This window comes from Vanellus vanellus, assembly GCF_965231255.1.
Source record: "Vanellus vanellus genome assembly, chromosome: 1".
Classification (NCBI taxonomy): Eukaryota; Metazoa; Chordata; class Aves; order Charadriiformes; family Charadriidae; genus Vanellus; species Vanellus vanellus.
In genome coordinates this window covers 42495412-42560552 of record NC_138905.1, presented here as the reverse complement: position 1 = coordinate 42560552, position 65141 = coordinate 42495412, and the positions used below count along the sequence as shown (strand labels likewise).

At 38.5% G+C, this 65141-nt stretch overlaps 3 protein-coding genes across 3 annotated transcripts; 2 read left to right on the top strand and 1 right to left on the bottom strand.

The window, feature by feature from the left end:
* Nucleotides 1-14864: 14864 nt before the first annotated feature.
* Nucleotides 14865-19369, bottom strand: LOC309674610 (glioma pathogenesis-related protein 1-like; the record flags this gene model as incomplete). Its single annotated transcript, XM_082486696.1, has 3 exons — nt 14865-14972; nt 17440-17685; nt 19199-19369. The coding sequence occupies 3 exons, from the start codon at nt 19367-19369 to the stop codon at nt 14865-14867; spliced, it is 525 nt and encodes a 174-aa protein (XP_082342822.1).
* Nucleotides 19370-19576: 207 nt separating this feature from the next.
* Nucleotides 19577-28918, top strand: CCDC107 (coiled-coil domain containing 107; the record flags this gene model as incomplete). The annotated part of the gene is made up of 6 exons (XM_082485533.1): nt 19577-19757; nt 23462-23667; nt 24923-24989; nt 26225-26315; nt 27551-27660; nt 28238-28918. 6 exons carry the CDS (start codon nt 19577-19579, stop codon nt 28504-28506), a joined length of 924 nt encoding a protein of 307 aa, XP_082341659.1. The 3' UTR covers nt 28507-28918.
* Nucleotides 28919-30704: 1786 nt separating this feature from the next.
* Nucleotides 30705-64697, top strand: CAPS2 (calcyphosine 2). The gene is made up of 18 exons (XM_082498375.1): nt 30705-30895; nt 31867-31973; nt 34908-34954; nt 36195-36240; nt 36372-36491; nt 39593-39766; nt 41970-42092; nt 45785-45852; nt 48176-48295; nt 49366-49440; nt 53174-53263; nt 53371-53464; nt 55383-55498; nt 58470-58546; nt 60112-60266; nt 60779-60898; nt 61998-62094; nt 63396-64697. Exons 2-18 carry the CDS (start codon nt 31896-31898, stop codon nt 63569-63571), a joined length of 1776 nt encoding a protein of 591 aa, XP_082354501.1. The 5' UTR covers nt 30705-30895; nt 31867-31895; the 3' UTR covers nt 63572-64697.
* Nucleotides 64698-65141: the final 444 nt, after the last annotated feature.

The following is a 65141-nucleotide window of genomic DNA, read 5'->3' as shown; positions in this document are numbered from 1 at the left end:
CCACTCCACGTATACTTCTGCCTTTTCTTTGAGCGTGCTCCATTCTGGTTGACTGCCAAACCATTCTGCGCTTGTAGGTCTTATCTGAAGGGACGCTGCAGACCTGCATCAGCCATAAAAAACGTAGCTTTGACAAAATACAAACCTGCTGTTCAGCTGATCTTCCTACAGTATAGCTTACTCATACCAGCTCAGTTACAATTATTTTGCAGGACCTTGCTTCCATTTCAGAATTACTCTAGGAATAAACAGAATGAGGGAAGCTGCACATACTGAAATTTGACCTCAATACAAGAAAAGGAAGTTCCTCAACAGCAGCTTTTTTTTTTTTTTTTCAGAGTTGGAGGGGACCTCTAGAGATCATCTAGTCCAACTCCCCTGCCAAAGCAGGATTGCCCAGAGCACATTACTCAGGACTGCATCCAGGCGGGTCTTGAAAATCTCCAGAGAAGGGGACTCCACAACCCCCCCGGGCAGCCTGTGCCAGTGCTCTGTCACCCTCACCGTAAAGAAGTGTTTCCGTGTATTTGAACGGAACTTCCTGTGTTCTAACTTGTGCCCATTGCCCCTCGTCCTGTCACTGGGAACCATTGAAAAGAGCCTGGCTCCATCCTCCTTCAACCCACCCTTTAGATACTTGCTGCAGAACACACCTTCTGACCTGGTTTGGTGTACAACAAAAGTACAATTTGGAAATCCCAAGCTTGAGCAGGTGCTGATTCTCTCCTTCCTTAGCCATTTGCTGTTATCTGATAGCCTGAAATCACCGGAGGAACTGCCTGTCCTCCTGGAAAGAGAGCGGCAATAGGATTAGCACTGCTGGTGTAATGTTCCAAGTCTGATCCCTTCTTGGGGAGGTGAGATGGGCTGCGGCGGGATTTGTTTTGTCTCACCAACTGTTCTACAAGCTGGCTGAATTTCTTTCAAAGCTACACCAAATTGTATAAACATGCAAGAGCATAAGAACAACCGTATGTTTTAAGAGCTAAGGTTTTGTAACTCAGATTTAGGTAGGTTTACAGACAAAATATGTTGTAGATTGAAAACAACAATTCACAGGTCTGATTCCCTGCTCAGTTTTGCAGGTCAGGCCTTATCCTGCTGAACACTTGCGGAAATTATCATTCCGGTGTTGCCTTCTCTGTTTGCATGATGGCTTTTCCCTCTTAAATAATACCTTTGATTTGCTTCAGAGGGTCTTGTAACGATCCGTACACCTAATTCAGATAGGCTGAAGGAGCTGTAGCCCTCCAACACCATCATGGCTGTACCTATCTGTGCCATCGGTGGGAAGCATGTAATGAAATACTTCTCTGTACAGGATGTCTGTGCACCTCGAACTCCCCACACCCTCCTCACAGCCCTGCCATGATTTCTTGACCAATATCATGAAGGTAGGGGCAGCTGTAGGAGGCAAAAAAGTGTGGGTGGGGACCTTTTGGTGTTTGAGATCTTTTGGGAAAGAAATAAAAATTATTCTTATTATAATTTTATTCTTATTATAATTATTCTAATTATTCTTGTTGGACAGGCTCAACACAGCCCTTACCAATAAGCAGCTCCCAGAGGCAAAAAAGACCTGGAGAGAGCGGGCACTGAACAAGTATTATCTTTTCTTCCTCTTCTTCCTCCTTTTTTTTTTTTTAGAATAGTTTCCTGTGCTTCGAAACTCTCCCAGTAAGATCACTATTTTTATCTTTAATAAAATTATTTCTGTTTAAAAAAGACCAAGCCGAAGTGGTCAGCAGGAGGGGACTGGCCACTTTCTTTTTCTCCGTGGGCACAGCAAGCTGCATGCAGGACACTTTTGGTCCTGTCATATCCTTGATGAAAAGATGCAAAGGCACTACCAGTCATCTCAAACTCTCACCTCCCTGCGGACTCTGCCTTCTGGTGTGCCGCTATCAGTGCCAAGGTCCCTTTTCTAGTAGACATCTTTTCTGTTCTCTTCTGCTGTCATGCTCTGTCCTAGAAACTGTGTGTGGGCGTTAGCAAAAGTGGTAGGGCCCTCAGCTGCGGTGGGACATTTTAAAATGTACAGGAGAATGGCCTCTTGCTGACATTGGTGACTGCTGGTGAGGCTGCGATGGTGAAGGGGATCTTGGGAGGGAGGTTTCTTCCTGTGGGTGTCATTACCTTCTGTCCCACCAGAGGACAGAGGTCGGTCTCTCCCATCAGCTGCTTGCTTCTGGGCTACAAAGACCTTCCAATCCACCATGTGCACTCCTGAAGCCCACAAGGTACCATCCAGGTGCCACGGGCAGTATGGGGTGTCTGTGGAACACCAGGTAATGGAGAGATCCTTAGACCAAATTATGACGGTTTAGATTCACTGTGGTGAATGGCCCTCTCCAAATGGAACATAGAAGGCCTGTCCACTGCTTTGTTCCTTTGAAAGTCATCTTGCCTCTGTTCTACACTGGGACCAACTGAGCTCAGTTTACTGCCAGTTATTCTTCCTCCAGCTGAATATTACCCTGAAACTAGAAAGTAAGTAAGTTTTCTCTTTCTTTTTTCTTTTCTAATAATGTTCATACAATCTATGAGAATCGAAACCCTTTGGTCAGCTAGAGAATGTAAAACTACCATTATATTACAACTACATGCAATTTGCACAAAAATTATCGTCACACTAAAGCTGTACCACTAATTTAGCAACGCAGTGATCTTGCAGTTATACGTGCATGCAGTTGAAATTCTGTGCTTGGAAACTGAACTGAGATCTTCATGAAGTAGGAAATTTTGACATATCCAGGGTAGTCCAGGTTGCAAGATGCTTTCCTGTAGAAATGACTCTGGCTCCATCTAGTGACTCCATCTGTAATTAAAGCAGAAGTCCAGCCTGCCCTCAAGCATTGCTAAACGATGTTTTCACAGAAGAAGAACTAAAATTCTTTGCCAGCATTAATCAGTGGATCTTGTAAAACAGATGAAAATGAAGCTTTGGGATTGGGTGTCACATTCTATTTGTCTGGACAATACAAGCTTTGCCTGTCCCTGCATGGATCTCAAGTGAAATTTAGCACAGTGAGCTGGGTATGGGCAGGAAGCTGTACAGCCCAATGATTTTGAAAAAATGCCCACATTTACATCCCCCTTTCTCACTTCTCACCTGCTTTCAGTTTAAAATGGCTGGAAAAACAAGACCTCAGATTCTCAGTTTTTCCTAATGTACGATTCAGTCAGAAGAATTAAAGGCTGGTGGATTACAGATTATTACAGATATCCAAGATGCCTGGGAATCTGTAAAATTACATTTAATTTTGTCCTCAAATAATCAACTACCGCCCAGAGTACTGTTACTTGTGCTGGGGAGGGAATCTGTTTGTTCTTGACTTACCAGGTTCAGCTGAACAAACAGGGATGGATTTGCTGGGTTTTCTTGTCACTTTTCTTGTCTTTCTGGCTCAGTTGTGATTCCAGACCTGTGAATAAACTGGTATCTGACATGAATTGCTACTTCTGTTACACAGTCTCACCTCAGGGCAGAAAACAGGTTAAATGAAAGGATGGTGGTGGTACGTGATTTCCACAAAGAATTATTTTGCAATAAACTATTTTGTATTTATTAAAAGCTAAAAAAAATCTGGCAATTATTTTGTAACGAGGCTGTAAAGAGCCTCACAATTAACAGGGGAGGCCATCAGTATGTGGTTGGACTGCAGGTAGTTTTACTGTAGTTTTGGTTAGAATTTGCACAGTGCTGCTTCCTGCATCTATGCCCCTTAGCCTAACTGAGCAAAATCACACTGCACTGCTTGCTACATTCTCTGAACAACGTACCGGGACGTCATCGGACCAAAGCACAAGAGGTTGGTAACGTGTTCTTTCCCCTGTGGTGCCATCTCCTGCCAGTCAAGGTGGCCCTTTATCACATCTGCTTTGCCCCTCAAGGACGGCCTGTTTCACTCCCTTCCCTCAACCAAAGGATAAGGTTAAGTGTGAAGCACTCACCCGAGGATGGCTCCTCCCTTTGGTGACAGCTCTGCTAAAGACTGGGAAGGGAAGATGGATAGGCAGTGATAGCGCTGTGGAGGACAGCAGCCTCTTGAACCATATAAAGACCTGAAGGGAGGGTACAGAAGACAAGAGCCAGGCTCTTTTCAGTGGTGCCCAGTGACAGGACAAGAGGCCACGGGCACAAACCGGAACACGGGAAGTTCCCCCTGAACATCAGGAAACTTTCTACTGCGAGGGTGACCAAGCACTGGGAGGCTGCAGAGTCTCCATCCAGAAGTCGTTTGCTCATGGGCCTGTGCAACAAGGTCTAAGTGGCCCTGCTCAAGCAGGAGTGTTAGACCAGATGACCTCCAGAGGTCTCTTCCAACGTCAACCATTCTGTGATTCTGTGATTCCTTGATGAAGCCAAAGCTTCAGCAGGTTGTGCAGGACAAAGGATTTAGCATGATTTCAACCCCACTGATACAGGAAGCTTGTTATAGATTACAAGTATGTGCCTAGCTGGGCAGGATCTCTGGTTACCTTCCTTGCCCTTCACACATGATTTAAATTTCTTGAACTTAAATTACTATCATGTGTCACATTTGTTTCTTTCTTTTTAAATCCAAGGCATTTGAAAAACGAGGTGGATTTTCTGCTGTCCTTTTACATAATAACACCAGAAATGGTTGGTGCATGGCAGCAGTATGGAAGTGTGAAAGTTCAAGAACCGCTACAATACTACTGGAATATTACAGAATAGTACTCAGGAATCTCCTGAGAGAAGATACAGCAAGGCATTACAGTCCACATGCATGGTGTTTCTATAAAGTGGATCTTGGAATGAACTATCTTCTCAGCCATTCATAGACTTCCTCCCAAAGGCACTAAATAAGGGAACGTGGCAAACTATATGTAGTTTGCGTGGACACCGCAAGAACCAGCATGGAGGACAGAAACCTAGTGTCACAACTTCAGGAAAGCAGAATGAAAAAACATTTTCATGGATGGAAAATGACTTACTTTATTTCAACAGGATCTGATGGCATCACTATCTGCACATCATTCGGTGCTGCAAATTCCACACTGTTTAGCTCAGGAAAAACACTAAAACCGTATCTCAGATGAAGGGCCTACTATCAGCCTGGCATAAATATGGGCAGTAGGAACTGAGGTTCTTCTAAAGCTCTGAGAGACTGCAGAGCTCTTTTTCAACTTTGCCTTCTCTGCAAGGCATACTCTGATTGTTACAGTCCTAACGGTAATGGAGTTACTAAATGAAAAGAAGGACAGTTATCTTAGGGATAGGAATTACTGTGTTACATATGAAATTTCTTCCAGGCTATTGTCACAGCTACAAGCAGGAAAACTTATTTTTTAATAACTGAATGTAAATGGGGGGTTTTGTTTGTAAAAAACCAGCATCCTAAAACTATGCAATATTAACATTTTAAAACTTGAGAGAGCTTTACTGTAGTACCAAATTTTGTATTTCAGGCACTAAGGAAACTTTTTTTCCTTACAGAAGTCTGAGATCTAGCGCTGAGGTAAGCTTTTAAACTCTAATATAGCACCTAAATAATGATTTTATCTTCAGAGACAGTGAATATCAGCAACTTCCAGGTAAACCAGTGGGAAAGGCTGCTGCTCGGGAACTTTCATAAAGCAGAATTTTCTATGTAGGAGCCACCTATTTATGGCTTTAGGTATATAATATTAGGCTTCTAGATTTGAGAAGGTAATCCAAGTTTTAAATATAAAACTTGTATTTGAAAAATCTGTTCTGTATTTTAGTAATTTTAGATTAGAAAACTTCCAGAAGAAATAGCTAGCACATGCCTAATTTTAAATTAATCTTAAGTAAAGATCTATCTTATTTTCTTTGAGACTTATAATGTGTTTTTAATATAATCAATGGAATTATCAGTATAGATTTAGATAATAAATTGGAATGTTTTAGAACTAAATTGTCACTCACACACAGAGAAAGAAAGTATAAGACCAATCAATTCCTGAAGTTGAACTCACAGAAGCTTCCTTTAAGCTCAATTTGAGTTCTGAACATTAAAAAAATAGCAGAATTTGGGTGTGTGGGTGTGTGTGTTATTTTTACATTTTACAATAATGGCAAAACATTACTTAGTAACAATGGACTTTCACACAGTCATAGTGGCATTCACTAGAAAAGACAAAATACAATCAGGAAAAAAATCTAGTTTGCTATACTAGTGAGAAAAAAAGCTTCAGATTCTTGTATAAATTTCATCTGTCTTTTGGAGAAAGTGAAATTAAAGCATAGTAATGAAATACTTCAAGTCTTGGATATAGAAGACTAAAATCTGTGTTGATTAATAGACCTGAGCAAGTTTCAAGCTTAAGCAAAGAAAATTTATTATTAAAACTTTGTAACACTTACAAAACAGGAAATATGGTATGTGCAAGTAATGGTACACATTAAAACAAGGAATAAAAAATATAAAATTAAGCACACGGTTTAGAGGGAGTTAGGAACAAAATAATAATAAATCTAAAGCTTCACATTTTGAATGAGGAACAATAAATGTATTAGCTTATAAATACAAAGTTGTACTAACTTCACAAACATCCAGACTTCTGAAGAACCATCTTTCTATAACATCTTCCTTACTTCATACATTTTATTTGGAACATTCTGTCATGCTAGGAAACAGGACTGAGTACGTAATATGCTAGGTTTCTCTTGGCATCTAAATTAAGCAATTGTGATTTCAAATATTGGCTTAGTATGGATTGTAACTGTTGTTTAATTGACACATACTTTTCTCTTTGAATTCCAGGAATAGAGTATGTCACAGTTTGAGGAAATTTGGTATTTAAAAATAAGGCTCCAAAACTTACCAGATACCATCTTTAGCTTAGTATTTTCCCAATATGGGTTTTACCCACATGTAACTTCACTTTTTTTGGCATGTTAGCTCCCTCTAAAGAGCATAAAATAATAGCAACAAAATTATTGTCAAAACAGTTGTCTTTAAAGACATGTCAGTATGACTTTTTTGCTTAATTCATTAGCAAGTATCTTCAGTAGATAGTATGTATTTAAAATCCTGTTAGGTGGACATATGCATGTTTGTAAAGTGTTTTTTGATAAAATAAACAGCTACAAAAGCAAGAAACATCAGCAATGCTCTCAAAACTATAACAGTGATACAAGCCTCATTGCATACAATTCTGAACTCCCAAGGGGGGTGCCATCTTGAATAATCTATAAATAAGCATATAAATATAAGATTTATTGGGAGTAAGTACATTTAAAGTAACTGAAGAATATAAGTAGAAGTGTAAAATTGTAATACGTACAGAAAATTTTATCACGTTCTGGATTTCCTGGAAAAAGGGGAAAAAATAAACTGTTTTACCAGCCAGCCGTGATTTCTCTCTCCTTAAATCTTTACTAAAGAGCTAAAACAAACTCATCAGATTTATAATCAATAGGATTTGAAAAACTCTGAGAATTCCCATTGATAAACCTTAAAAATAAAATAAAAGCTGAAATATTTTGATAAGAATTAAAAAAAAATACTTCCTAATATTAATGTTTCCATAAAGCTATTACTGTTTATAACAATGACATGGATGGGGGAGAGGGACATATTTTCAGCCCCTTTATTTTCAGTTTGAACTCCCTCTCCTTTGTCTTTCTCAAAATAATACTGTTTAAAATTCAGAATATACACATGAGCTAGTAAATACTATCAAATACAATTTTATGGATGAGAATGGGAGACAGACTGCTTCCTAAGTGGGAAGTGGGATCAGGCATAACCTGGTATTCCTTGTATCTCTTTTTCAGAAGTGTCTGCTACCTAAAAATTAAGACCTACATGACTGCTGAATGTTTTTAAAGCTACACTAACATATATATTGAGCACATATAATAACTAACTGTTAAACAGAAACCACAAGCCTTACTCCCAGTTTATTAAATAAAACTTAAAAACATGTCCTAACTTTAGGCACAGGAAACTTCCAGCTTGTGACTTCCCAGCAGGTGAAGTTGTCAGGTCTAGAGCTTTCTGACGAGAGATGACCTGCTCTCTCTTACATTTCACTCCATCAAATTATGATGAATACTTAGCAATTGATGACTCTAATTCATTTTCTTGAGTTCAAAGAATTACACAGTTTAAGGAATGCATCCTATTTGCTATCGGGAAAATCCTTTATAGCTAGAGAATTTAATCAGTATGCAGTCCCTTTTCCCACAGACAGAACCAGGTGAGAAAGACAATGTGCCTCTGAGAAGAATTTCTTTTAAAACTCTAACAAGAATTACTGACCTAGAATAATTTTCTCACAGTTATTGTGACTGCAGAGTGTATAAGCATCAGCTACATAGGTGCCTGAATGTAATTTTGCTGTGGCTACAAGGGTCACAATGGACTCAGTAACTGCAATTTAAGTATTTTAGCCTAAATACAACTGATTAGTAGCTTTGCACTTTCTGAAGGCCTATAAGACTATGCGAGAGCTGCTGCTAAATGCTATTTTGAAAAGTGTAGCTAAATGCTGATTTTTTTGGTGTGATTAATGAAGTCAGCAGAATCTCAGAGTGCAACTGAAACAATAATACATTTAACTATAATCCTGAATTATACCTGTCTATAATCAAACAAAGACTTCATCATGATCACTGAGGTCCAGGGCCAGTAAAATATGAACTATCTATTTGTTTCCTGAATGTAAATGGCCTTAAGAATAGTTTTAACTTGCTTGTGAATTGGACCTGAGAGATTACCATTGAGGAGTAAAACAAAGCTTGCAACATTCTTTATCAAGTAGGTGTTTTTGTTTTTCCTTCTACGTATTGCATTTTACATTTGCTTTTACTTACTACACAGTTTATTTTCACAAGTGTCCCCTTTTGCACAATTACTGCATGATTTTCCTTCTATATATGGTCTTCTTCGAAAATTACCACTGCAAAGGAAAAAGTTTCATACATAATTTTAAATGATTCGTTAAAACTATCTTAAATAATCTGCTGAAGTAAATACACTGAAAGTACAATGAACTGCTGACATTTCATTAAAAACATCAGAATAATTTTCCTTCTTTTCATTTTCATTGTTCTGTCCCTGAGAAAGAAAAGAATCTTAAAAAGCTATTATTTTTCTTATGGAAAAATACTCAGGCTTTTTATTCAAATTTTACATTGGTATATGAACTACTAAACCAGGATGGTCTGAATGGAGACCATCTGAATCGAGAAAAAAGAGGATTTTAGAGTGGTAAATTTTAAAACTGACACACTCCCCAATAGCTTAAAACAAACTATTTGCAAAAAAAGGAAATATTCTGAGCTACTTACTGATGAATTTTTGAGAAACAAAACTTTTATTCCCCAAAACACAAATGTCCAAGAGTCTTTGTGAAGACAGTGGGATCCTTATGTGCTTAAGTACTTCCCCCAAAGGGAGCTGAAGTGTTCAAGTATAAGGATCAGCTGGCACTACTTAACACCACATGTTCTCAGAAAGGCTCCTTATACATCTAACTCCTGAAAATGACAATGCAGATACCAACATCCTGGCACCTATACTATACCACCAGGTAATGGGAAACACAGTATCCGGTCTATGCTGCATCCACTCAAAAAGATGAAGCAATGCTGTTTCATAGCCTAATCCTGGGAACACAGGGGCAAATTTAGTCCTCTGAAAGGACCGTGGACTATTAGTTAGCTCTGTTCATCACTCTACTCATCTCCACAGTGTGCACTGTGGGCATTCCTTAAAGGAGATAATATGCACCAAGACCTGTGATAATTTTTTCAGGATTCTAAGTCTGTATTTACACCCTGTATCATCTGTATTTATAAACAAGACCTACCCACCAGACATACAGATGTAAGGGTTGGTATGATGTTATCATACAAGATGGAGTGAGAAGAACACCCCAAAAGATTATCTGCGACTTGCTACTATTCTTCTTTGAAATGTCTTTTATATACATTCGCCCACAGGTATTGTTGGCCTGAGTTTTATCCCAGCAGCATCTACAGTGGCATATTGCAACCATATTGCCCTGACATGCAGTTCAGGCAGTAATAAAATTGAATGGGGATCTTCTGATCCTAAGAATTGAGCAGAAGTTTAGAAAATGTCAGAGAAGTGCAAGAGAGTTGTTAATAGCCTTAATAATAAGCCTATTATTAATAATAATAGCCTTAATAATAAGCCTATTATTAATAAGCACCTACCAGTACCTAAAGGTGGCCTACAGGAAAGACAGCGAGGGACCCTTTATCAGGGAGCATAGTGATAAAATGATGGGTAACAGCTTTAACCTAAAAGAGCGTAGATTTAGATTAGATATTAGGAAGAAATTCTTTACTGTGAGGTTGGTGAGACACTGGAACAGGTTGCCCAGAGAAGCTGTGGATTCCAGAACCCTGGAAGCATTCAAGGCCAGGCTGGATGGTGCTTTGAGCAACCTGGAAGGTGTCCCTGCCCATGGCAGAGTGGTTGGAACCAGATGATCTTCAAGGTCCCTTCCAACTTTAACCATTCTGTGATTCTCTCTGCATATATAAATATCTCAAAAATAAAAAGTTACAGGTTAAGTAACATATCTTTTGGGTGACTGTCTATATATACATTCACAGCATGTGAGATTCCAAACAGTAGCCCACATGTTTATCTTAAAAAAGGTCTCAGAATACATAATAAGAAAGACTGAAGGACAAAGCATTGCTTCTAGAAGCTCTGGCAAGAGCATAATGCCTCGTAACGGTGTGAAAGCAGACCCACTTGGTGACTGTGCACATTTCAATTGCAGGAATGCAATACAAAGAAGATACATATGTTGCCTGAGCTTCAATTCAGCTAGTCTTTCTTGGTATCAAAGGCTTCCACTAATAATCCACTAAGTGATAATTACACTACTACTTCACGCACTTCATAATCCACTGTGAAATCTTGAGAAGACTGATAGAACTCTCTGTCACAGATCCAGAGAGACTAAAGGCCTTGTCTTTTTCCCCAAGAAGCCCTATCTTGTCATTACAAATAAGTAATTCCGTCTATCTATCTGTCTATCTACAGATCGCTTAACACCTAGGTTGTAGAGTGCTGCCTCATTGAGAAGGTGTAAGGAATGAGGAAAAAAGGCACAAATTAACTACTGGAGAGAGAAAAAAAGTCACTCTCAAGGAACTTCTGAAGCCACAAAGTGGCTTCTGAAGACTATGCTACTTAAATGAAATAAAATATATCAGAGACTATCATATGGGATTTAATTTCATTGGCCTTGCTGGTTTACACCACAGAAACTAAAAGGCTGTCTCCATAAAAAGTGACATTATTGTGTTTTAAGTTTTGCTTTTTAAGAGTAATAATTTAATTTAATTAAAAATTACTACTGTTCCATTTGCTTCTGACAGCTAGTATCAAGCTGACATGTGCTGTGGTTTTGCAGGTGACTGTCTTTCCCCCCATGTGTATCACTTCATATTTACTTCCAGTGATTTTCATTTACCACTTTATTAACTAGCCCCTGAGGTCCTCTAACACTGGACTGAAAAAGAAACTAAACTACCTTAATGAAATATTAATAATAAAAAAGAATTATTATTAATAAAATATGAATAATAAAATAGAATAATAAAAAGATAATAGTATTGATAAGAAAATGATTAAATATATACTCTATATATATCTCTATACACAAAACCCAGTATATGAACTCCTAGGATGATGATCACATCACCGGCAGGCACTGGGAAAGTCCCAGACTGGACTCAGTGACGAACAGGAACTGGATTCCAGATCTGGATTCAAGATCGCACAGATTGGAATCAAAGGCGGACAGAGTCTTCCTTAGACGTCAGCCAAGAAAGAGGGCTAAACCTTTGATCCCTCAGCTTTTATGTTGAGCATGATGCAGATGGGATGGAATACCCTGTTGGTCAGTTTTGGGTCACCTGTCCTGTCCGCTCCTCCCCACAGGTGGGACCCCTTTACGCTCTTCTGCTTCTGACCCTCCAACGGGGCACACCATAACAAAGTTAGCTGACCTTGGTTGTTAGCGCAGTAAGTATAAGCAGGAGCCTCTTTGCATACCATGCCTTGATATTAACTATAAACATCAGGCCTTATCACTGAAAAGTAAAATTACTGAAAAGAAAATTGGTTCTGTATTACCTCAAACCAGGACAGGTCTCTACCTCAACTTTAGTGAGGCTGCACCTTGAGTACTGTGTTCCGTTTTGGGCCTCTCATTACAAGAAAGACATTGAGGTGCTGGAGCGTGTCCAAAGAAGAGCAACAAAGCTGATGAAGGGTCTAGAGCACAAGACTTAACAGGAGAAGCTGAGGGAACCGGCTTTGTTTAGTCTGGAGAAAAGGAAGCTCAAAGGAGACCTGAACTAAAAAATTCATTGAGCCCTGTGCAATTACATGAAAGGAGGTTGTAGCGAGGTGAGTGTAACAAGTGACATGACAAGAGGAAATGTCCTTAAGTTACACCAAGGGAGGTTTAGACTGGATATTAGGAGAAAATTCTCCACCAAAAGGGTTGTCAAACACTGGAACAGGCTGCCCAGGGAAGTGGTTGAGTCACCATCCCTGGAGGTATTTAAAAGATGTGTAGATGTGGTGCTTTGGGACATGGTTTAGTGGTGGTCTTGGCAGTGTTAGGTTAACAGTTGGACTTGATGATCTTTTCCAACCTAAGAGATTCCATGATTCTATAGTCCATCTATCTGTGATGGTATTTGGTATTTCTAACCACCTTGTAATATAGTCATCCTGGTAGCTGCAACTGATACAGAATCTTGTAAAGTGACAAATCACCACAGTATCTCTCTAGTCTTCCCGTCAGGATTCACCAAGTTGTTTACAGTTTTTGTCTTTAGCCATGATTATCAGCAATGAGAGTGAGATGTGAGAAAGCATTAAGTTTTTCTAGTTTAGACTTTTTGGCTGTGGTGCAGAAAGTGAAGAGCTAAAATAGAAAAAAACCCTAGGTAAATGAAAAACACTAGGTAAAAAGCAACTAGTTGGGAAAGCTCTCCAGGATGGTGGCGAAGAATGTCCAATAAGCTACGTGGCATCCTACAAGACTCTTTCAAGGGCATTTCTAAGATTCTGTTACCCTTCAAACAGAACACTGAAGACCATCTTGAGGTTCCTCTTAGAGCCAAAGGTTTCTTGGACATAACAGATGAAGATTCACCTACCAAGAGGAAGGTAGGTAGAAGACATGAGAAGAACAACATGATGAACAGAGCCTAGTAGCAAGGATGTGGCAGCTAACTTTGAGTATGAGAATTATGACAGGACAGGGCACATTCTAAAGTACTGTATGATTCTCTTTAAACAGGGGGAAGAATAATCTGGGCATCTCACACATGGATGGTCCCAGCAGCAGCCCCTCAGAAAACGTCTATAAAAGGACTACGCTGTAAAACTGCTACATGTCATTTTGGCGAGGTGGTCCTTAAACTGATGCATCCTCAACTCTCAAAAGAAACTTCTATCTAGCGGGATAACTAAGCACTAAGAGCCCAAACCCCAAGAAGGAGTCATGAAGGCCAAGCTGGGAAAGGCTGTTCCAGTACCTGGAGTGTGGTGATGACTAGTGGCAAGGTTAAGGTTTACCTATTTTTCCAGACAGTTTAGGAAGGGAAAAGGCTGCTAGAAGATGGTCTGTCTGCTCTAACTCCACTTGTTTCTGTGGTGATGTGTGACCAGCATTCTTAGTATCAAGGACAGATAGAACAAGGGCATGTTAGACCTCATCTTAAGACAGCTATCCAGCTTAGTTACCAATTCTCCAGGATGCGCAGAACAGCACAGCGAACCAACATGCTATGTTGTTACAGATTAGAAAAGTGACAAGGCTTTACAGACCACTGCTAATGTCAATTAGTCATTATTCTGCACTGGGAACTGGAAACAGTTTAGTTCAGGTTTTAAAAAGAAAACAACAACAAAGTTCCATACCCCAGCAAGTTTCCAAATAACAATTCAAGTACAAGTCCAGTTTTGGGATACGGGGAGAGAGATGGACAGGGCTCAATGAATTTTTTAGTTCAGACTAACTGACCTCCCCAGTAGTGGCCCAGATTTGCTAGAAGAAAAAGAAAAACCAGTTTTCAGGGAAGCTCATAAGCTATGTATATTTTAAAAATGACAAACAGATTGCATATGTGCGTGCTTGATTATGGACTATACATTATTATGAGACAAAATGTATTATTTTACAACTAGGTGCATCTGTGTTTTCAAACTTCTCCTGCTTCAGGAACAGCACTAGATAGGGCTTGTGTTTTTTCAGAATATCAATTTAAATGTAAAATCAAATGTTGCCGTTAGCTTTTTCTTGCATCGATCATTTACTGTTTTCTAATGCTTAAATAACATTTGGCATTATCACAGCTATTAAATAGACAAGAAATGATAATGTAATTTTATTTTACTCAGTTACTCAGAAAGGAAAAGCAACTGATCTAACACCTGTGCTATTATTTGTATCATTTCTAAGGAAAAAAAAAGAAAGAGAATGTAAAAAGCTAAAGTACAATTAAAAAATGTATAAAACTGCAAGAAGTAATTCCAGCTCTGACAGCAGTTGCCTGCAGCAACTTTCTCATCTCTTCTGTTTCACTGGAAAAAGAAATCAATGAAGTGGAGCATGAACCAAGTTTGGGATTTGTTTGTTTAAGATTGGCACAGAAAGAGATTTATCAGTAAAGTTAGCAGATTAAAAAGCTAAGCAAGTACACATTATAATGCTTATGGTTCTCTTGATAACTGAATTAGACAACCGTCATTTTCTCCGATTACATTTACAAGACTACCAATAAATAAAGAACCCAATTTACTTCCAGCTAAATGTCATTCCAATTGCTTTCATATTTTTTTAACATTTAAACCAGCAACCTACCCTGGTGAATAGTTGCAAATAAAATTTGCTGCGTTTCGTATTCCTGCAACTTCCTTACACAGAGCAACAGCACAACCTACTTTATATGAATCATCCCAAACAACCTAAAAAAAAAAAAGGTTTTAAAATAAATTAAAAACTACATTCAACAGTAACTTAGTCTAGTATCTAGAAAGTTTCTGTTATTTTCAGAGATCCTACATATTATTTTCATTTTGCAACTTCTGATCTTTTTACGCGTTTTAAAAAATTCCTGGTAAGTGAGCTTTTTAAGATGAACTTCTAAATATTCACCCCTCAAAGTGAAGTGACCTATGCTGTAAGTTTCCAGAATCTTCTACAAAACAATTTCAGTAAAAGTCACTGACTTTATGATCCAGGGGTAGATTCCATGAAACAAAAGGGAAATTAGTGGCAACTACCCAATAGCTCCTTTAACTCATGTTAACATTCGTAACTCAGATCTGCAAGAAGGGCTCTTCCGGTGTGCTAGAAGTGGTCTGATTACTACTGTAAACTTAAGTCTGAAAGCTTTAGCACTGCACAGTTTCAGACTACCGAGTGTTATCTGGCATACTTAAGAGAAGATGTTTTACTATAATTTACAATTTGGGCATCTGCTTTTTCTTGGGAGATTCTTCCTATACCTTCTGCATATGAGTAACCAAACTGTACTGAGTTCAGGTAAAAATGTTTAACTATATATCTAGACTATGTGGATGATCATACATTCTACTTCTGGAAAACTTAAAAGACATAGTGAATGACTCTCAGTATCTCACCAGTACAAAAAGTACAGGCCTCAGACTAACAAACTGACTTTAACATCCTCAAAAGTATCTCTCCAATTATAACTCAAAGAAATGGTTATGTTCAACAGACATAACATTTGTTCGAAAAGAATCTTAATGTTTAATGTGGTCTTAATTGAATCCTGGTTTAAGGACTAAGCATTTCAGAGGCCTTCATGTAACAGCTTCACGTATTTTTCTGAGATTTCCACCATTTTGAGATTTATGTGTTGTCGTTCTCTTAGCAGGTCTACATAGCCTAACCGTTTATGATTTGTAAATTTTACCCATTTTCAATTTAGTGTCTAAGCCTTCAAGACCATGATGGCTCCTGGATCATGGTCTTTGATTATCAATTTTGATGACATACGTACTTTTACATGTTCCTTGGTGTTTAACCCCTGTACTCTGCTTGTTTTTTCCAGTGATTAGTTTCCTTTGTAATTTTGCCTGAAAAACTGCCTGAAATGCACGATGCATTGATACAACCTAACTATGTGCAACAAGAAAGGAACAACCAATATTAATCAGGGGAAAGAAACCTTAGAAGTGAACAACACTCCAAGAGAAATGTGCAAAAACCTCCAGAATTCTATGTAGACAAGGCTGAAGAGCAAATTTAAAAATGGTAGGAACTACCTTGCTACATAACTTTTTGTAATTTATTGTGCCAGGGAAAAATGAAAAATGCTTTCCTAAGATATTGTCTAGTTCTAATATTCCAAAGATTTATCGCCCAGTGAACAGGAAAACTTAAATCCTCTCACCTTGCTTTTGAGTTTGTTACAGGGGCAGGAAACAAGAATTAACACTTGAGGTGAAATATGTGAGAAAAGACATAAAAAGAGGTGCAAAAAGTGCCAAACAGAAAATGTTTTGTAAATGATTTTGGTAACTTTAAGTATTTTCATTTCACAATCCAAACTCTACTCAAAAAGAACCCTGCAGCTACCGTTGTGTCCAGTAACAGTTTCACTGTCAGTGTACTCCACAGTATTTTCATCTGTAGTTTGCACAAAAAGCAGTCTAAGCATCTTTGAATACTGAGATAAGAAATTAGAGTCACTTTTACTAGATAAGATCTACTTGACATTAAAATTAGTCTGTTTTAGATCAGTGAAATATTATGTGTTTGCTCATAGATTAAACTAATTCTACTGCAAAGCTTATTTTTTGAACATGGGAATGAGTAAATCCATTTTAAATACTGTGTTCAAAGATAAGCTTTACTTTCCCAGCAGAATTTTTTACCAGAATTACCACTAAGAAATCAGAAATCTATTATAAATTGCCTCTTTTGTTGTTGATGCTCTTTTTTTCCCCTTCTTTTTTTTTAAACAAGATTTGTAAAGAATACAATTTACTTTGGCTGGATCTTCCTCTTCTGTTAACGTTTCTACTAAAGAGTACCCACAGACATTCTCCATTTACTGTGATTTTTTCAAACTGCATCTCCAAACTTGCAGAATTTTGAACTGTGTGGCTTTGCAGCTAGAGAACCTGCAATGATTATTTTATAAAGTTCACGTAGTACTGATACAATGAAATAAGCAGTGAGGCTTTCAGTGTGGCTGATACTGTGGTCAAGAAGAATGGATTATTACACAAGACAAAGAGGTGAACCAGTGTAGGGCTAACCGTCAGTACAGCCATTGCTTGAGATTACAGAAGACAGTCAGCTGTCCCTACAAACCATATATAGAACTCTATATTATTTACAGCCCCTACTGATTCATCTGGTAGGCACTATACAGGACATTTTACCAAAGATAACTCTTACCTGAATGTAATGACCGCAAACCTTAGTACATTTCTGCACTGTGAAAGTATAGAATCTGACCTCATCATACCATGATTTAATGGCATCAGCAACATAGAACGCTTGATGACTTCCAACCCAAATATTCTCTCCAATAGATGTGAAATTAGGATGGCACTGATGTTTCTTACTTAGGTATAGGTTATGTTCAAAAATACATTTATTTGCCCATGCCCTTGCAGTCCTTGCCAAAGCTGCATCCCAAGTCTGCAAAACATGAAAGGTGAAATAGTTGTGCAATGTTAAGTTACAATCGGATCTTAAACAACCAGATAAAACCAGTCAGGCAATAAATTACAGATAGATATCACATGCTGGACTTTCACAAAGAAATACTTTCCCTTATTTAGGCAAGTACCTGTGTTTTATTTTCATTGACTTCTTCCCTTGCAGCACAAACTGATTTCACTGTTGAAAATTAACTTTGTAAAAGCACTTGCTAACAACTGAAAAGATGTTTGAAATGCAGTTTTATGTTCAGATGAGAAATTACTGTCACATTAATTAAACTCGAAGCTTTTTTTTGCCTTTTTTTTTGTTGAACAGGTCATTAAGGATTTCTATTTGCTACATAGAAATTAATTCAAATTAGAAATACACAGCTACTGTAGGTGTAGGTGTATAACTATTTTAAGTATTTTTAAGAGAGCATCCATAAATAAATACTTACTTCTCCTATAGTAAAGCATGTAGCATTTTACAGACAGTTTCATGAGGTAAACATGCCAATGTCTGGCCAGTAACTCATTCTGCTACCTCTTACTTCTTTGCAGACTGCCACTGTTAACAAAACTGCTGATTCCTGAACATGAACAATCTTTGGTATTTGTCTTCCAGTCATGACTTTTTCAGCAAGTTTCTTCTATCATTAAAGTACCTAGTTTTATGCCCTATACAAAAGAACCTGTTTTTTTTTACCTAGGTTCATTGGTGTTTGTACATTTCAGTTCACTCTTAGGCTCTATGTGGATCTCACAATAACTCCACTGGCTGCCAATACTGTTTTCTCACTAAGGCCTTTGGTGTTTTTCACGGAATCACGGAGTTTTCAGAGTTGGAAGGGACCTCTAGAGATCGTCTAGTCCAACTCCCCTGCTAAAGCAGGATTGCCCAGAGCACATTACTCAGGACTGCATCCAGGCGGGTCTTGAAAATCTCCAGAGAAGGGGACTCCACAACCTCCCTGGGCAGCCTGTGCCAGTGCTCTGTCACCCTCACCGTAAAGAAGTGTTTCTGTGTATTTGAACGGAACTTCCTATGTTCTAACTTGTGTCCATTACCCCTTGTCCTGTCACTGGGAACCATATATAGAACCAAGCGAAGATTCCTCCCTGCCACCAGAAATCCCCTTCAGCCGCTGCACTGCAGCTCATACCCCTGCTTTTGATGAGAGCCTAACTCTTCTGGATCAGTCATGCTGCTGGACCATCGCTTCTTCCAAAGAAAAATTCTCTTAGGGCGAAATGTGACCATCTTCAGCCGGCCTGTGTCACTGCATCCTCACCCTGCACGCCTGTTGTTTCTGGACTCCCCTGTCTACAACTGCCTCAACTCACTACAGTATTTCCTATCAAATAGACGCTATGACACTTGAGCACAAACAGTCACGGTATCCCGCTCGCCTCACCCAGGGACCACCAAGAGACCCCCCCGTCCCGCTGTCCCACCACCTCCAGTGGCGCTCTGGAGCCCCCCCCAGCGCCCTCAGGCCTGTCCCTACCATGTACCGCATGTTGCTGGCGGCCGGACGGACTTTGGTGCGGAGGTCATTGTGGACACGCACGCAGTCCTCCACGAATGTCTTATCCGTGATGCTCGGTAGGGCGGGCGACTGCCCGGCCGCAGCCCTGAGCGCCGGCCACAAGGCCAGCACCGCCGCCCACAGCCTCATGGCCCCGGCTGCCGGGGCCTCGCCTGACGGGCCTCCGCCTCCCGCCCTGGCCTCTTCCAGAACCTTCTCCCTCAGGGACCCGCCCGAGGAGCCCGCCCCCACGCAAGGGGGCGCTGTGTGGGCGGGAGGGGAGCGGCGGCCGCGCGGGCGCCTCTCCCTCGCGCTGGGCGGCGGCTCGTTGGCAGGAGGGCGGTGGGGCCGGCGGCCATGGTGCTGTCGGCGCTGCAGCAGGTGGTGGTTTCGGTGGTGCTGGTGCTTTGCGTCTTCGTCGTCATGCCTAGGATGTTCGGGGGGGGAGGAGGAGGAGGAGGCGGCGGGCGGGTCGGCCGGTCTCCGCGGGGCGGCAGGGCCGGCCCCGGCCATTACGATCCCCGTCAGCACCGCAGAGGTAAGGAGCTGTGGCGGTGCCCGAGGCCGCGCCGCGGTGGGGGTTCCGTGCGGGAGCTGCTCGGAGTCGGCCCCTGTCTCGGGGCCGGGGGGGGGGGAGCTCGAAGGGAGCCCCCAGGAGCGGAGAGGGCTGTGCTTGGTCTGGAGGGAGACGCTGGGTGCTCTACACGGCCTGTGAAGGGGGAGGCCTTGTCATACGGCGCCGAGCTGGCGTCTGTGCTCTCAGCTTCTCGCCTTAACCTTACATTCCCCCCCCCCCCCCCCACTTTGATGTTCTGCTTTTCTAGTTCATTACTGTTTCGATTTTTGTCTGTGTTGTCTTAAGAAAATTATTTTTAAATACGGGTTATTGGAAGCGTATCTTACCGGGGCAGTTTAACGAATAATGCCCGCAGAGGCACAGTTAGTTACTCTCACAGATGAGTAGCTGGAAGGTGTCAGAGAGCGGCGAAAATTCACTTCAAACATGAATTACAATAAGGAAGCCGAGTGTTACTGTTAGTAAACATTAGCACAGAATGGTATGAGATTTGCCAGGTCGTGTATTGGAAAGAGTCCAAGGTGCTTGTTTAGAAAAGATACCACCGAACGGGCTAGAGAGCTTGCGGCTTGTTAAAGCTTGAGTGGTGTAAATGTATGTTAAGCTATGTCGGTGTGCATCAACTGAGGGATTTAGCGTAAGGTCCAAAGGACCACTTTCGTTTTGTTAAATAACAGAAAGCCTGCTTTATTGAGGTAGCTCTGTGATTCATTGATGATGCCTTCCAAGGCACTGTAAACCAAGGCATAGATAGTTGCTGTAATTCTCCAAATTATGTATCTGTGCTTTTCCCCGGGAGTAACTTTCAAAGGCAGAAAAAGTGAGGCTTGAGCTGCTAACGTATTCTTCCCAGATGATCTTGAACTTAATGTGCTTCATAACCTCTAGCCTGGCCTGTTTTGCTTGATTACATTTAATTTTTTTTGGTAGCTGTAATTTCCTGTAGATCACATTCTTTTAAAACGAAACCTTAAAAAAAGAAACATTTTTCATGCCTGTGATTCTACTGATGTATTGACCCAGCACTGTGTAAAATAAACTTGAGGCAGATCTGCTGTTCTCACCTGTCTGGGTCCTTGTTTTCTCCTGTTTGGCCATTAACTCACTCTGCTATTTCTTCTGTGGGATAAACTTGGTGCAGGACTCTGGACTCTGTTAGGATTTCTTTGTGCCAGAAAGGTATTGTTTCCCTTGACCACGTTCTTATTTGTATGAGCTGTGGAAATTTTTTCATCTGTGCTATGAGATATTTTAGTAAATCTTATTTACATTAAAAACAAATGGAACTGAAAGTAAGGAAAAAGAGTGAGTGTAAACTTAAAACTAGTAATCAATGGGATGCATTCTGAAAGAAAGGAAAACTATATGTGAGATAAAATGTGATTTCCAGATTAGTTAGTGCCATTTTAGTAAGTCTAAACCTGATTGTGTTGAAAGGAGAATGTCTGTCTGAACTTGCATTAAATGATTAAAGTAGCTTGAGTTCTGCCTGTATCAGCTAGGGCATTTAATTTTTTGTGTAACTGTCCAGTTCTGCTTCAAGTTCCAATGAGCAAACATACAGATAAAAGGTCTACTCTAAATGTTGCAAACCGATCAATGGCATGTGGGAGTAATGCCTGGCTTGACTTGACTACAGAGCTGATAGTAAATGTTGATACAGGCAGGGTTATCCCTGAAACTCTCAAAAACTTTTCTGGCTAACTCATTTTAAACAATTCTAAAACACCGTTCGAGATCTCTTATCACAAAGTACCAGCTTAGGTTAGCAGAATTAGGTTTCTTTTTCTCTTGTATTTGGAAGAAGCTGTAGCCAAACAGTTGTTTCACTGGAAGTTATAACTTAATGTTAATTGTTTTCTCTACTTAATTGTGGCTGTCTCTTGCACACTCAAGTTATGTTACTGTAAAGTTTTGAAATACCACTGTTTCATATTAATTGACAAGGAGTGATTTGCATAATGGTCTATTTTTGGGGAATCTTTACAGAATGTGAATCTTGTTTTACCCATACTCAGTTCTGATATATTAAATTATGATGAAGTAAATGTTCAAAGGGGTTTGAAAGTATAAGTCTGGGCAGTCAGTTGAGACATCAGTATAAAACTTCACACTCCTCAATAACCTGCAGTTTGTGTGTGCAAGCATCCGCATTCTTTAGCTGATAGCACTGTTTCTCATGTGCATGTCCCATGAACCACAGATTTAACTACCAAATAACCTAATTGCTAAGTCGAGCAGTGACACTGGCTGTTCTTTCATTTGCTCCTTGTTCAGGCAGGCAAATTACATGCAAAAATACTTCAGACTTCCAAGGTTTTGTATCTTTGCTGTTGTGTAATCTTCTCCTGCTAAATATTTGATTTGCAGAGGTACAGCACTTCTAAACTTGTGGGAATATCCACATAACACTGAATTTACTGTCAAAATAATGAAAGCAGCAACAAAGCATATGTATTTCAACAATTTTTTTTTTCTTGGACTAGTCACCTCCATTTCTACTTAACTCCTTTCTTTGTTACAGAGGAAAAATATTAATTGTTCTTGTCATTATTAATAATTTCTCTGAGTATGCTTTAATTTCAAGATTTGTTTCTTGTTACATCTACTTTTCTGTGGTTTGCCATGGGTTTGCCAATGTTGCTGTGAAGGAAGAAACTTAAATCTTATATCTTAAAGAAACTTAGAAAATTAGTTTGAGAGTCTTTGCTACCTAGACTTATCTTTGCATTGTATTAATGAAAGAGTGATTTTTATTTTTTTTTTGGTAACTGTTGTGATTTAGGCCAAATTGGCTACTGGGGACCTGAGGGACCCCAGATGGGACCAACAGATGCTCTCCTCTACCCCTCTTCAAAGAGAGAGGCAGAGGAGGGAAAAAGAGACTTAGGAGTTTAGAAGGAACTAAACTACTTTAATGAAATATTAATAATAAAATAAAAGGAAATAATGAAATATATGCAAAACTGTATCAAGCTTCCAAGATTACAATGACGACACTGGCTGGCACTGGGGAAGTCCCAGACTGGACTCAGTGATGGATGGGAACTGGATTCCAGATCTGTGTTCAGCATCAGGATCACAGGCAGATGAACAGAATCCTCCTCAGAGATCAGCCATTGGAGAGAGCGAGCTGACCCTTTGATCCCTCAGCTTTTATACTGAGCATGAGGCAGATGGGATGGAATACCCTGTTGGTCAGTTTTGGGTCACCTGTCCTGTCTGCTCCTCCCTGCAGGTGGGACCCCACTATGCTTTTCCACTTCCGACCCTCCAATGGGGCAAATAACAAAGTTGGTTGGCCTTGGGTGTTACAGCAATAAGTATAAGCAAGAGCCTCTTTCATACCATGCCTGGGCATCAACTATAAACATTGGTCTTATCAATCTGAGAGAGTGAACATTGTCTGCACAATATGCTGTTAATTTCAGTAGTTAGAAGAGGCCTAGCTAAGAAGCAAAGTTACTGAACAAAATTGGTCCTGTTTTACCTCAAACCAGGACAGTAACTTTATTTGGATGCAGGGCTGACTACACCGTCTTGGAAAAGTGATGACCAAAGATGATCATACCAGAAGCAAAAAATTTAATTCCAGTTGTGAAACTAATTGGACTCTTAATTTCCTTTCTAACTTTGCCTTCTTTCTCTCCATTTAATTTTTTAAGGTAGTCCTCAGACACTTCATCAAGTTCACCTGAATCCAGGAAATTCTGACAGTAATACATACCAGAGTATTCAACAGATGAGAAATGCAATGGAAAAAGAGATAAAGAGTGAGAGAACAAGAGGAAATGGTAGAGAGTTAGCATTCACCCTCATGCCGTTGTATGCTCTTGGAGTGGGAGTGTTTGCAGCATACAAATTTCTTAAGGTAAGCCATAAGAAAAACATTAAATCATTGAAATGAGAAGGAAGTGTAACTGGTTTGGGGTTTTTCCCCCCTCGGTTCTGAGCCTACGTATATGGTTGTACAAAGGCCATTTCTTGCTCAGTTTTACTTTGAATGTGAGCTCCAAAGTTAAAATCGTAGCACATCTGATTCTTCCTTATGAAGGCTTCTTGCAAAACTTTTTTAGACGCTTGAAGAAGTGCGAATCTTACACACACCGCATTCCTCCTCTCTCCCCACCCCCACCCCCTGCCCAGATAAGAATCTGAGAACCTAAACAGTGCTGTTACCTGAGGCTGTAACTTAAGCCTCATCAGTATTTCACTTTCTTTTCATTCTTCAGAATGAGATTGCATATGGGAAGGAGATGGATGACTCCTGCAGAGTAACAGTCTTAGATTAGGAATTAGATGGAATAGCGAGTAGCCTAGACCTTTTATTTGGACTTCTTATTTGGTCATGCAGCTGCAGCATAGACTTTTATCCACGAAATGTGATACCTTTTCTACCATTAGTAAATTAAGAAAGGAGAACACATGATCAGTTCTTCGGTTGTTTTTTTTTTAAATATCAGTTTTGATATGTATTATTTATAGTAAGAGATATTACAGCACTTGCAATGCTGACAGTGCACCTAGAACATTGCTTGCCTTCAGGGAAAAAAAAAGCTTAAACCTGAACAGGGCTGGAGGCAGCATCTTCATCTCCATAGTTGATTTCATATCATCTCCTGTGTGACAAAAATACAATAGCTTAGCAAGATAAACGTAGAGGCTGACCAGTTACATTTTAAAAATAAATTTAATTAGGTTGTAAATAAGATTTAAACATCATAAAAACAATATTTTAGGGTGTTACAACTCTTTACACTTGTGCTTGTTGAATTGAAATGTAAATATTTTTATAATAGCATCTTTACTACTTTAGAAAAGAAGTTTTACCTTCTAGTTAATGATAGGAGACTGGATCCAGTAACCTAGAAGATTCTTTCTGTTCATTTTGAAAACCAGAGCTGAAATAGCAACTGCTTTCTTTGACAACTTTTGTGAGTCATGTTGTCGTTGCTTAAAATCAGAAGGGTTAATTTAAGTTAGGAAGAAGGCATGGCAGAAAAAAGTGTCATCAATGGAGAACATTTTTGTGGTTGCTATTTAATTTCAGTAAATTTCTAAATGCATTTTTATGATTAGTATACAAATAGTGATGAAGTCTTTTAACACAATTGTATTTATTGAAGATGAAGTCACATGAAGAAAGTCTCTCAAAACAGGAGAAAAGTACAGAAGACAAGGCAAAGGAAACAGGTAAGATACCCATTCAGAATGCATATGTTCACCAAAAATGCATATTTCCTGCTGGAGCAAGCTACATATTTTTGTTCATGCAGTCTAGCTAAACGAGAACAATCTTTGAAGTTACTTACCTGTAGTTAGGAACCTACAAAAAACTACATTGTTATTCTACATACTTGAAACATTTATTAAGAGGTTACTCCAGATGGTAATATTTGTTAAAACAGCTATAGAAATATAGTATGGCTCTCTGCCTTCTACTGTCAGATGTTTTTCTCACTTAAGACCAGTTCAATTTTCTTCAGTATGATAGGATGTTTAAATAGGATATAATATTCTTGAGAATTAATAGGGTATTTTAAAAGGATATAATGATCTGCTTTAGAATTGAACTGTACTGGTAGTGGAACAGTATGGATAAACAATTATAGAGACTGTTGAATTTCTGGGCCAAATTAGAGACCTGTGAAAAACATTAACTGTTTATAGAAGAGACAGAATAAATGATACCATCTTTTTCTTTGTGATATGGAGTACTCTGGACTGTCTGATTCAGTCTGTTCTGCGCATGCCAAGAAGTGAGCTTTCTTTTGGAGACAAAGTTATGGCACATCAAAGTTGAGCTGTTTTCATACTTTTTTCCCCTTGTATAGACACATTTTTAGTTAATTAATTAATTTGGTGTCTCTGTACATCAGATCTGTAATCAGGTTCAGCAATGATTTGCTACACTGCCTACTCACCATCCTTGTGTGTTGCATCCTTCTTCAAAGTGTAGTAGTATTTTAGGAGGAGTTAGTCCTCTCAACTCTAGTGCATTAAGTGTTGAATATATTTGTGAGGTGTGAGTGGGCAAATTCATGACAGTATATTAAGTATAAATACGTTACCTTGGACAGTCTTGAAACTGCATAGTTTTTGAGGCTGGGAAGGTGAGATCCACATTCTTGCTTGGTTTCTACCAAGGTGTCCTGTTTGGGCACTACTGGAGACAGGTTATTGGGTGAGAAGGACTCTGGTCACACATAGTAAGGCTTCTGTTGTCTATCCCCAGCGCTTGCTTTTCATGTTCTAGAATTTTATAGAGAAAAAAACTGTTTTTGAATCTGCTCAACCAAAAATATAAATTAATATCCTTTTGGTATTGTAAATACATTTCTTACAATGTTCTCTCTCTCCTCTCCCCCCCCCCCCCCCCCTCCTCCCTCTGCCCTCCCTCTTTTTGTTTTGCTTTTGTTTTCTGTTAGAGCATCAGCTTTTAGAACTGGAGCAGCATCTAGCACAGACAGAGAAAATGTTAAATTCTTTGTTGACTCAGTTGGATCCACTGTCAAACTGGTGAGTGTTTCTAAAACATCTTGGTTTGTTAGTATTGTTTTCTGTACATTGAAATTCTCAAAAATGTTAACAAAGAGTTCTTAAAGTGTTCTTTGTAGGTAGGGACCAGTGTTTAGGAACCTTCTTTAATTACTTATTGTTTTTAGCCTTTTGCAGGTAATACCTCTTCTGCAGTTTGTGATAATTTCCATAGACACCTCCTGTCTCTTGTTCACCAAACATAAATGCAAAAGCTCAGACTTACGATCACATTACTCTGGCTTAACAAGTTAAACTTTAATATTGACCGAGGAGACTAATACTGAAAAAAATACTTAAGCTCAGTAGCATTTGCCCTTGTGGGAATTCTATTTCTGGTAGCAGAAAGAGATTCTTCCTTTTGATATAATTAGAAGACAAAACTGGTTATCAACGTATAGCTGCTTATTTTCGTGTTTTGAAATTAACCTGTTAAGTGATTGTGTGTGTTTTGGGGAAATATAACTTCTCCGTTGTAGTGTAACAAGGGAATAAATAATATAATCTCCTTGTTGTTTTAGAGATGTTCTTTTCCTAAGAATCTAGGGCCTTACCCATCTCCTGGAAATAAAAGTAAGTGGTTTTGTCAGGTTAGGTTATTGGTTGGACTTGATGATCTTAAAGGTCCTTTCCAACCTTAACAATTTTATGATTCTGTGATTCCTGGAAATAAAAATATCAGTGCAGTCCATTTTACTTAGGCTGACATCCTTCATGAAGTCTAGTTTAAAACATGCAGAATTTAGTGATTGTTCCTTTAGTGTACTTACGAACTTAATAGGTGCTGAAACTATTAAGCCACAAATTCACTGACTAATTTGCCTAACAGATTTCTAGTAATGCTGGGGAGGAGAGAGAGTAAACAAAATCTGAAATAAATGAGAAAAGCCTCTAAACTGTAAAGTTCTGTATTAGGCATTGTTGTACTAAAAATAAAATCACTTTGTATAATTGTTTCTTTCAGTAGGCATTACTCAACCTTGGCAGTTGGGACTCCAGTGTTATAATTCAATGACTGGATTATTCAGTAGGTGTATGTGATGGGCTCCGCACTTACCAAGAGACAGTACTCAAAGAAAAGCTTGACTTAAATGTGTTGCTAACTTAACTATGCAATATTTCATTCCATAGATAAATACCAATCTTGTGCGTTATTATCAAGCACTCACTTCTGAAGTAATCTGTCCACTGTTGACAACTGTCTTTTTTTTTTCTAGTGTTAATGCTTTAGCTTGTGAGCAGAAGGATGAAATAATGACACAGCTCAAATCAATTAGACGCCTGATGAAAGAAAGTGGATTGGATAAATCAGAAAACAAGATGAAAGGTAGTTTGATTTCCAGCAGGATGGATAACTAAGTACTTTATATTTTAAAAGAATAAACAGTTCTTACTACAGTAATGCTCAGCTCTTGCGTCTTAGGTGATGTCTGTGGAATTCATTTTATTCTGGAGGAGTACCATTCTTTTGGTACATCATGATTTTTTTTTTTTAAGAATGGATGCTAACAGACATTGAACTGGGACAGACAGCACAGTCACATTCTGCTCTGTTAAAACAGGCTTCTTGAATACGAGTTCCTGAGCACTCTTAGTATTAGACTATCTTTAGTCTGAGGATTCCCAGATGGGGACCTCCGAGGCCGTGAGTCATGCTTGCATAATACACTAAACAGCAAATTGTATATTAGTTTTAACTGGAGACTTCCAAGAGATGCATAGTAGTCCAAGATAAATCTTAAACGTTAAGAACGGTTCACTAGAAATTTGGGGAATTTTTGCATTAGTTGGGTTTTATTAAAAGAGAGGAAACAAATAAAAAATCTACTTCTAAACTGATGCTGAAATTTGGAGCCTTTCTAGTAATTTAAACTTTCATTTTGATTTTTTTTGTGAATTATGAGATGTCAGCCACATTTGTAATGAGAAACTTGAAGATCTCATTCAGTCATTTGCTGAACATTCTCAAGAGGAAGAAGTGGATGACAGAGAAGATGACAGTAATGAAGATTTGCTTGAGGATGTTGATTACAAAATAGAAGAGCGTGAATTGTATGATGAATGTGAAGTACATCAATTTGAGTCAAATGTGGTAGAAGACCAAGAAATGCTAAACAAAGATGCCATTGAATCAGAAGAGAGAGGATTGAGGAGACGTAATAGATATGAATGAAATCTGCATATGTAAAACTTCAAATGCTTATGTTTTTTTTTTTATAATGTTGTATGCACTTTAAACTGTTTTGAATGAAGTTATATGCACTGCTATATGCTTTAAAAAGAGGGGTGAAGTACTGCCTGTGCTTATATCTCTTGGCGGTTCTGTAAGTGACTTCAGTGGCAGCAGAATTTCACTCAGGATGTTTACATATTTTTTCTATTTATTTTTGTCCTATAAAAATATTTCTGTACTCTGTATATACTGTACTGTAATTATATCAGATGCTTCACTAAAGTATTAGGGTTTCTTGTAATTAAGACTATAAAGAATAGATGTTTCATAAGTGTTTTGTAACTAGTAAGCATGGTGCCACTTGAACTGTGACTTTCTTGAGTTCATTAAAGAGCATGCACTGATGAATTTAGCTCTTTGTGGAAACCTTTTCTCTCGGGGGGGAATGAAAAGAAGTATGGGTTAAGTCTTAGAGATGCATTCATAGTCAAGTTTCTTTATTTGGAGAGACAAATGTAGCCACAGACACTATTCTAAAATAATTACATGTGAGTTTGCTCTCTCTTCAGAAATGATGTATAGTTTTGTATGTGAATTGAAACCTTAATGTGTTAGACTGGATCACTTAATTTCTTCATCACCTGTCACTGGTTAAACTCAGCAGCTGCCTAATAATTGATTCATACCCATTAGTACTATATCCCTGTTTCATATTTATTTTCACACAATAGAATCTGGCCTTTTGAGTCATTGTAATACACCTTTTTCTTACATCAATATTAACAGATGTATTGTGATGTATCATTCAAGAACTGTGGGGCTTGGGGATTTCTTTTTTCAATACATATGCCAGCTCGATAGTGACTCTTTAAAGTCTGTGCTAAGAAAAGCATTTTTTCCTTTGCCAGAGTCATTTTTGTCTGTACCTCTAGTTTCTACTAATTTTTTGTTGACTTAATGCATATGCTTATGGGACTGCCACCCTTTAATGACAGGAATTACATTGGAGGTAGATCTGACAGTAAAATGCTGTTAAATTTTCTGGCTTACAATTGCATAGCTTTTAAGTAGGCCAGTTATAATGCCTGAACAGTTTTGACATTTTTATTCTTACAGGAACATAACGTGGATTTCTTTTTATGGAGGAAATACACTGTAATTAAAAGGACCAAAACTATTACTGTGTCACCCCCTGAAAGGGAATGAATTGTCCATTCTTGTGCAGAAATGTGGTACATCTTTGGTTCTAAAAATGGATCACTCAGGCTTGGAGGTAGCAGCATCCAGAAGTACATCCCTAGCGTCAGTGTGTTAGTAGTTTTGCAGTAAGTGAGATTTTGCCAAACTTTGGAGAACTGCTTCACCAAAAAGCCAGGGCTTCTCAAGAGGTGACAGATTTTTCCCCCCAAGACTGACTGGATGAATCAGAACGGGTACTTGGACACAATTTGATTTTTAAATGTAACTGATGTAGGTCTGGTCGTTTAGGACAACTGGAACTGTCTACAAAAAATTGTAATTGCATGGAGGCTGTCCTCTGAGGCGACTAATAAGGCTAATCCAAGTAAATTGAAACAAATTCCAAAGCCTTCCATTGGAGAGGATGAAGGAGTGGGAACCAAGTGTGCTGTGCTGCCGTGGCCTTGGCCAGTGAGAGCCGGTGTGGACGTGGGTCAGCATTGCCACCTTCACGGTGCCTCACTGCTGCTGGTGACCGTCCCACCCGCAGGACCTCGCTGCCGTGGGCCGCATCGGAGTGGTCCGCGCCATGGCGTTCCCCATCGCTACTCTTGGGATGCTGCTGCTCCTTGAAGCTTTTCTCCCTCAGGCTTTGAGCTACTTTGGGGTAATTGCTATATTTCGGAGCCCTTTTGCTGCTGTTTTGGAGTCTCCCATTTCAGCTGCCGGCCTTTGTTGAGGACACGAACCGGTGCAACGCCTCACCGCCCGGCTCGCCCAGCCGCGGACTCGCCGGTGAGCGCAGGGAGGGAGGCTCGGGCGGGCAGCCGCACCCGGCGCAGCGTATTCCGTCAGGAGGAACAGGGAATCCGCCTTCCCCGCACGGCTGAGGTGGAATCTTGCGAAACTTCGCAGCGGAGCCTGCCTCAGATTGGCCCCTCCGCGCTGCTGTACCGTGCCGCGGCGCCGAGGCGGGGCGGACGCGGGGGTGGTGCCGCGGGGCGGCCCTGAGGCGGGCGGCGGCGGCGGGCAGGGACGGTACGGTGGCGTGTGGTACGGTGCAGGCGGGAGCGGCTCCCGCCCCTCAGGGGGGCCGCGGGCTGCAGCCGTGACAACGGGGGTGGCGGCGGAGAGCCGTTACCATGGAGACGCGCGGGGAGCGGGGCCCTTCCCGTCAGCCGTGCGCAGCCCGTCCCGCTCCGCCCCGCCGGTGAGACCCCCTCGGGGACCCGGCCCGGCCCTGCCGGGACCCCGGGCTTCTCCTGGGCCCTCAGGCCTGTCCCAGTGCTCTCCCGGGAAAACAGAGCGTTTCCCTGGAGCTGTCTGAGCTCGTAACGTTCATTTCGCCTCTTTTCTTTGTGATAGAGTTATTTCAGTGTATTAACCGTTAAGTGCAACAACGCTCTCTTCCCCCTGTGCCTTCAGCTGGGAGGATGCAGCGTTCCAGTGAGGTCCAGTGTAAAGGCAGCGGCTCTCCGGGCTGGGGGAAAGGGGCTATGGCTGGCAGGCCGGCTGCTTGGCAAGCGGCAGCGCAGGCCCAGCGGCTGTGCTTCAGCTTGGTGAAGGAAAGGGTACCCCGGGAGTTAAAACCTGATCCGTAGGGAGAAACCGGGTCAGCTTTTGTGGGTGGCGACTTGAAAACGGCAGTGCCTGCTTTCTGGGAACTGATGGGCTTTTGGTTCCAAACTGGCTGGGTGGAAGGAGGAACCAGCAGAGCAGGGGGTAGTGTACTGATAAAACATCGCTCTGAAGCTCTCAGAGGCCGGCTGGGCGCCAGGAGAGGCCTTACGTCTTCCTGAAAATACTTCGTCCCAGGGCATGGGACATTTGAGAGCTGGGCATCAGCTGTAAGCGAAGAGTAAAAAAGGATGGATGTTATCAAGGGGTAGCAAATCGGTGATCCTGGTGTGAGAAGGTATCAAGAGGCACGTGAGGGAAAGAGGGGGTTAAACTTGAGGCAGAGAGGTAAATTTGAACAGGAATCTGGTTAAGCATTAGTAACGGAAGATTGAAATTAAGAGGCGGTGAAAAAGGGAACCCAGCAACATTTCATAGATTGCTGAAGGCCATGTCCAAATTATCGGTGATAAGACACATTCTTTCCGATGCAATAGTATTTCTTTACAGAAGCACTTCTGTAAAAAATGCATTATTTTCTTAATAGCTTTTTCTGCTTTTCAGTTTATTCTGAAGGCTGTAATTGAATTTGCATGGATTTGGAAGTTAAAGGAGTTGCTGTGTCCCCTCGAAGGCAGACTCAGCCGTCATCGATGGGGAAGAAACGTCAGGTATGTTAATTGAAGGCTTGTGGTTGTTTTCCTTCCTTATTTTGACATTTTTCCAAATATTTTAATCATACTTCAGAAGGCTTTTAGTTTGAGGTTATAATACATTCTGTAGAGAAGGAAACTTTTAAAGAAATTACTTTTGTCAGAAAGTGATAGTTCAGTACAACAGCTTCTCAAATGAAGGAGAGAATTTCCAATAAAATCAGCTGTCCTAAATTAACTGATGTTTTGGGTACTTACCTGGGATGTAGAGAACTCGGGAAACGAACTAGCATTTCCTATTAAGCACAACAGAGGCTTGAATCTGCTCTGCGTGCTGTCTTAAGTTCTTGGTGATGCTGGTAACAGGTTTGTCTGTGTTTTTGTTTTGCAAGACAGCAACAAAGTAAAGCAACTCCCCAGACATAATTTCAAGAGGCATGATATCAGACTGATGTGTAAAATGAATCTCAGTGCTCTGCACTCATTATGAAGGGGAATTTTGTTTTTCAGGTATTTCTACTAGTCTATGTTTTGAGATGTTAGGTGTGCAACCCTCACAAGATCACTGTAGCAGAAACTTTCAACCTACCTTTTGAAAGCCTGATTAGTAAAAATAAGATCTTGGATTCTGAGGGCCATTGTTTTTATATAGCTAAGGTAAATATTTTTCTTTTTAATAACAGTTGATTTTTCTCACAGATACTGTGTGCTTTACACCCATGAAGTAAAGTTAATTGGTAATCTTTCCTCAGCCCCCAAGCACCCATTTAACTTCCTTATTTGTTGGATGACCACATGAGGAATTCTTGGAGTTTGACTGCCAAGTTGCTGTTTTCCTTTTTTTTTTGATTTGGAATGAAAAGGACCTTTTGTAAACGATATCACACCAATTTTATAATGTTACCTTTCAGCCAGTCTTTTGAGAATGAAATACCTGTTTACAACAAGAGAATTTGAGGCGTTTAGCGTTGGTTGTAAAGGAAAATAAATGCCCATTTTTCTCTAATCTTTCCAGCCCTTTTTTCCTTCTCTTTCTTGTGCCCCTCAGTGTCTAAATTTAGACTCCCTACTCCATTTGATTCTTGGTGGCTTGCAAAAATAAAACAGATTAAATTTAGGTTGAAACTATGTACTTCACCCTGTAAATGTGGATGGTCTTCAGGATTTTTTTCTTCCTGATTTGATGACTTCTGGAAACAGAATTACATTAAGACTTTAACATTTAGAATGTGGTACATGCTTTATCTTATCACAGTTGAAATGGTACAGAAAAATTATATACTTGAGATTTAATGTATTACATTTAGTCTTAAGAAAAAGACTAAATTGTGTTAGATCTCCTAACTTTTTTTATATATTTGACCACAAGGTGGTGGTGTTTATTACGTGCCACCTTGCTGGAGAGAAACTTTTTTTTCTTTTTCTAAACCTGAATACCCTTTTTTAAAGGCACTAGAGGGTAGTGTTCCTGAACTGTAAACTTCTTTTTCAGGAGCAGGCTACAAGGGCGAGTGGCAGGAAGAGAGGTACATTTCTGTGACTGCTCTCAAATCACAAAAGGTGTTAGGGCACCGCTGAAATCAGATGTCTGCTCAGTTCAGACTGTGATACTGAGATCTCCGAGCTGAAGAGTGTGAAAACAAAGATGCTGGCCCTGGTTCAGAACATCCCTGAACCACATTTTTTTTTCCAGACTGGGATGCCAGTTGGGGGAATTGTTACTACATGCTTGTCCCAGTCAAACTGTCTTCCTTAAGGATTTGCTGTTGACTGTTTTCAGAAAGCCGTAGCAGGGTAAGATGGAGCTTTGGCTCGAGTCATTTGTTCTTGCTATGTTCTCGCTCAGTTGAGTTTGGAGATCTGTATGGTACACAGCCATGCAAAATGAACAGTGTGAGGACACAAGCTGCATGATCACAGAATTTTCAGAGTTGGAAGGGACTTCTAGAGATCATCTAGTCCAACTCCCCTGCTAAAGCAGGATTGCCCAGAGCACATTACTCAGGACTGCATCCAGGCGGGTCTTGAAAATCTCCAGAGAAGGGGACTCCACCACCTCCCTGGGCAGCCTGTGCCAGTGCTTTGTCACCCTCACCGTAAAGAAGTTTTTCCGTGTATTTGAACGGAACTTCCTGTGTACTAACTTGTGTCCGTTACCTCTCATCCTGTCACTGGGAACCATTGAAAAGAGCCTGGCTCCATCCTCCTTCAACCCACCCTTTAGATACTTGTACGCCATAATAAGGTCTCCCCTCAGCCTTCTCTTCTCCAGGCTAAAGAGTCCCAGCTCTCTCAGCCTTTCCTCATAAGGGAGATGCTCCAATCCCTTAATCATCTTAGTGGCCCTTCGCTGGACTCGCTCCAGCAGTTCCCTGTCCCTCTTGAACTGGGGAGCCCAAAACTGGACACAGTATTCCAGTTGTGGCCTCACCAGTGCAGAGTGGAGGGGGAGAATCATGTGCTGCTACACTAAAGCTGAGATGATACAATTACACCAAATATCATGGCTTCTTTGGGGTCTAAGCTAGGTCCATGTGAGCTAGCTGGCTTGTCGGTATTGTGGGTTTGGTTTAAGGGTTGGCTGAGGGGTTGGTTCCCAACAAACAAGGACCATGCAACCTAAACCCTTGTGAGTAGTGATTGTACAAAATCTCAGGAACATGGATTATTTATAACACATTAGTAATAGCTGACATGGATACTGTCTGGATTCTTAATGGCTGGAAATCTTTCTGTCATGATGGATAGTCATTCTTTTAGTCTCGTGATCTGTAAGAATCAACTTTTCATTGAAAATTTTTGTTTGTCCTTTTTTTAGTAGTATCTCGGTCAAATATGTCAGACAGATAATTTGAGGCATTGATTTTAAATATTCCGGGGGAAGTTGAAAGAGAGAACTGTGTATTTTAATCTTGATCCTGGTAGGTATGTACTAATGTGTCATTCTTTTAGGGCTGGAGACCAGATACACAGGCTACTCATGGTCCTCGCCCACCAGAGTAAGTCTGGTTTTATTTCTGATCAGTCAGTGTAATTGTGCATTATTAACACAATCCATTTGCATTTGCATTGGTATGCAACTCTGTGTTCCATGAAATTTATCATCATAGGTGTGTTTTCTATGATTTATATTTAGAATAGAATTTTTCATGCATTGTTTACATTGGAATTAAGTTGATTTACATTTGGTGGAACTTAATGGCAGAGTTGTACTCAGGGCTTTCATATTTATACCTAGTCCATCTTGAATATTTTTAATATAATAGTCTGCAAAAAGCGAAAAACTTTTTTTTGTTTAACTATTAGCCTTCTTTGCAGGTATTACAGTAAAAATTACAGAGAAACTATTATGAAGGGTTTTTACAAGCAAAGGGAAATTCTGTACAGTGCCTATGGAATTTAAAACCTTATAGTTACTTTGGCAGATAAGCGGCATCTGCTATTCCAAGGATCGTGTTTGATAGTTTAGGGTTTTTTGTTTACTGATATGCCTTACAGCCAGTGTATCTCCCTACATTATTTTACAGGTATGTGTGACCGTGGCCTTGGATCGTTCATACTGAAGTCAAAGAAATTCAATTTCTTTGTCATCCTCTAATAAAAAAAGACTGGAAATTAAAGAGCTCTCTTACTCCAAGAAATAATCTTGTTTTAATTCCAGAATGTATCTGGAGTAAAGGCAGAAGACACAGACATGCTTCGATGAATTGGGAGATGTTTTTATTTCTTTAGCACAGTAGAAGCCAACTATACTTCAGTATTTCATTCTGCTTAATCTCTTCCAAAAAGTTTGGAAGGTTTGCATCCCAAGGAGCAGTTGGTTCCCTGTTGCCTCTCTGGTGACTGATTATAGAGGGATATTGCCACAGATCTGCTGTGGAAGACAGGAATAAGGAATCCCTGATTTATGATCTTGTTGCAGCAGCTCCTGTTGGGGAGGAAGAGAAGCCAGGATGGCCATGCTGGGAGTGAAGAAGGGCCTTGCTGGGGCCCTTTTCGGCTGCCAGGGTACTCTGCAACTGGGGAAGAGGAAAAGCTCACTGGCCAGTTCCTGAGCTGAAGCAAGAGGATCTAACAGGGATTTGCCAAGTGGGCCATCTCCAGTTATAGTGCAACTGTTCATAGCAGGGACATTTTTTGTGAAGGAGCTGATAATAATAGCTAATAGGCAGCTTGTTTTTACTGTAATTGAAAAATAAGAGAACATATTGCTATTAAAATCATTTTAACTTCCTGCAGGGTGCCATGCCTAGATCTAGGGAGGCTGGGAGATTCTGATGAAGAGGTAATTATAAATTAATTCTATCCTGAATAGTTTTTAGAATTCATGCGTTGCATGAGTTTATAAAAATATCGCATTGAATATAAAACAATACGATTGCTTGTCCTGTTTTTTTTTTTTTCCTATAATTTTAGGATGGAGACTCTTACATACCATACAGTGGAAGTTATCCTCATACATGCCGTCTAGATTCATTTTCAGATTGGAGAACATCATTACAAACGCCATATGCACAGCATCATCAGGCTCAACAGGTCAGTCTGATGCTACAAATATCTTTAAAATATGCCCCTTTAGCAGTAATTTATAAAAGCATATTTAGCTTTATTATACAAGTTCTCTTTATTTCTTTTGGTTAAAGTCGTATCTGAAAGTGCTATTGGTCCAAAATATTTTTGGCAAAGTATTTTTTTACTGAGAAACCTCTAGAATATTTAAAAAATCCTATTTTTTTAAATACCTTTCTTCCTCATTGTTAGATGGTACACTCATCCATTTCATTGTACTTATTTTTGAAGAGATACATTCATAGCTAGCTTTATTAAAAATTTGTCAAAGCAACTGAAAAATGTAATACTTTTGAGGTAGCGTGTAATTTTGGTTTGTCTTTCTAAACCAAGTGGAGCTTAAAGTAAAGATAAGATCAATAGTAGTAAGTGGTTGAAGAGAAGACCCAAGTTTACAAACGGTATGTATTATTTATATGGAAGAGTAGTTATTTTTGATGAAAAGGAGACTTTTGGAGTTGCATGCAGCCATTTCATAGGGTTTTTCTTCAGTCTTGTCTTTAAAAAGGAACTGTGATGTTAACTTTGGAATTATGCTCACTTTGTCAGAGCACTTCTATTGTAAAATTTCCTGATCACATATCAGCATTTTTTTTCCCCTGGATGACTAAGAAACTTAATCACCACAAATTTTAGGTGCTTTATAAGGAAAATCAGTAGTCCAGATGCTAACGTTCTGGTTTATAGTACAGTACAGCACTGTTCAGGATCAATATCCACTATAACAAGTTTAAGAATTAATTTTATTACTTAGTTATTATAATTATTCCCTGAATGCAGGAAAAATTTTCCTTTGAACTCTTATATCTGAATTAAATGTGAAGAAATGAATGTGACAATTGTTTATTTGATCATTGGTACATATTTAATTTCTCTTTACCTCTATTTTCTTCTGACAAGATTTTCTAGACACTGTTTAAACTAAAGGAAAAGTAGCTATGAAAATATACACTGACAAAATAACATTAGCAACTCAGTAGTAGAGTACTGTAGTATATGGTTTGAAAACATAAGATGTTTTAACTTCTTTTGTGTGATAGGAACTATCTTACTGGAGACACTATTTTTAATCTGCTGTCATTCCATTAGTATTTTGAGTGTTTCAAATGTGATAATTAAAGGGAAAATGCTGTAGTACTGCAAATAGTATTCTTCTATTTGTAGTCCATATATATTTGAGAGATTAGATGTCTAGAGCTTTAAACTAATCCCATAATGCTACCAACATGATTATTTCCTGTCATAATCATTCACCATACATAATCATGGTAAAAATCATACTAGTAGTAGTATGTTTCTGTTTGGTTAGGGTGCAAGAAATATCTTGACTTCTCAATCATATCTCTTTTTGGAAGAATTTGAAAATATATGGTCTAAAAATCCATTATTTCAAAAAATATTTAAGTTATGTAAACCAAAGGAATACTCTAATGAGTGTGTTTCGAAGAGAACTATATCTAGAGGGAAAAACAATTATTAATTAATTTGTATATAACCTGTGTCCCTTGAAACGAATAATATAGGGACTTGTATGGCAGGACTCCAAATTGGCTGGAGCTCAAGGTGAATCTGCCAAGATCATAATTTTATATGTTTTCCTATGTAACCAAATAGTTTCTCAACTTGGAAAAAAAATATTGCATTTAAATAAAAGCAAAAATGGTTAAGTTTTTGGGTTGGTCTTTTTTTTTTAAAATAACAGGCAAAGAATGTACTACTTCTCAGCATATGTATGTGCCCAACAAGTGTGCAGTGCAAACATACTTGAGTATGCTATACTCTTTTTAGGTCTGTATGCCTGTGATTTCAATGCTTGCTTTACCTTTTTTTTTGTAAATATAAAGTTCGTACAGATAATTCTCTCTAGCTGCAGGAAGGCTAATGGAAGGTTGGTATGGCTTTGTCTATTTCTTAGGGTCTTTCTCAGTTTCTTCTCCACTTTCCTTTATCTCTTGTTGCTTGCTTTCTGCCTTCATTATGTCTTAAATACTGAAGTGCTGAATGTGCAAGAATGTGTCTTCTGTTCACTTACCTTCTTTTGCTCTTCCTCTCTTTTTTTGCCTGATATTTTTTCCCCTCATTTTTTTGTGGAGAAGATTTTCAAGCAGTTCTAAAATATTTTAATGTATTCCTCTGAGCGGCCTTTATTTCTGCATTGCTTGCTTCTGGGGCCCTGACTGAGCATTCCTTTAGCAAGATACATTCCAGCTTCTTCAATAACAGACTGTAAGTAAATCTTCCCAAAGTAGGTCACTTTTGGAAGAATAATTTAAATAGAGTCTTATCATTCAGGAATTAACCAGTGAGGTATGTGGATCCTCTTTTGAAAGAGAAAGCTCCCCTTTCAAGAACATAAATCTTTTGGGGTTTTGAGAAACTTTTTTTTTTTTTTTAGAACAGGACTGTTACACTGGTGTTTCAAGATAAGATGTGTCCAGTAGAGATGCTAGATAAGGCCGTCTTAGTTTTTTTAGTGTTGGGGGAATATCACTTAAACATTGAAGGTGTTGGTTGTTCAGGGAGAGAAAGAAGAATGGAGTCTTGGCCTTGTGTCATTGCTGCTGTTTCTACTGATCCAGCCTCCATTGTGTAGAGCCCTGAAATGGATGTAAAGTTAGGCAGATACTTAGCTGGCTTCACAGCCTTTTCAGCTGATGTTGTTCCAGGGAAGGAAGTCCCAGTACTAATACTTATCTGCCATCCAAGAATATTAGAACTTCTGATTGAAAAAATCCTTCAGCCCGTTTTCAGCCATCCAAAATCAAATGTCAGAATTCCCATTTTTGTGATTTGTAACATTATCTTATAGGGCAGAACCACTGAATTTTGGCTTCTGTCTAAAAGTGATGTAAACCATTTGGCTGTGTACTTTTTAGATTCAAAAAAAGGCAGAATATGAAGAACTCACTGAAAATTAAGCCTGAATACGCAGTCATATTTGCATTTTTTCTTAATGTGAAGAATAGTGTCAAGAAGTTTCAGAGGTTATACTGGATGGGAATTATAGTAATGGTGGTCTCTTCAATAGATCAACCAGAGGCTTTTATATTGATTATTCTTTGCTTTAGCGTTCTATTTTGGAGCAGAAGACAATACCAGAAAATCTTCCATCCCCAACAGACAGATATAAACTGAAGTATCGTCAGTATGAAGCAGATATGAAGGAAGAATATAAGCAGTATTCTCAGAGAATTGCAGAAAAGAAAAAAGACCACCTCCAGTATCCAGAGGCTTCAATAAAGGTAGCTGGCAAAGAAGCCATTGCATTTTCAAATAGCAAATGTGTGCTGGTATTTCATTACAGTGTTTGGAGAGGTTTGCATGTGTCTGTAATTATTTCTTCCATGTTTTTATCGTAAAGAAATAAAAACGTGTAATTTCAGCATCTAATGTTGAGTAGGAAATAAAATATAGGAAGCTTGTTGCAGTTGCTCCAGAGTGAGAAACTGAGGTACTCTGGGAATCTAAGTATGCTTGTATTCTCTGATAAGAAATGTAACATTTGCCTTCATAGTGCTCCTCTAACCTAAGCGTGAAGATTAGCATGCTAGATAGGGAAGAGTTTTCAGCCTAAGAAGATGAGAGACAGCAGGAAGTTCTTGGTAAAATGTTATTTCCAAATATAGAAATGCATTCAAGCTTTTTTTTTTTTTTAAATACAGAAGTATAGTGATTATTATTCTATTCAATTATGACTGCATATAGGATTTAAAAAAGAAGTGAAAGATGTAATCTGTACCTTTGAGAACTATTAATACTGAAAATGGAAGGGAATATGGGGTTAAAATAATGAAAGATGTTATCTGTACTTTTTGTTTTGACATTGTATAAGATCCAGTACAGTTGGACTGCAAAGTTGGCCTGCAAGCTGTATTAATTCCACCAGGTTTCTTCTGTGTTTTTAAATTAAAACTCAGATGTAAACAAGGGAAGATCAGTAGAGAGAAACTGGAAAACAAAGGGATGAAAAAGATCAACTTTCCTCTTGTTCTAGAAGAGATAGTGGAGAAGGGTGGATGCACAGAGCGAGATACATCATTTAGGGATAAGGAAATGGGAAACAAAGTAAACAACAGCTGCGGGGACTGGTCGAATGCTAGACTGTGCTGAGGGTAGATGACCATTTAAGAATCTTAATGAAAAGTTAAGTATGCAGATGTTGAGGGGACATGTTGTGCTCATTGCTTTTCAGGGGAAAGGTTTGTGATGAATAATAATGAGTTTACTGATTTTACTTCCTTAATGTTCAGAAGAATGAAAAGGAAAGGTCTTGCATAAGACAGATTATGTTTCACATATTGTTGTTATTGTTTTACTTGTATTGTTGATAGTTTTAAAGGGGCTTTCTCCTCTTATAGTCATGCTTCTAGTGTTCAGCTAAAACTTGGAGAATCTGCAAGTACCTGTAAGTAAACATTCTATGAGTAAAAGAATTGAGTGAAAAAACAGTTCTGTTATTTTGTTAAGTTTAGTTTTATGGTTGGTGGCACTTAAAATTGTCAGTTTTGGGGATTTGTTGTAGTATTACTTTTGTTTTGTTTTGTTTTGTTTTTTAATGATTCCACTGTTAATGTATCGGTCTGACACCATCACATCATCAGTTTTCCAAGGAGTGACTTCTTTATATGCTGTACTGCAAGCCCATCAAAAGGGCGTTTACAGGAGCAGCCAAGTTAATCTGAAACTGAAGAAATAGGTGGCAAGTGTATACGGGGAGAGAAAAAGCAGGACTGGCTTATTCTAGTGATTTTGGCTTCCAGAAAGACACTTGCTAAGCACTAGAAGCCATGTGTGTCAGTTCTTATGACAGATATTAAGATAATGTCTAGCAGAACAATTTCCTGTGTTAGATATTATCACTACTTGATTAAATTAATAAATCAAAACTTCTTTAGATTTCAAGATACTTATTTTATCTGATTAGTGGAACTTGTAATAACTTTTCTTCTGTGAAAACAAGCTGCTCCTAGAGAGCATAGCTAACAAAACCTACTCTTTTGATTTCTTTCCCATGTTCCCTCATTCCTGCTTCTGTAAGCAGTCTCCTTTGTCAGTTTTCTTCATCTCCTCCATGTAGGAGATATTGCTGTAATAACCTTGGACTTATTTACAAGTCTGTTAGACCCGGTTCAGCAGTATGCTTTGGCATTGCCCTGTCTAGACTGTATTTAACTTCTTTGCTGGTCAAAGAGCAGCATCTCTGCAATGGTGAACTTTTAGCTATATGCATAATGGCACATCTGCCTCTTTCTCTTGGCTGTTCTGGAGAATAAAAGAGAAAGGATGAGCTCTTGTCTTCTTTGCAGAGTTATTAACAGTCTACCCTCTCTTGAGTTGCTGATTGCAAATTGTTGAGGAAAAGGTGTTGTGTGTGTGTTTTTAGTTTGTTTGTTTTTCTTACAATTAATTAAACTTGATTTATAAAAATAGTGTGTTTTTGTATAGGGTACACGACTTGAAGATGGACATGGAGATGATCTTACAGCTCTTGATGAGAAAGCTCTCCTGCAACAATGCTACACAAGCAAGCCCTATAATATGCGGCACAGTATAAGGAAGTCAGAAGCTGTAAGTATTTTTGCTAATATTATGGTGTTAACTGTCTAGACTCTTAGAATGACTTCCCAGATGTTCAGCAGAAGTTAGGCCTTTGATGATTTGCTCCTAGTATGTAATTGCATCCACTGAAGTCATGGGAGTTTAAACATTTGTTTCAACCAGAGCTGAACTGAGCAATCCATTGAGGATTCTTTTAATACTATCTGCAATACTTGTATTTTATGCAGTAATGTATATAAATGAGAATGCAAATTATGAATAACAAATACAAATATATACATACAATTAAGATTAACTGAGTGACTTGCGTGTATAGTGTTAACATTTCCTCTGGCCTGTAGCGTGTACCTGAGCCTGTATTCCATGATCCGTGGATTCCATGATTCCATCAGCTCTTACTCTGACTTGTTTCTAGAGTAAATGGGCTGTTTTCCCTCATTAACTCCTGAAGTGGAGTATGTGATAAGAACTGGCTTTGTAAGCTGTGTGGGCTCTGCTGTGGGTATTAAATCTGGTCAGCCACAGCTTTGGCTGAGTCTTCAAGCCCCAAGAATGGAGATCCTACAGCATCTCTAGGCAACATCTTCCTGTGATACACTACTCTCCTTGTGAAAAAGTTCTTCCTATTATCCATACCAAGCCTCCCAAGGCTCAGTTTGTAACCTTGGTCTCCTGTTAGACTGATGGCCACTGTCAAAATAGTTTGGTTCTGTCTTCTTTATAACTTCTCTTTGATTGTAGGATGTCTTCAGAATGCTTCATAGCTGCTGCTTCTGCAAACTAAACAAACCCACGCTCCCTTAGCCTCTCCTTTCGTTGCTTTGACCCTGATATTCTGTCAGATCCTTTCCAGCTTCCTCTCATCCCTATTGATCTTGGGAAGGAGGGAGCCCCGAAAACTAGCAACAAGTATAGCATCTAGCATGCATAGAGGGGAATTAAAACTTTTCTTATATGGATGTACCCAATGTGTTTCTTTAATTTCTTACATAGACATGATTTTAACTCTTTTTAGGACTAAATAATAGGAGTTTTGCCCATCTAAGGCTAAGCTTTGAATTTAGGATTATTTACAATGATGAAGAACCTTGAGATTTGATATTGCATGATTCAGCATTTGCATGTACAGAGTGATGGCTTTCAAAACTGTTTTTTGAAGGTATTGTTGAACAGAGTTAGTATTCTAACTTTCTCATGGAATACGAAGCCATGAGAAATTTTATGAGATTGTAAAAGTAAATAATTTTAATTTATTTTGTTTGTTCATCACTATGCACTGAATTTTGCATCATTGCAAACATTTATTTGATTTCTAGTCTTGTCAAAGTGAACGTGGATGTTACACTACTGAGGTCACTCTCCATTTTAATGATAAGAAAAACTTTTCAGAAAGTACTTTTATAAAGAACTTGAAAAACTTCCTGATTGTTGTTTTTTAGAATAAATTTAAAAATCTATACTACAGGGTGAAGATAATGGAAAAAAGTTTTGAAGTATCATTAGAGTAACTACTTAATGTTAAATCAAATAAGCTGAAAAAACTGAGAAAGGGAGTAGTGCAGGACCACAAAATAACAGGTGCACTGCAGCTGGTATGCTTTAAAAGAAAGCCAGCAGCCATCTGAGCAAGGTGTCATCATGACCTGTGGAAGCACTTTTGTTATTGATTAACACTGATGGTTGCACAGGCTGGCTGTCTCTTTCTAGGAGTATCTCTCAGGTTCTCTCGCACTCCTAGTGGCAGGAATAATGGGAAAAAATGGAAATAGTAACTGCATACATATTAATTCCATTTGGTATACGTTGCCTCAACTGTAGCATTTGATTTTAAGGTGTTTTAAAAACTTGCTTAAGAATACACAATGTTAAAATTTCCTTTTACTATCATTACCAAAAAGTCTACAGTAGTATTTCTTTTAATTTTTATGTGGTTTGGGATGAAAGTTCCCATATTCAAGGCAGATTATAGTACATGTGTGATTGCCAATAGACGCTATATATAATAAAACCAGGGGTTTTGGAAGAAGGTTGGTTTTCTCTGAATAATCATATTTTGTGAACAAGAGTTACTGCTTTTTAAATGGTGAAAGCTGCTGCAAGTTCGATGTTTGTCTCAGCACTTTTGTAAATTCATAGTAGAGCTTTTGTCTAAGAGGTGAGTGGAAGATGTTCCGTGGAAGAGTACATTTAGTGACCTAGTATTCAATTGAAATTCAGGGTGTAAGGTTTGGTTTCTTTCTTCAGCATGCTAGCTGGTTTGGCTCTATAAGACAGAGTCCATGGAATATGTTGTGCTTTAACAAACACTGCTACGTATTGTCACTGTGTCCTCCTTTACATAATGCTTTTTAATACATCTGTTGTGACAGTTAATGGGCAAAAATTCAGTAACTCAGAATAAAACACCTATAGTTCTGATAGCTGAAAAAAAATGAGATATGAAAGCAAACTAAAAATCCCTCTATTTCCTATAATTCTGAAATCTTTTAAGGCTTAAAATCTGTTCAGAATAAACACCAGCTGGTCTGATGTTATGTTATTTATTTGGGTTTTTTCATTGCTGGGGTTTTGGGAGGTTTGGTTTGGTTTTTTTTTGGCTAATGCCAATCAGTATTTTCTTGAAGGTTGTGAATTATACCCATAACATCTCTGTGGAATTAGGGATTATCCCTTACAGGTACTTGGTGTCTGGGAACCAACTTTTGGTGGTTCTTCTGCCATGGGAAGGCTTATCTATCTAGAATTTCGTTTGCACACAAGAATTGTGTGGAAAAAAATAACCAGTCAGAAAAATACCTTAATTCTTCAGTTTCAGAATACATACAGAGTTGTCAAAAAGGTTGCATAAACCCCCTCAGTAATAATAATCACTGTTTTCTCCCCCTCAGTAATAATCATCTCTATTTTCTCATATATAAATATTATTTTTTTTGAGGGGGAAAAAGGCAAATTTAACTGCAGTGAAAAAGTTCCAAAATCTGGAAGATAAAACAAAGAGAGATGCCAGGGCCTGGTTGTTGCCAGAGGCCTCCATGCTGTCCTGGGGGCATCCTCTTGTGCTTTGGTTTCTCTTTCTATTAAACAAATGAAGATCAACACCTGAGCACTTTACAGTGAATGGCACAAGGTTATGGTTCAGTGTTACTCTAATAAAAAAAATAATAATAATATCATGTTAAATCCTCTTCCCCCTAAGCATGATCTTTCCTGAAAGGTGTTGCAGATTGTCCTGTCTCAGCATAAAATTATTGTGGCATGCAGCAAATAAAAATTGTGCCTTGAGACTAAATCTTAAAAGATTTTTTTTTGACTAAATATTTCTGGAGGTAAAGTTTCATTCTCTGAGTTGGAACCTGTGTCAACCATGAAACCTGGAAGAGTGTGAGTTTCCTCAGGCGGTATTGTACTTACAGAATTTATTGGAAAGAATACAGAGATAAGGATGCTGTCTGTCAACAGAAATACTAGAATTCTCATATTTATTGAGAGCTAATATGCATAGACAATTTGAGTGTGTAGTAGAGAATATTATTTGTCTATTTGTTATGTAAATAGAACTCTATTCAAAAAGATGGAAAAAAAAGATTAATTGTGACATTGGTAAGATTGTGACCTCTGAATGCTATCTTAAAGGGTGATTTATTATTTGAAGTGTCTGGTGTTATGTATTTCATTTTCCCTTAGTCAGTTTTTCATTGCAGGAGGATGTTGCTGCAGAGAGGAGAAAACAGGCTGTAGTAGAACAAGTGATGGTGGATCAATTATCTAGGTAAGTGAATTTATAATATAAAATTTCAGTTTTCCCTACAGGAGAATTTAGATCTGTGAGTGCATGGATTTCTTGCCTAGTAGGTGTTTTGATCATCTCTTTCCAAGTCTTATGCAGTCTTATATAGTGTTGTTATTTGCAAAAATTCTTTAAATGATTTTTTTTTTTTAATTTACATTAAAAGATCAGTAAATGAAAAGTCTTTTTAATGCACAGGTTTGTGCATCTTGGATCACGGATGTTCATTCTGTGCTTAACCTCCTTTAGCGGCTTTGCCTTATTTTTTCATGTATTCCTTCTCCTACTCTGAACCCTTCTGTTGACAATGTCAAAACAATATTCAGTAGTCTGCAACTGCATCAGGATGAACCTTTAATTTAAAAAATTTCTCTATTTATATTCCAAATATAAATGTGCCAGTACTGCCAAACAAATTGGTGTCAGAGAATAGGATGTTAATCGGGGAAGATTAGTTCAAAACTGTTGCATGAAAAAAAAACTATTAAAGGAAACACAAAGGTGTTTTGATTTTTATTTTTTTTTAGTAGAGCCAATCTTGCAGTTAAATCAGCATAACTGATGTGTGTGAAGATGGATCTGTGTAGATTAGAGAGCAAGTTTATAAAACTATATTAGCTGTAAAAAGTTATTTTTTCCTTCTGATTATGAACTATTTCAATAATGTAAAAAGAATCTAACGTACTTTTAAATCATTTCTTCATTTGTTTACTTGTTAAACTGATACAGAGAATATCAAAATATCCAGAAACTAATTCATCTGTTTCTTGTCTGCTTGGTGGGACTGTACTAACACAGCTGTGTTAGTGCTTTGGGAGAGGAAGTGCCAATGCCAAGTGTCACCGGTTGGTACTAGTAACTGCTGTTACTGATTTTGGGGGGAGCCATGGATAAAGAATATCTGATGGAATATTCACAGAAATAGTGGAAAGAAGAAAAGAAAACAAAACAAACACCCTTTTAAATCCCAGGATTTATTTTATATATACGTATATATAAAATATCTCTGTGTGTGGATATATATATACACACACATGTATGTAGGATTGTGATCAGTGGTGCGGAGTTCACCTGAAGGCCTGTAGCTAGCGGTGTTCCCCAGGGGTCAGTACTGGGTCCAGTCTTGTTCAACATATTCATCAATGACCTGGATGAGGCGACAGAGTGTACCCTTGGCATGTTTGCTGATGACACAAAACTGGGAGGAGTGGCCGACACACCAGAAGGCTGTGCTGCCATTCGGTGAGACCTGGACAGGCTAGAGTGTTGGGCGAAGAGGAACCTCGTGAAGTTCAACAAGGGAAAGTGTAGGGTCCTGCACCTAGGGAAGAATAACCCCAGACACTGCTGGAAGGCAGTTCAGCAAGATGACCGTGAGCCAGCAATGTGCCATGAAGGCCAATGGTATCCTGTGGTGCATTAAAAAGAGCATGGCCAGCAGGTTGAGGGAGGTCATCGTCCTCCTTTACTTTGCCCTCCTGAGGGCATAACTAGAGTTCTGTGTCCAGTTCTGGGCTCCCCAGTTCAAGAAAGACAAGGAACTACTGGAGAGAGTCCAGTGGAGGGCTACAAAGATGATCAAGGGAATGGAGCACCTCTCATATGAGGGAAGGCTAGGAGACCTGGGTCTGTTTAGCCTGAAGAAGAGAAGACTGAGAAGGGGTCTTATCAATGCTTATAAATATCTAAAGGGTGGGTATCAAGAGGATAGGGTCAGGCTCTTTTTCGTGGTGCCCAGTGACAGGACAAGGGGCAATGGGCACAAACTGGAAAACAGGAAATTCCATCTGAACATGAGAAAAAACTTTACTTTGAGGGTGACAGAGCACTGGAACAGGCTGCCCAGAGAGGTTGTGGAATCTCTTTCTCTGGAGATACTCAAAGCTCGCCTGGATGCGTTCCTGTCCAACTTGCTCTAGGTGGACCTGCTTTGGCAGGAGGGTTGGACTAGATGATCTTTGAAGGTCCTTTCCAACCCCTACTATTCTGTGATATATAAAATTGTATATATACCTATATAAAATATACATTAAATAATACATATATACATGTAAAGTTACTACATAGTAGTGCACTGCCAGAATATTATTGCATATATTTGATTTTGAGTAATCGACTTCAGAATTTTGAAAAACAAACAAACAAAAAAAATAAGCCCACAAATTTATGCAAGCTTAACGGAAAACTCCCAAGATTTTATTGCTGTGTTATTCTTGGGTGTTTTCTTTCCTGAGTAACAATATGTAAGAGCTGAAATTCAAGCTTACTAATAGTCAGAGGGCTTCTCCCTGCTCTTTCTGGCCAGAGCTGTTATAAGTGACCCAGAGCAATCCATGCGTGCAGATGTTTGCAAGGAAGCTCATGGACTTCTGGGATTTGGGACAGCACCAATGCGTTTTAGAAAAAGAACGCTGCATGAAACAAAGTAAGTTTTCTCTAGTGGTCATTTTTTTTACAGATATATTTTCTGCTGTATTTTTTTTATGATTTTGGGCTCTGTGAAGTCTGTTTGCCTTTCCAGATGTTTTATTTCTGGCTTGGATCTACCAGCTTCATGTGAGGCCTTTTTTATAGCCTCCCCATGCTTGTAATTGCCTGGTGGGACCTTTTTATGTAGATTCTCTATGTATAATGATTGATTCATAGAATTTATAAAACCTGGGAGAACATTCTTAAGCTTATATTGATACTGTTCATCACAGGGTTTTGCCAGCCTTTTCTGAGCTGTTGAATGTTTGCAATCTTGTCACATCCTTTTAGAGCTTCTTATCCTGAGGTGCATAAAATTGCATAAATATGCATCCGTCAATGCTAATGCAGATCTTCACAATATAATCATACTTTTCTTTCATGTTTTGATTTCTACTGCAATAATTAACCATATTGGCATTTAAGTGTCACTCCTGGCCTGTGAGCATTGAAATAGTAACTCCAAGGGCTTAAGAAAAACTGAGAAAATATTGTGATCCATAAAATTAAATGAATCTGCAGGTCTGAGTTTTGTTCTGTTAATCTTTCTCAACATGCAGGCAAACATCTCCGCTTTGTGTGTTTTAACATCCTGCTTTAAAGTCTTTCTCAACAAATGCCATCTTTGTATTCTTAAAAAAAAACCAAAAAAAAAACAAAAAAAAAACCCAAAAAAAGCCCTAGGTGGGTAAAGAAGTCCCAACCTGGGTATTTTTGCAAGTAAACACATTGATTGGTGGATGTATGGTGAGTGGTAGAGGTTTAATTCTTGATATAAGTGTATGTAAACAAAATATTCCATTCATATCTGTGCCTTCTGTGAATGTACTCTTGTATTATATAATTACAGAACACCTTCCACATTACTACTCTTGCTTTCTAATTCAGCTACGAGGGATCATCTCCTCAGCCAGTTGCCAAGGATACCGTATTTCACATTTTTTGCTGTTTTGAAACAGTTGATTTTTATGTAACGTTTCTCCATAAGTATATAGGTGTCATTACCGTGCTGCATTATTTTCACAGAATAAGGACAAAATCAGGATTAACTGAAAACATGCTCTCTAACAAGCTACGCTTTGATAGTAGGATTATATCAAGGTAATCACAAATTTTGTGAAGCTTTTCAATTCTATGAATTTATCAATGATGATCTTTACCCTCTTGAAATAATTAATTGCACTGAACCTTTCTGTTCGCTATGTTTATAAAAAAAAAATGTGCTTTGTGGGTATATATATGCATACATGTATAATAAATTTTGACATGGCTGATGGATAGTGGCTTTACTGTCCCATTGTACAGTGTTAAGATGCATAAGTAATGTTATGTTACCATCATACCCATAGCTCTGTGCAGGACAGTTAGCACAGGGGCTGTGTAAAACAGTGCTCTTAGCCCTTGCACCTCAGGTAATTAAAAATTCTTTTAGCCTTGTCTTAGTATGTGGCAACCACTGTGGATGGAAAGGATGGCTTTGTGTCTTGTTTATAGCTCCTTACGTATTAAGTATAAAACTTGCAGGTTTGGGGCATTTTTGAAACTGTTCTGAATGGAGTAGCGGTGACATAATCATATTCTTCATCTTTGAAAGTGGCGCTTTTCTGAAGCAGTGAGTTGTATACTTGTTAGATGTAGCTGAGGATTCAGCCACATAGCTTCATATACCATAATGAATGCAGTAGTCCTGGTGTTAGTAATGCTTTAGTTAATGAGTGAAAATTACATTGGTGTACTAAAACATGAAGCCTTGAAACGTGTTTTTAATATTACAGAGAATAGAATATTGAGTAAAAGTATGTGTCCAAATCCAGAAGTTTTAATTCCACAGTGATTTAGAAAAAATAGTCAGATACCTCTTTCAAAGAAAAAGATTGTACAATATGCAACGTTGGAAATAAAATGCATATTCCAAATACAGATGTTATTTACATTTGGGTTGAATTGGGTTTATATAGATGCAAAATCATAAACATGCTTTCCAATTTTCCTTCTAGAAATGGTCACAGTATCACAGTATCACAGTATGGTAGGGATTGGAAGGGACCTCAAAAGATCATCTAGTCCAATCCCCCTGTCGGAGCAGGAACACCTAGACGAGGTTGCACAGGAAGGTGTCCAGGCGAGTTTTGAATGTCTCCAGAGAAGGAGACTCCACAACCTCCCTGGGCAGCCTGTTCCAGTGCTCTGTCACCCTCACTGAGAAGAAGTTTCTTCTCAAATTTAAGTGGAACCTCTTGTGTTCCAGCTTGAATCCATTACCCCTTGTCCTATCACTGGTCGCCACTGAGAAGAGCCTGGCTCCATCCTCATGACATTCCCCCTTTATATATTTATAAACGCTAATAAGATCACCCCTCAGTCTCCTCTTCTCCAAACTAAAGAGACCCAGCTCCCTCAGTCTTTCCTCATAAGGGAGATGCTCCACTCCCTTAATCATCTTAGTTGCCCTACGCTGGACTCTCTCCAGCAGCTCTCTGTCCTTCTTGAACTGAGGGGCCCAGAACTGGACACAATATTCCAGATGCGGTCTCACCAGGGCAGAGTAGAGGGGAAGGAGGACCTCTCTCGATCTGCTAACCACCCCCCTTCTAATACAGCCCAGGATGCCATTGGCCTTCTTGGCCACAAGGGCACAGTGCTGGCTCATGGTCATCCTGCTGTCCACCAGGACCCCCAGGTCCCTTTCCTCTACACTGCTCTCTAACAGGTAGCTCCCCATCCTATACTGGAACCTGGGGTTGTTTCTGCCCAGATGTAGGACCCTACACTTTCCCTTGTTGTATTTCATTAAGTTATTCCCTGCCCAAATCTCCAGCCTGTCCAAGTCTCTCTGGATGGCAGCACAGCCCTCTGGCGTGTCAGCCACTCCTCCTAGCTTAGTGTCATCAGCAAACTTGCTGATAGTACACTCAATTCCCTCATCTAAATCATTAATGAATATATTGAATAATATGGGCCCCAGTACCGACCCTTGAGGCACTCCGCTGGTTACCGGCCTCCAACTGGACTCTGCCCCATTAACTACGACTCTCTGGCTTCTCTCCTTCAGCCAGCTCGCAGTCCACCTAATTATCCGGTCATCCAGTCCACACTTCCTCAGTTTAGCCATGAGGATGCTGTGGGAGACCGTGTCAAATGCTTTACTGAAGTCAAGGTAGACCACATCCACCGCTCTGCCATCATCCATCCACCTCGTTATTTCCTCATAAAAGGCTATGAGGTTGGTCAAGCATGACTTCCCCTTGGAAAAGCCATGCTGACTGCCCCTAATAACCCTCTTATCCTTGATATGCCTTGAGAGGGCACCAAGGATAAGCTGCTCCATCAGTTTCCCAGGGATGGAGGTGAGGCTGACCGGTCTATAGTTACCCGGGTCCTCCTTCTTGCCCTTTTTGAAGACTGGAGTGACATTTGCTTTCCTCCAGTCCTCAGGCACCTCGCCCGTTTCCCAAGACTTGGTAAAGATGGTGGAGAGTGGTCCAGCAATGACTTCAGACAGCTCCTTCAGCACCCGCGGGTGCATCCCATCCGGACCCATGGATTTATGGATGTCCAGGTTGCTTAACTGGTCTCTGACCCAGTCCTCATCAACTAAGGCAAACCCATCCATTGACTTGACTTCATCTGGGGTCTCAGCAGAACAGGACTCCTCAGGACAGCCCCCGACAGAGTAGACAGAGACAAAGAAGGCATTCAATAGTTCTGCCTTCTCTGTATCTTCTGTCACCAGGGCACCCACCCCATTCAGTAGTGGGCCTACATTGCCTCTGGTGTTAGTTTTATCTGCCATGTATTTGAAAAAGCTCTTCCTGTTGTCTTTGACCCCTCTTGCCAGGTTTAACTCTAAGGAGGCCTTAGCTTTCCTAGTTGCCTCTCTACATCCCCTGACAGCAGCCCTGTACTCCTCCCAAGTGGTCAGCCCCTCCTTCCATGATCTATAAACTCTCTTCTTCCACTTGAGCTTGCCAAGCAGTTCCCTGTTTAGCCACACAGGTCTCCTAGCTCCCTTCCTTGACTTCCTACGTGTCGGGATGCTCTGATCTTGAGCTTGGTAGAAGCAGTCCCTGAATGCTGACCAGCTATCCTGGGCACCTTTACCTTCAAACAGCTTTGTCCACGGGATTTCCCCTAGTAATTGTTTGAAAAGGCCAAAGTTTGCCCTGCTGAAGTCCAGGGTTGCGATTCTGCTTGCTATTCTGCTTCCACCAGCCGAGATCATGAACTCCACCATCTCATGGTCGCTGCAGCCAAGGCAGCCTTCAACCTTTACTCCTTGCACCAGACCCTCCTTGTTAGTGAGGACAAGATCCAGCAGTGCACCTCTCCTAGTCGGCTCCTCCACCATTTGCATCAGAAAGTTGTCATCAATGCATTGGAGGAACCTCCTAGACTGAGGCTGGCTGGCTGTGTAGTCCTTCCAGCAAACATCCGGAAAGTTAAAATCCCCCACGACAACCAGGGCCTGTGACTGTGAGGCCACTCTCAGCTGCCCATAGAAGGCCTCATCAACTTCCTCCCCCTGATCTGGTGGCCTGTAATAGACACCCACAACAGTGTCACCCCTGCCAGCCTGTCCCTTAATCCTCACCCACAGACTCTCAACTTGCTCCTCAACTGAACGTGGACAGTACTCGGTACATTGTAGTTGCTTTCTCACGTAAAGGGCAACTCCACCACCTCGCCTGGCTGGCCTGTCTTTCCTGAAAAGGACATAGCCACCCATGACCACATTCCAGTCATGTGAGCTGTCCCACCATGTCTCTGTAATTGCCACCAGATCATAATCTCCTGACCGAACAAGAGTTTCTAACTCTTCCTGCTTATTCCCCAGTCGTGATGCTTGTAGAGAGTTGATTGGATTTTTTTTCACATGTGACAGATCCCTTACTGTGTATGAATTTCGACAGTTTGGAAAAAATAGGTAGGATAAATTACTTTTTAAAACGGTTTTAGAAAACATTTTCCACTGTATTTAAGAAACAAATAAATTTAATTCTTTTAATATCAGTTTTGAATTATGTTTCACAGAACAAATGCCTTGCCTTTTATTCAGAAGGGAGTTTATCAACATCAACGTGGACAAAAGAAGGGAAAAGCTTATGATCTTAGTGACTTCTATATTGTAAGTATTCTTTCGTTGAATATAAATCGCTTTTGTTGGTGATTTGGAAGTAATATTTAGATATTCGAGTTGAAAATTGTGATCTATCTTTCCGAGAAGACCAAAAGTCTTTTCATTCAGTAACATTTTCGAATTTAAGATTTTCAGGAGTCTGGATTATTTTGCTGCCCCACATTTTAGAGTTTCCGGTTTTGGCCTCAAATTAAGCTATAGTTTGTAATTTTCCCACTAGAGGGCACAAGACTGCAGACAGTGTAGTCCTTTTTGTAGGCAAAATGAACAACTCGGGAAGGAGAGTCCTGAAGGTGTAGACCAAAGCACTTGTTAAAAATTAATAAACTTTGCAAGGTCTGCTGGCTTTTTTGACACGAGGAAATGATTAAATATATTTTTACACATGAGGAAATTGCAAATTAATTAGTTTTAACCTGAAGTTTGAAAATGTTTACCACTAGCTGTTTAGAGTACAGTGGTAAACAGTGGTAAACTTCATCTACCAGCTAATTTGATGGGTAACTACAAATCACATTGCATCTTCTGCATTGTTGTACTTCTGTACTGGGTTAAGTGTTCCTAGTTTATAAATACTTGAGCAGTTTTTCAAGTACAGTTTTTTCACTTTCTTCACATCCTCCTGCAAATCTTAAGTTTACAGCAAAGACTGTGTTTGAATGAAGTATTGAAAGTAAAAGAGACAACATTAGTTTTTAGAGTGTTTTGTCTAATCACCTGCCTAATCCTAACTGTTTACCTGTGGCTATGATATGAGTTTCCAAGATGAAATATAATACTTTCTTTATGGCATGGAGGTTGAAGCTATTTTTTAGAGATTTTTTTTTTTTTTAATTTTTATTGTCTGTGTATCTTTGCAACCTGCAGATGGAAATGTGTTATGAATAAACATGCATCCTAAAGCCATCCAGAAAATGTACTGCGACTGAGTTCAATAGCTCTTTGGAATGATATTGTATCTGTGAATCTCCATATCTGCAAACTAGGTTTCTGGGCTGGCATTAAGATATAAAAATCTCTTACGAAGTCCAAATGATTGAGACACTGGCACAATAGCAGTGTCTCTGTCTCCTTCTTAATTTATGAGTTTTGGAGGCTTTATAACCCAAGTCTGCATGGGTATTACAGTTAGAGCTACTGCTGCTTTAGATTCTTCTCAGCATTCTTTGCTTTTAGTTTGCTGCTTTTGTTTCTCTCCCCTTCCCTCCTCTTCTGAACCAAAAAAACATCTTTAATTTTGCAGAACATGTGAGGTGTGTCCTCTGTCCCCAACTTTGAGGGAAGGGGAATTTGTAATACTCAGAAGAGACGATACTGGGTAGTAGAACTCTATGCTACTAATAACGTGTTCTTATTCAATATTTATTAGTGAAATCTAGCAATTTTAAAGAATAACTTTTTAAACATTGCAGGAATGATTTGGACTTTGGGAAGGCTACGTTTTAGTTGTTTGTTTATCTCAAGTATGCTTTTAGGTCATTGAAAATAACTGGAGGGTTTCTTCTAGTCTGAGAGAACTCATGGAATCAATGTGGTACCTTCTGTGATGCTCTTCTGTGGTCCAGTGAGTTTTGGATGAAGGATGAAGGAAAAGAAAAATTGAAAAGTAGAGCCTGGCTGAGAGAGCAACAATCTGTAGTCTTATGTTTCTCAGCTGTAGATTAGGCAACAGTAGGCCCTCTTACTAGACAAACTTCTATGTAGAGGATAATGTGTCATCTTGGAGCCTGCAGCTGTTTTTATTTAGTACTAGAAGGGCTCTGTTAAGAAGGTTAACTGACCTTGGCTACACCTTTTCATCATTTTGTACTAAGGCTTTTAACAGTCATACTTCTTGAAGGTCTTGCAGTATGTATTTTATGAAATATACCACCTATTTGTAAATCATTACATGCTTTACCAACAGGGAGCTAACCTAACTTTCCGAAGTTTTGATCATAACCTTCCAGAAAGTTTTAAGCAGAACCCAGTTCTCACCCTTCGTGTGATAAGTATTGATGAAGCAGCTATGGATTTTCTAAAGTAAGTGCAGCTTAATGTTTTTGAAATTACCTCTCCTTCCTTAAACGAAAAACATTTTTTTAATAAGAGCTTCTAATATCTTATGACTTATGCTGCTAAAAAAAATATCTGTATTTAGGCTGTTGTGTCCTCAAACCAGGACATGTCGTTAGGAGAAATTAGTAATAGATGTTAGTGGGTGTTCTGTAATTCAATGACATTCTAGATAGATAAAAAGTAATTTTAAAATAAGAATTAATTAAATTATGAAACTGTCTCATTTGCTTTGTTTGAAGTCAGATGTTTTTATATACAAATCAAATAATGGAAATTTTCTTATGTGATGAACTAAAATACTACGCCTGGAGAAAAATGCTTTTTTAGTGATCACCATTGTTATAATTGAGTCTCTTGTGAAGCTTATGTTAAAAGCTGGTATGGTATCAGTCATGATAACTCAAGTGTTTGAACACAGGCAGGGGAAGGATTGGAGGTTTCTCACTCTGTTTTTTCTTTTTCATTTTCTTTTTCCTTCCTTTTCCTATCCCTTCATTTTTCCAGATATCGCCCCATGTTGAAGACTTCAGGCACGGGGACAGGATTTCTGCACTTACTCTTTCAAAATAAGTTTTAGTAAATTATGTTGTTCCATAGTCGGAAAAATGGGAATTTCTTAGAGCTTTTTCAAATGGTTAGATGAATGTTAATCTTTGAGTATGAGTTATTTTTGAAGGTAATATTCTTATCTCAGTATCTATACAGTAGTAAACTTTCTAGGGAATGAAGCATCTTTCTCTGGGTTTTCTGGGTTTTATTGTGAGTGTAGTGGTTCTTAGCACAAATAAAATCTTGGTATAAAATTTATTGCACTGCTATGTTGCCTGAACATGGAAGTTACTTAACAGTGTTGGAAATATAGTCAAGAGTTTGATTACTCAAATTTTGGTGAGGAGTGTTAGCCAATAGCAGATGTTACAAGTAGAAATTTTCCTAAAATCATGGAATCGTAGAAAAGGAACCTCAAGAGGGTCTCTAGTCCAACCCCCCGTGCTCAGAGCAGAGTTTACTACAGCAGGTTGCTCAGGGCTGCATCCAGTTGAGTTTTTTTAATATCTTCAAGCATGGAGACTCTGCAACCTCTGTGGACAACGTATTCCAGTGTTTGATCACCCTCACAGTACAAAAGTGTTTCCTGATGTTCAGAGGGAACCTCCTGTGTTTCAGTTTGTGCCCATGGCCTCTTGTCCTGTTACTGGGCTCCGCTGAGCAGAGCCTGTCTCAGTCTTCTGTCAGGTATTTATACACACTGATAAAATCCCTCAAGCCTTCTCTTCTCCAGGCTAAACAGTTCCAACTCTCCCAGCCTCTCCTCATATATCAGGTGCTTCAATCCCTTCTTGACTAGGAACAGCAATAACAGAATCTCAATTAAATACATTCACTATCCAAAGCCTACCTTTGTTAGCACAACTTAACTGACTATTATTTTTATTTCTGCCAGTGTTTAGACGCATGAAGCTTGTTTTCAGTTACGGTAATATTCACTTTAAGGTCCCTTTACAGGGAAAGCTCTGCAAAGGAGCCATAGTGAGCTAAAAGTACATAAAACAGTAAATTCAAATGTAATTGGTTATAGAAATATATAGTTATATGAAGCTTAGTGCTAATTGTTCCCTCTCTGCAAGGTTTCCATGAAATAAAAACCAATATAGTTTAATTTCAGATAGTTTATGTAAGACACTTTAAATTTCAGAAGCTTATCATTCTGGTAAACAACTTTTTCTTTTGTTTGTTGCTAATCTTATGCCTGTGGAATTTGGAGTTGATCCACTGTTATCTCTGAAGGCTCCAGAAAGAATACGTGCTCACTGGGTTATAATTTTGGATTTTCCGCTACCTCTGGTGGAACAGACTGTTTCTTTTTTATACTCTCTCTCTGTGCTCTTTCCATTAGTGTTTAAATTTCAAATTGTGAAGTCTGTCCTTTTCTTCTGAATGGGAGTGTTATCAAACAGTATTCTCTGGTGCATAACTCTTGAATTGAGTCCTCTTACCTCCATTACTGTACTCAGAGAATCCTGCTCAGGTACAGTCCAAACGGTCTATTGCAGGTTTTCAGGAGCAGCTATGCCCTGCTGTCACAAGCCATGAATCTTTTGTTTTACATGTGTTTTAGAGAGAGCATGCTGTCCTCTGTAGGTGGTTGTTGACTTTCCGGTTTAGGTGGTTTGATATAGACAAGCTTTTAGGGACTTCATAATGGGAGATACCCAAGGTGGTGATGAAAAGTCTTAATATGCAGCAGAGAGGTAAGTCTTTGGCCTCAGAAACCAGGAGGAGTACTCCATGTCAAAGCACTGGTGAGCAAGCAGCTCAAAATTGACAGTAGTACTTTTGCATTTGCCTTCCTATTCTGATTAAAATAACTGTTGGACTTCCCCCCCCAATAGATTCTTCCCTAGTATTTTTTTATCAAAGTCTATAATAATTTTTGATGGGGGTTTCTGGGAAGCTCTTCTCAGAAGGGAATCACAAAATTTAACCGTAATTCTTAGATCATACCCGAGATATGCTTATCCAGGTTTTGATCTACACTCTTGCTATTTCTCTTCTAAAGGGAGATTTGTAGCTACTTCATGTTATTTTCTATTGATAACTAAATGTAGTTGCTTTAACAAACTCTTCTAGTGGCCTGAGCTGAAGATTAGGACTGTCTTTAAATAAATTTTTGGATATTTTACAGACAGGAGGAATTACGCATGATTAATGCATTAGTAGAGGAGCTGCTAATGGAATATTGTCAGAACAGAATTTCTGCATATCTGCAGCTATTGTGTGTGCCATCTCAAACTCAAGCAAGTCGATACTATGCTTATAAGGGTAGTATAAGAATGAAATATGAAGCTCAATATGTGTTTTTTATTACAGCTGTTTTGAATTCAGTAATATTACATGTACTTTCACTAATGAAGATTAACTTTGATTATTTTAGAGCTTCTTCTGTGGAATTCAAGCAAGAGTGTTCCAAGCAAGTGGTTGATAACAGCAAAGTTTTCAAGAAGATTCAAGGTTTGTGTCTACCAGAACCAATTTAATTTTAATTTCTGTATTTTTATCTTTACAGTTCGATGCAAAGAATAGTAACATTAATGAAATTAAACAGAAGTTAGATATTCTGATAAATGTTATTAGAATCTGATACCAGAATAAATCAATTATAAGAATACTTTCTCCTCTCTCTTTCTTTAAATAAACAGGCTGGCTAAAGATAGTGGAGACAGTATAGAATAATTGTGAATGCGGTCAATAAAATGTTAATCTCTGTGTTGACATAATCTGAAAAAATGCTGAAGCATAATGCCAATCCTATGTTAAACTGGCATTGAATTTTAAAAGTTACAGTTAATTTTGTCCTAGATACTTCTTTAGGCCATTTCTTTTTATAATTTCTTTTGATAGTCTTTAATATTATGCATATTAAAATATGTGAGTACAATTGAGTAGTATATTCTGGAACATGTAATTAAATTTTACCAGGTTCCTACCTACAATCTTTAGAACAAAGGCAAAGTTTTGTGTTTAAAATTATGGAAAGATGTTTATGCAGTGCTGTGTATTACCTTTGTAACCTGTGGTCAACAAAAACTGTTGAACTGAACAGCTTCCAGGTCGCAGAATCTCCACTATTTACTGTCATTAGCTGAACCTGTTTTAAGTAAGCACTCTTTGGTCACTAAAATCTGTTTGGACAGTTTCGTTTAGAAAAATCATTGGAATAATAAATTAGGGATATTTTTAAATCTTAATAGTTATTCCTTGTTTTCCTTGCGTAATAGACACAAATTGATTTCTCAATTATCTGACTACATCTAAGATTTGCTGGTGTGGCTTGGAAGAAGGTTACATGTATATACTTCAAGACATCTTTTAACATATGTCTGAATTTGAACTTTACTGGAAAAAACTTTCTTCATTCCCCGTCCCCCCTATTTGGCTTTATAATTGTAGATAAAAGTAATCTGAAGATATAATAATATCAGGTGATTTCTGTTAACAGAGTATGCTGAGAAACTCAGACATCCTTAAAGTAAACCTGCTACCTAGAGATTTTGATAAGGCTGTTATTTTTACCGTAGAAATAGTTCTCTCTATATCCTTTTGGAATGATTTTGCAGAATTACTTACATTTGTTCCTGTTTCCACGTGTATTTAACGTGCTTGAACAATGAAAGAGCAACTGTGTGTCCCATAATGGAATGTAATACCAAAGTAGTGTTCCTAAATTGCTTTGTATGTTGAGTCACGGTTTGTAATCAATTCTAGCAGAAGTAAGCAGTTTTATAATCTGAGCACATAAAGGGATGATACCCGTTTTTCCTTTCCTTCCCTAATCTCTTTAAATGTTTTGTTGGATGTTGGCTGCTGCTTTATATGATTTCTACTTAAATGTGAAGTAACTGATAGTTTCATTTTGAAATGACATTCTCTCATCAAAGATAAGGGAGCCTGGATGTGTGGTTGTGTCATTTTAACCAGCAGTGTCCTAAGTAGTTGTGGTTTACTTTTATATCAGCTCCATAGCATGTGGCCAACTTCAGGTAAACATTGTGTCCTTTATTTCTCTAAATCCTCAGGTGTACTCAGAGAGACAATAAGGAAAAGAGCAGTTCGGGTTATAACAAGCTTAGGAAAGCATTTCCGACACGTAGACAAGAATAGAAATGGTTTTCTTTCTCAGGCGGACTTTAAAGAAGCTCTAAAAGCATTCCATTTGGAAATACCTGAAGGGGTAAGTCTAGCTGAAACTGTAATCATGGGTATTATCTTACTTTAATTTATAGAATCACTTCCTTTCTTTGCTTAAATCTGTAGTTTAATAGCTATTTTTTTAACTTTTTTTTCCTCTTATGGTATATTGGCATTTGTGAAGTTCCTAAAAATAATTAAAAAAAAAATAATGTACAAATGTGCGATCTTCTTACGTCATGAAGAAGAAAGTGGGATTGCAATCCATTTTTTTCCTTTTTTGGCCTTTTAAAAATAATTCATATGATGCTATTTACTTACCTTTTTTTTGCGGGTTTTACTGTTTTAAAAACAGCCCACAGCTATCAAAACTGCAAATAATGTCAATTACGGTCATCGGTGACTGATGTTGGCTTGCATTATTTTAATGAATCTTTGAGTCAGTTTTGATTTGTAAGTTGGTTTTTTTGTGAGAATACTGTAATTTCCTATTACAGCAATTGTTTTATTCTAGGACATAGTGAAGAACTTTGGCAAAATATTTTTAAATTGCAGGACTTTGAATCCTTATGGCTTATTCTTGATGATAGCAAGAGTGATAAGGTCGACTATGGAGAATTTACTCGTGCCATATTTGGAGAAATGAATGAATATCGCAAAGCATTTGTAAGAAAAGTAAGTTTGGTTGCAGATATTCTAGGTGTAGATATTTTGCAGTCCAACTTTGAAGTTGGTCATTCGTCACGTTCTGGTTGTTGGGGTTTTTGTTGTTGTTTTTCTTGAATTGTACATCTGGCAATTGACTTTTTAAACTTTCAGATCAATTTATGAAACATAAATTAGAAGACTGCATGCTGTTCCATTGTTGAATTAGTTAATTTTGAACTCTAGAATTAATTCCTTTATTATTTTGACTTTATGCGTATGTGTGCTATTCTTACAGTTCAGTCCAGTGTATAAAGCATCTGGCACCCTGAAACTATCTCTTCCAGAAATCTGTTGTCCTGGTTTTTGAGGTAAAACGGGATCAATTTCCTAAACCACGACACCTTATTTTGGCACGTCACTGAATCTGTGTGCAGATTTTTTTCCTCGTTGTCTGAAATAGAGGCAATAATGCTTGCCTCATTTGAGACCTACAATTGGAGTCATTATTTGTGAGAATTCTGATATTTGAAATGCCCTTTTTTATATGATTATAATGTAATGTGGAGCTGTTTGCAGTATGAAACACTGATTACAAACCAGCCAATAGAGTAGTGACTGGATATCAAGATAAATGACACGTACTTTCATACTTTTAATTATGGAGGATCTGACTCTTGTAGCCTTATGTATTGAGCATGTGTATTTGAGTAAACTGAAATGAAAACGAAGCTGCTGCTAACAGTGCTGAAGAGGCTGTGTTGACGCCTGTCAGAATGACGCAGGAACCTTAGTAATTGGAAGAGGCAGAAGGGAAGCAGCTTAACGTCTGGTTCTAAGGATGAGCTAGAAATTTTGGAGAGAAGACAAATTTTTTTGAGTTGATGAGGGGACCTACATTTGATGTGAAAGCTCTTGAGATAAAGTAATCGTGAAATTCCATAATCTAGAATAATTTTCAGGTGTCTGGTGCCTTACATAAAATAGGTAAGTTGACATAATCCATTGCACAAGATCTAAAAATACATGCTAGGTAGTTAAGTATATTTGATCTTTACATCTTTTCACTTCGGTGTTTTTTTTTCTTTTTCCTTATATGCTTATATGATTTTGTTTTTCCCCTTTATAGGCTTATATGAAACTAGATTTCAGCAAAACTGGGAGTGTGCCTATGGTAGATATCATAAAATGTTACTGTGCAAAGAAACATCCTCTAGTATTGGCAGGTAATTCACGAGAACAAAAAAAAATTAAAGTCTGCAACTACTGAAGTCATCTGTCAGCAGAGATACTAGATCCAGAAACTAGTTGCAAATAGAAACTGTTTTAATAGTGGCTTAGACTTGAGCTGTTAAGGAGAACTTTTTTTCCTCTGATGAGCTATAATGTGTCTATCTGGAACAGGATTATAAATAATAAATGAGTTCATATAAACAATTTTAATACTTGCTTTTTATCAAGCTGCAAATACTGCATATATGCAGAGTAGCTCCTTTCCCTACCTGTGTAGGACTACATTTATGTAGTTTGTTCTCAGCTTTGGTGTGCAAGTTATCAGTGACACATATGATATTAGTAATTTTCACTTAGGAGGATACTCTTATTTTCATATTACTGTTTTCCATTAAAATATGCAGGGTTTCCAACTGACACCGAATGTACTCAGCACTTGAAGTTCCTTCTGAATAAATTATTCATTTATTTCTGGGACAGGATTGTCATCCTTTACAGAGGAAGTGTTGGTGCCTTCATTATTTTTTCAGGATTCTCAAAAATGTTTAAATGCTGCCATTGAAAAAATAGGAATTTAAATATTTGTATATCGGTTCCTAAAATAACATCTCCATGTACCAAACTAGTCGTTGTGAAGTCTCCCTAGTGTCTTGACCCTTTCTGTTTCATCTGTAGAAGAGAGGATGTTTTTTGTATTCCCAGTGATTTTATTGGTAACATATGAAGACACATGGTGGTATAGGGATGTTACATATGCAGTTTTTTCCCATGCTATAATGCTATATTTTTCCAATTTTTTTCTCAGTGCTATGAAATCATGTTGAGTATAGTCCTTATTGTCACTAAAATACACATCAATTGCAGAACACTTTTCGAATGCAAACTTGCATCTTGAGTTTTTCCTAAAGCTTTGAACTTGTAATAAAGCATACGTTTAATGTAATACAAGATAACTTCTGAATTACCAAAAATTTAATTAATGAATGCATTATTCAGTTTTTGCAGTCATTCGAAAAAAAAAAAAAACATCTTCCTGATTTCAAAGTTCATTGAAATTGACTATAGTTTCATACTTCTGTTGAAGTTTAATGCGATCATGTGCTATTAAAGCAGGATGATTTCTGCAGCTGGTATTAAGTGAGCCAATGACTTCATTCTGAAATAAGAATATTGATAATGTTCAAGAAAAAATATTTGCAAGCTAAAATTGGAAAGTTTCTTGTCTGAAATATATTAAATGCTATATATTCACTATTCTTGAAAATATATTTAATGGAAAAATATACTTCCACAGGCAAAGCTACAGAAGAAGAAATTAAATCGTCATTTCTAGAAACATTAGGAGAGTCCTGCAGCAACCCCAATGAAGTGTCCTATTCTGAGTTTGAAGATTACTATGAAGGATTAAGTATTGGAATCATGGATGACGAGGATTTTGTTAATATCTTAAGGAACCCTTGGGGAATTTAGAGTAGAAGATGACAAAAATGAAGAGGAGATATTTTCTAAACAAGGAGTGAGCTAAATAAGGGAGGATTTAGTATTGATATGCGTTACTTCATAATTAGTGTCTTAAACTGTTTTCAGGGACTGAAAATTTTAGATGCTTTCAGAATACATGGCAAATTTCTTAGAGTGTCTGTTGAGCTATGCTAACTGCTTTTTTAGTAGAAATGCTGTTCATTCCTTTTTATTGGAAATAATAAATGCTGTTCCCCATACCAAAATGTGTCCTTTGCTTGATATTAGAATAAAGTAGCCTATTTTAAAATAAGAGGGAATCACAATACTGAAATGCATGAAGGAGTATATGCAAGAGAAAATTTAGTTTTATGATGAATTGTGATAAAGCTTTAGATTTGACTGTTTAAATATCAGTGGTAGCTTTTCTTCAGAGTTTTCTACTTATAAAAATAATATGTTTATTCTCATAAAATTCTTTGTCTTGTTTCTTGTTTTTTATGCTGTTACTTAGCCTAAAAGAGAGCAGGTCACCCTTTTCCACTTCTGAGGATGTCTGCAGTACTGAAAGTGCAGAGATGTTCACACCAATTAGCCTTTGAACTACCATGTTGACCGTCTCGACTGATCTTATTTTTTCATTGGGCATCTGAAGCTGAGCATTGAATCACAAAGGTTTTAATAAGCACACATATATTTTTTTAATGCACTTCTTCCTTTCCTATATTTTGCTAGGTGAATTTCAAAATGAATACTTTATATTTAAATATCTGGTTTCTGTATTTTATATTGCTGTGATATTTTTTAACTAAAACTTAGCAATGATATCCTTTGTCAAACTGATACATAGCATTTCCTATCTGCTCTGAAAATAAAACAGAAAATTGAAAAAAAAAACCCAAAACAAACCACCTGTGTCACAACAAAAATTAAACCATGAATTAAAATATTCCTTGCTACTTCAAATATTCAGCCAGATATGCTTTTCAATGTGATACATTTTGTTAATTCTGTAAAATTCTTTGTGTTAAGGAATAAAAAATGTATTATTAATTATATATATACAGAGAGAGAGATAGAACCTCTGGATTCAATACACGTGTCACCAAAACTAACTATATGTTGAACTGCATTTCTTAAGCCTATGCAATTAAAATATATTAGTTTTCTTTGTGCTTGTCTGCCTGTTTTGAATTTAAAGTCTGTGGTTAACAGAACCTTCCTCTGACACAGAATTTGTGTTTCATAGGAATTTAAGGGCGGTGCTGAAACGAATGCTGAAATAAGGGAGTTTGGTCCACCTGTGGCTGACTAGTTTATTCTAGATATAGCACTTTCGTGTCCTAATAGCTTGTGCATTGTTATCTTTTGATTATTTGTGCCCTGTCCTCACTTGTAACTAGGATTGCAGTTTCTGCTCTAAATCCTCAAATGAGGGATTTTTGGGAGGTTCTTTTTGGGCTGCAAAAGTCTGTATGTATTTGTTTACAGAGAAAGGCAAATTCTGCCAATGCTTATTCTAAGCAAGAATCCTGATGTAGCTTATTATGATTTTTTTATTCCCCATTCCTCCTGGAAT

Excerpts from the sequence above, each read along its gene's own strand:
- CAPS2 (XM_082498375.1), top strand. The coding sequence starts at position 31,896 with ATGGATTTGGAAGTTAAAGGAGTTGCTGTGTCCCCTCGAAGGCAGACT. Across the intron at positions 31,974-34,907 it reads CGATGGGGAAGAAACGTCAG|GGCTGGAGACCAGATACACA; the intron begins GTATGTTAATTG and ends TCATTCTTTTAG. Across the intron at positions 36,241-36,371 it reads TGGGAGATTCTGATGAAGAG|GATGGAGACTCTTACATACC; the intron begins GTAATTATAAAT and ends CTATAATTTTAG.